Below are 70,317 nucleotides of genomic sequence, written 5' to 3'. Positions count from 1 at the left end.
CGGGTGATCTAAACTGATAGGCATAGTCCACTTCGCGGCGCAGACCATGCAGAAAACGTCATCTAGTAAATTATGTGGCGCGTTTGTGGGAAGACTGTCAGATGCAGAGACTAAACAAATAACATATTGAAGTGGCTACGTGTCAAAGTACCAATTATTACGATATGTGTACTTATACCCGTAACACATTGCATATTGCACAATATGAAGATGGTATCTGTTCTTTCGGACGCATCGTTGACCATGCAGCGCTCTAGAATGAAATGATAATTAAATCAAGACCCTTCGCTTTCGACAGGCGTTGATATCCATCAACTGGGACAGTTGAAAATGTGTGCCCCGACTGGGACTCGAACCTGGGATCTCCTGCTTACATGGCAGACGCTCTATCCATCTAAGAAGGTGTGAAATGTGGGTAAGAGGGTGTATCACGACCTTCCCATCATGTGACACATCCACGGTGGCGTTGGGCAGAATTGGCTCTGAGCACTATCGGACTTAACATCTATGGTCATCAGTCCCCTAGAACTTAGAACTACTTAAACCTAACTAACCTAAGGACATCACACAACACCCAGCCATCACGAGGCAGAGAAAATCCCTGACCCCGCCGGGAATCGAACCCGGGAACCCGGGCGTGGGAAGCGAGAACGCTACCGCACGACCACGAGATGCGGGCGTTGGGCAGAATTGTGTTGGAATTTGGTAGCAGTGTCACATCATTAACCTACTTTAATCCTCACATGAACTTCTGAGCACTTGCCTTTTTTTCCGAATGTATCGACATGTCACGGTTTGACGCCTATTTGTGGGGACACCTATGTATGTTGACAACTATTCCCAGTATTGTATTAGATGATGGAGCATCAACATGCAAACAGTTACGATAATCTTGCTATTATTTTTTTCTCGTTGAACCTCAGTTCTCTCAAGAATTGACCCAATTTTTCATCCACATTTTTTTCTGTTAGAACAAAGTTGAGCAATTATCAGAGCAACATCGTCGTTATCGTCAACATTCCGAACTACAGTATTAGTTCAGTCTAGCGAGAACTTCAGTAATATTGCACAATATTACTGCGCAGTATCATTGACAGGCTAGGGATCGCTTAAAATTGTTCTGGAACGTGTTGAAACCTCCACCAGATACCTTAGCGTGCCTTATGGAACGCAGATGTAGAAAGTAGACACTATCAAGCAGACCCTTCGATATTGCAACACAGATGTGCAAGCGATGTCACAAAACTTAATCGTCACTCAAACTGAAACTTCACTGGAAGAAATAGATCGAATGCTACAACTAGCAAAATTTCCATGAAGACACCATAGAACAGAATGTTGTAGAACAGAATACTGTAGAAATCCTAAAGTCAGAATTAACGCAATGCATTTCCTACAGACAACAAAGAAGTAACAAAATGAAACGCAAAACGTGCCAGCGAACCAAAGGAGTCCCGAAGTAGACTAGTCAGTCAGTTGTAGCCGTGGCTAAGCGCGAAGTACTCTTCTTACTTACCTTAAGGACGGCTCCTCCCATTTTGATTTCCCCCGTGAGTGTGACGATGCGACGCTGCCTGCTATTCGCTTCGCGCACCTTATATAGGGGAGGAGACACTCACTAATTAGCTAGCACAGCCATTGCTAACACCTGTCCTTCATAGCTTTCATATACGGCGTCATCCGCCTCGTGCCACCAAACATTGAGAAACCCAGATTGCGTTAACTGTACGCGTATCGTTTAAACCTCAAGATGCTCGTTTCGAAAGGATAGGTTAGTGTTGATCGAAAAAGCTGCGACGTGCAATGCGTACTCAATAAAGTCGATAGACAGGATGTTCAGCTTTAAACAACGTTACATTAAAAATAAAAACTTTTCAGAAAAGGCAGCAACACAACACAAATATGTGCAAGCATGCGATGTTTGGGTACCACCTCAAAAGGAATTGTCCATTTACTGCGAAATTGTCCACCTGAAAATACAAACTGGATCCTCACTCGGCTCACCCAGTACACATGAACAGTGCTGTAAGAGAACAGACATGTTCTACCGCAGAAATTGACCTGCCTTCTCTGCCTTCTACACTCTATTAAAAAAAAATCGTTACAAAGAACGCCCTGTTGGTATGAGGCTATACTATACGCAAAATTCTCGATAGGTAACTATATGTGTCACGAATGACATGTGCTAATAACATCCATGACGAACTCACTGTACTTAACGCATACATAACACAGGTAAAAAAAAATCTGTATTTGCTTTAACAATAGAAAATACTTCATCGCAAAATAAAATTCTCAATTACTTGAAGACTGTGGACGACTGAGATTGATTGAAATCGCTCGCCTGACCGATGCTATCAACACAGTGACCGCTCTTTTCTGTCAGTGTTCAAGCAACTGAGGCAACTAACGTGTCTCGCGATTGACACCATGCTTTGTGTCTGTGACCTACTGCTAACTCATTTTCACAATACCAGGTTCCATGTAGGCTTTTCCGCACTATTGGCACGTATTTTATGGAACAATCCGCCGTTTACTGGAAGACTTCATTCAGTAATCCAGTCACTGTCGTCTTTCCTGTAGTGTATTCTTGTTTTGTCGTAGAAACGCTATTATAGAAAGGTAATGGAAGGCTGGAGCTTACTTGATTATGCCGTTAGTCTAAGCCTAGCGTCCTCGTTCGATTTCTATCACTACAGCGAATATTTCATCCAAAATCTCTGACTACATGTTGCTTACAAAGATATTCGGCGAGAAACTTTGCCTCGTATTAATTTCCTTACTTAGCTGAAATAATAATCCAACTTAAGGTCTGTGGCGATCAATCCATGCAGGTGCTTCCGTATACAAAAAAGGGGTACTTCAGAAAATTTCGACGAATTTAGAGAATAATTCCACGTACAAAGTTCAACATAAATAGATACATCCGGAGAAATGCTCCTGTCAGAGCACAAAAAGGGGAATTTCTTTCTCTTTAAAAGACTCTGACAGAAGAGTAAGGAAACAGCTGCCTCAATCCAATTTCGCTTTCTCACCAAAAATTTTGTCGTACGATCATATTCGCGCACGCCAAATGTTTTTGGTGAAGAAAGTGGAATGAGGATTGAGGCAGCTGGTTCCCTACTTTTCTGTCAGAGTCTTTTAAAGAGAAAGAAATTCCCTTTTTTGTGCTCCGACAGCAACATTTCTCTGCTGGTTTCCTTCTTTTCGCTGCTACAGCAGGGTGTGCTGCTTATGTAAAACGAATTCTGTAGGTCAGTGAAGTTCTGACGGTTTATTTATATACTTCAACACATTCGTATACTTTGACAGTTATAAACAACAAATAAGTACACATAATATAAGGTTAAAACGAAATCGTTTGCTTTTAATTTTTTCTGGATACTTTGCTCATCGATTGCAGTTAATCGAAAACGTCTTGCTTATAATTTTTGCCCGCATCTCGTGGTCGTGCGGTAGCGTTCTCGCTTCCCACGCCCGGGTTCCCGGGTTCGATTCCCGGCGGGGTCAGGGATTTTCTCTGCCTCGTGATGGCTGGGTGTTGTGTGCTGTCTTTAGGTTAGTTAGGTTTAAGTAGTTCTAAGTTCTAGGGGACTTATGACCACAGCAGTTGAGTCCCATAGTGCTCAGAGCCATTTGAACCATTTTTATAATTTTTACCTTAAATGAATTATTTTACTGAATTTGAATTATATTCACTTTTACACGTTTTTTCGCAATCATTTGAAGCTGTTTCCATGCATATTAAGACCCATTTTAGCCCATTTTTTTGTCGCTACTGTACCACGTTCGACACATTTCTATAGGCGTTGAGTTATACAGATGCAGCACGTGATAAATTCTACTGACGAAAAAATGCTGACTAAAAACAGTTTGGTGACCTCAGAATCTTTGCGATGGCCCTAGAACGCTTGTCATGAGTTCACTATGTCAGTTAAAACCCCATTTACGCCCCAGACCGGATATTACATGGCTGTTTTTCGTGCATAAGTACGGTACCTTTGAACATAGGTAACAGATAACAACATCGAAAAAGTTTCAAGGTTCCTCGGTAAAAATTTTTGCTATCCGCCATGAATAGAAAATATAGCAGTGGCCGTCTCGCAGTTAGTACACAAAGTTCATGGTTTCTCGGCTGTATCTTGGTAATGGATACAGATTTTCGAAAACGGAAGAGTAGCGTTTCTAGATGAATGTCTAAGCAATGTAAAATTAAAATTGAGCATTTACCACGGTTAGTTATTTAGATCATTGCGGCCCACGGTGTAGAAACGGCAAAAAGCCGGTTTTTGCTGTTTTCTGCATAATACGGTAACTTTGAACATCTGGACACCGCTAACGGATGATGATACCAAAGAACGTTTCGATGTTCCCTAAAATGTTCAAATGTGTGTGAAATCTTATGGGACTTAACTGCTAAGGTTATCAGTCCCTAAGCTTACACACTACTTAACCTAAATTATCCTAAGGACAAACATACACTCCTATGCCCGAGGGAGGACTCGAACCTCCGCCGGGACCAGCCACAGTCCATGACTGCAGCGCCTTAGACCGCTCGACGATGTTCCCTAAGAATATCATTTTACGAACATATGGTAAAAACTTCTACGATTGCCATGAATCGAAATTATACAAAAGAACCAAACGAGTTGCTCTATTTATCTGGGTTGGAGGAAGTGTGTGACGTTTAACTTTCGACCCTTTACTGTAGGTTAGCTACAGTGTGCCTGTTTACCGATACGTGTACAAACGGTCGCTAGGCCAATGACTATTCAAAACACTTGGCCCGCTTATCTCTGTGGTCAACAGAACCCCAGTTATGATCCCCCTCCACCAGCGCCCCCCATGAAAGTCTGCGTTTCGTGAGAGGCTCTAGGTGCAAAGAGGCTTTAGGTGCAAAGATCATTCTCTCGAATTGCGGGAGTGACGCACTACATTAACATCGTAAACGTAACATAGCCATACATGAAACTACGTGTAAACGAAAAGTAACAGTTAAATAAGCTCACTGGAGAAAATATAAGTCTCAGCACTGTTGAACGATTTGGGGAACTCCAGACGGTGTAGGACTACTAGCAGGCAGCCAGACTCTCGCCCCTTAACGTAATTCCTGGCAGTGAAGTGGTATGCAGGTGACAGTCGGTTGTGTGGAATTAACGCAGTAAGGTGTGTCGATATGGGGACGTGGCATAATGGCAGAGAGCAGGTACCATGTCTGAACGTGCCCGTGACCAAGGCTTGAATGAAGCTGGAACATTTTTTAGGTATGAATGCGGACTGTCCAGCATATTACGAGGAACAATTTATCACTAGAATCATGTAACACGTGTAAGGTTTTGAGGACTGAACAACTATGTAAGCAGCAAATGTTTTGCTTTTATGTTGCAATCTTATCACAGAAACACACGCATTCACATAGTTTACAGTGTGATAATGTTACGACAGTTGTCAAACGAAAGCATCTCGTCCACAGAAAGTGAAATAATCCTAAAAACAACAATAGTAAATTTTAACTACAAGTTTCTTTACAAAATTATTCTTACGACTACGTCAAGATGTTTGCCAGTACTACGATAAATCACCCGATTCCGGTTCAAAGTATGGTACTATTCAGCATGACAATCAAGTCTATGGAGGATGGTTAGTTTTGTGACAAGTTGAGCAAAAGATTACCCAAGATCGCTCGAGTTTACAGTGGACGCAAGCTGGTGAACCAGCAAGTTTACGCCTCTGTTCGCGGTATTTACCTTAGTTGCGATGAGCTATCGTCTGCATGGGTGCTCTCGTCCTCTGAAATTCCTATAAAAACTAATTAAGCGTTTTCTGATTTTTCCAGCAGAAACTCTCCCTATGTTTCTCGTTATGCGAGAAAACATGTTCTCATCTCTAGTCTTGGAATATGGCGATATGCACGTGCATGGCTGGAACAGCGTGCATATTAAAATGTCCACTCGGTCCTCACAAGAAGAATTAACTAACTGGCTGGTTCGATTCTCCACAATTGGAGGTCAACGACGCTACAGCTAATATCTAGCTGAATGTCAGCCGCTGTGAACCCAGTGTTCACACAATTTTCTCCTCTGCATCATACAGAGCACTATGCACCTCATTCTGCTCTTGACGCCAGTACAGAGAAGAGTCCCCGAAAATTTCGCTCTTGTCTTTCTCGCAGCCGAACTGTCTCCCCACCTGGTTCTTTTGTTCTCCACGTCACAGCTTTCTTTGACCAAAAGGTGTATTCCTTAATTTTGTGCAAACACACCACATACCACTCGCTGTTCACGTGATCAACTGCGTCACTGGTTTTGTTCATATCCATTTGGAATTCCGAAACGCAGTTTTCTAAAGCTTCTTTCTGTCCTACTTCTGGTGGCCTGTTACTTTCTCTCCAGTATGCGTCACCTGTAAGGTCGCTGACTCCCACCGCAGGACGCCCCCTAAGAGCTTTTTTTTTTGGCGACTCCTGCGGTGCAGCCTCTGCATCTGCCCGTGCTGGCTTCCACACAAAACGTTTCCTCTCGCTGCTTGTTCCACCCTCTGCTCATTGACGTGCATTATATAGGAGCGGTGTGTTAATACCATCGATTGAGTGTCATCCCTTTTGCATTACATACTTATAGTCAAATCTGCTGATTACCACCAAGTAAGCTAAGTGTCATATTCACCTTCCCATTACGATGTACAAAACTCTTACGTAAGGTGCGAAGTTGACCTTCATTTATTCCGCCACTTTACACATGGAGCGAGAACAGTGGTCCGAAAAATATCGTAACCCACAGAGACCAGAAGCGCGTGTCACGACTTGCTAATGAAAATCTGCTTCAAACCTGATAGGAATTCTTTCTGTCATTGAATGCAGTTTCCTCTCAGCCAGTTTCGAGCGTACATTGCGGATGGAGCAGAATGAAATATACGAGGGCGTGCTGAATAGTAATGCCTGCGAATTTTTTACGTGAAAGCTCTTAAAGCCTTCCAAACAAAACAAAGTTTTTTAACGCTCTGCTTCTTCATGTCTACGCATTTGTTTCCCGGCATAGTTACTCTTATGATGAACACATTTCTCCCAATGAGACCATATTGTTGATAGCATCACTGTAGAATGTTTGACTTCGTGGACGGATCTACAACCTTACCTTTGCTTGCACCGCTTCATCAATATCAAAGTGAAGTCCTCGAAGGTCTTCTTTTAAGTTCTGGAAATAGATGAGTATCGGATGTGGCCAAGTCGGGACTGTACGGAGGATGATCGATGACAGCGAACCCGCAGCTGTCCCAGCGCTCGTGTTTGTTCTGGTTCAAATGGTTCAAATGGCTCTGAGCACTATGGGACTCAACTGCTGAGGTCATTAGTCCCCTAGAACTTAGAACTACTTAAACCTAACTAACCTAAGGACATCACAAACATCCATGCCCGAGGCAGGATTCGAACCTGCGACCGTAGCGGTCTTGCGGTTCCAGACTGCAGCGCCTTTAACCGCACGGCCACTTCGGCCGGCGTTTGTTCTGGCACTGGCATGCTGAGAATGCTTCATGCGTGGACGAACTCTTAGAATTCGTGATTTCAGTTTCCTGAGGGTCTCGCAGTGCCTTGCAGAGTTTATGGTGGTGCCTTTAGGCATGAATTCCAAGCGCCCCTCGAACATCCCAGAACAATGTGAGCATGGTGTTACCCGCTATTTGCACGGTCTTCAACTTTTTTGGTATCCTTTATACCAGAACTCCATTGACGCTCTCTGGTTTTCAAGGTCAAAATGGTGAACCCAGCTTTCATCACCTGCGACAATGCAGTTACGAAACCCGTCACCCTCAGACTAAAAGGTGTAAGAAATTGTTGACAGCTGTCCAATACCTTGTGCTTCATGTCAGGAGTGAGAATTTGAGGCATCTACTGTGCACACAGTTTTCTGTACCGTAGTTCTGCAATGATGGCCTGCACGCACTCTCGTGATATGCTATACTCACCTGAGAGCTGTGTCTGTGTCATCGAAGGATATTCCCTGAAGAGTTCATCAACCCGATTCCGATATGTCTCGTCGGTGGCGTACGCATTCGTCCATTCCGAGCTCTGTCACACACGCTGATGTCAGCACCACCGTCTCCTTCATTACGAGCACTAAGAACACAACGTCGCTCATTACTGATGATTACAGCACGCTGTTTGTCAAGCACCAAATGGTTCAAATGGCTCTGAGCACTATGGGAATTAACTTCTGAGGTCATCAGTCCCCTAGAACTTAGAACTACTTAAACCTAACTAACCTAAAGACATCACACACATCCATGCCCGAGGCAGGATTCGAACCTGCGACCGTAGCGGTCGCACGGTGCCACTGTAGCGCCTAGAACCGCTCGGCCACCCCGGCCGGCTGTCAAGCACCGACATAATAACATTACACACCGCCTGTTAAATGCTACAATTCGGAGACTTCTAGTGGAAGACGGTTGCAACTTGCGTCAGCGATTCGAAAAATTTGACAGACTGACATGCATGACATCAGCCGATATTGAGAACAAAATAAAAAAAAATTGTTGTCATTACTTTCCAGAGCGCGCTCGTATTTTTGGAGGTGGCCACCTCACAAAAGGGAATTGTTCACAGTGGCAAAGAAAGCTGCTCGCCAGCACTGGGTTGACGACATGGAAGCTGGTTGACAGACGACTGGAGAGGTGTAGGTGTAGAGCGATCAGACAAGTCGCAGATTTGCTCCTTTCCAAATGATGCAGGGCGTCGAAGGCACCGATGGCCCAATGGCGTTTTAACCTGCAGGGTGTGGAATGTGTGGCTCAGGCCGGAAGTGTTTCTGGGGATGATTTTCGTACCATGATTTGGGCCCTATCATTCACGTTACCGTTGGCATGAACCAACATTCTCGGTCCTCAAGTGTTGTCCCCTCTTCTACATCTTCGTGATAAGAATACTTTGAATTTTCTCTCTTCCAAGGTAACAACAACCGCGTTCACAGTGCTGCACACGAACACTATCTGATCAAAAGTGGCCGGACACCTGTTAATGGACAGTAATGTGGAATGTGTCCATTCTCAGCCTTTATGGCAGCTTGTAGTCGACTGGGGACAATTTCAATGCGGTGTCTGAATGTGTATGGGGGAGGGGGGGGGGAGGGGGGAGGGTAGCAGAGATTATTTCTCATGAATAGAAACCAGAGAAGGTAGTAACGTTGGTATCTAGGGCCTGGAGCGATGTCGACTTTCTAACTCATCCCAGCCGTGTTCCATTGTGTTCAGGCCGAGACTTTGGACATTCCTTTACACTATCCACCAACTATTGCTTAACAGATGCTTACTGATAGAAACAATGACCATCTCCGATCTGCTTCTCTACTGCCCCCAGTAAAAAATGCTATAAGGGGCGAACATAAAGTGGCGAATAAAAAGTTTCCATTCGAAGGCGTACAACCCAGAATCGGTACGCCAATCAGTCAAAATCATCGTGAGCACTGAGGCAATCATCCCACTGACACATCCAGGTTGAAGATACCCGTTTTGTAAAACACCGTGTCCTGCTGCATGAAGAAGTCCGCAACTGCCTGCTGGACATCCTTGTCCGACAGGAATCGTCGACCTTCCAGTGCCTTTGTGAAGGATCGAAAGTGTAATAATCGAATGGGGAGAGATGCTCGAGTGTCTCTCACTTGTCTGTAACGGATGAAGCTGGCCTCCCAGATCGACTGACGTCTTTGGTCGAACCGTGACCAGCACGGAATTTGGTGTACCGTTGTACAACTGTGGTTTTCGACAGGCTTACTGCCCCATACACATTCTTCATTCTGCGATTGATATCTACCGGTGTGTGTCCTTTCGCGGCCAAGAAAACATTTGGCAATAACGACGCCATAGTTCACGTTCCCGCATTTACCGCGTGCATGTCGGAAAGACATGAATGCCTCATTAATACCTTGCCTACATGTCGGTGGTTATATAACAGCATCTGAGCCACGCTACTTTGCATGTACGCTGCGTCAAGGCCTTCAGACGGAGACTTTTTGATTGTCCCTTACACAAAATGTGTTCACATCCTTCCGTACGTAGCGTTTTCTTATTTGCAATAAGGCTACCACCGTACTGTAACACCACCTCCTTAGCAATTGAATTTTGACATTGCACATGATTAAAGAATTCGTCAAACCAAACCCTTCTATTGGAATGCCATAGTGTGCAGTGTGATTCGTCGCTTTTTACACTACGTCTGGCGTCGCTTAGCACAGACTGCAGAAATGTATGGTTTCTGTGAGGCTGCTCGACCACTGTACCCAATTTTTTTAAATTATCTACGCACACTCATTGCGCCTGCTGAACTGCTGGTAGTACTTTGGAACTTGCGAGTGATTCCTTCTGCTGATTTCATGCGCTTGTTTAGAAGCACTCCCCCCGCCCACCAATCAATGCTCGACGGTCCCCATCCGTCAGCACATCAAGTGTACCTGTCTTCGTTTATCTGTCGTTGTTACTTCGCTTTTTGCCACTTCACAGTCACATCACCAACAGTCCTGAGCCATGCTGCGGCTCGCGTTGGTGCTGTTTGTAGATTTCCGCCCTCTGTTGGAGGCCAGATGGTATCGTTTAGTTGGCATCGTTGCGGTTGTTTGTCTTCTCCTCGTGTTGACTGGCGCCACTTGGCTCGCAAGCGTTGTCTGTCCGTTAGTGACAGCAGCGGCGGTTATCGATATGTAGTAACTGTTGCCCTATTTTTGGGACAACCTCGTTGTTTTTCCAGGTCGTGTGAGTGGGCCAGGAGGAGCCAGGTCAGCGCAATGTGCGAACACGCCGGGACCCCTGACGGCACGCATGGACTGCCGGATGGAATGGCTGTGGTCAGGAGGGTGTACGACCTAGTCGTAAACCGGATCCAGCAAGCTTTTAGATGTGTGCATTTCAATCCAAGTAGAGAAACCTCCACCATTGTGACATCTCACGATTCTCCAGTGACTTGGGTTCGTGTTGCTACTCGTAGTGTCGCCGAGGCGAAGAGCGGCGAGTGGAGTGCTTGGGGAAGACGGATCTGATTAGCTTTCCTCGACTTCTTATTACTATTTAATGCGTTTAGCTTGTTACAATTTGTTCAGTTCAACCAGCGGTAATTTTTCTTGCCTGGTGGCCGCTAACGCCCCAGTTACCCGTCCTGGGGGTTACCGCATGTAACAGCAGTGTACGTTTCCTCGCCTTGCCGCTGCTGTCCGGTAAGACGCGTAGTTTTGACAGTTTTCTTGATTGTAGGCCGGTTGGTGATTCTTCTACTCTGGTGCTAGTCATTACTTTCTCGTTCTAGGCGCTCTAAACACAGTATTCTGGGGATGTAGCGCAGACCGCCGGTTCCGGCTTTGGCGTATTGTTCCATAGTTGCATTTGGTTTATCGGACGTCACGTAGCTTCAGCAAGATTATCATTAGTCATTCATTAGACTGCCATTAGTCTTAGTTACCACCTTGTGAAGTGAATGCAACTCTTGTCTCCCTATCTCATCTCTCGCGAAAGTGTTTGATGTCGGACCTTCTCAGGGGTCGATTACAGAAGCACCCTCTGTGGCCCCTTGGTTCTTGTAAGACATGTGTGTTCTAAAAGGAGTTCTGATGGCCAGTAGTTCAGTGTAAAGCTCCTTCAGTCCACGCCATCTGCGAGTGTAATCTGCCTCAGTACCCTTTAAGGAACTTACGTACTGGTCCTTGTGTTTTATTATTGTATTATTTGTTACAATACCTTGTAATACTTATATTAATGGTTATATCTGTCTAGTTAATAGTTCTGGTCGCCTTCTGGAATAAATCTAGCAGTATAGTGTTCAGTGGATGGTAAGGGTTGTGTTACAAATTTTACCATCATTTAATTTCACCCGTTTGGTGATCAGTTGCTTTTTTCTTTAATTAACCTTTGCTATTGTATTTGCTGTTTTACAGCAGGTTTCTAATATTTTTATATTATTGCCGTTCCTGGCGAGTAAGGCTTTCGGACGTGATTGTAGCCATTTGCCATAAAATTCTAATTTGGTATTTGTATTTAATCAGTAAGCCTTAAAACTTTAATTACTGTCATTCCGGGGGTCTGATGCCTTCTGCTGTGTTTGTGTCGACTTACCTTTAATATTTCAACACCTGTAAGTTGTAAGTTGCAGCGAGTTTTAAACCGCTCTTACTTTATTGCCATTCCTGGCGTGTAAGGCCTTCTACCAGATCACAGTGGCTTGCTTTTAAAACATTATCTGCTGTATCTGTATTTAATGGTTATTTGCTAAATTCTAACTCACTGAAAACACTATTATTTACACAGTTGTTTATTCCTTCATTGGTAACGTGTGGTATTTGTATTTATTGTTGAGTCTGGGTTTAAATAAATTGTGTGTAACTGTAAAAGGCAACCAATAGTAACTGATTACGGTCCCGTCCACAACCGTAACCGAATCCTGCCTTCCTTTGACTGTCAGGTTTCAAGTCCACTTCTGCAGCTTTAGAAGAGTCGAAAGTTCCTTATTTATATGCTACTCAGGTGATATCCAATGACTAGTGTACGTTCAAAAATACTGAGCTTTCATAACTGACCCCTTTTGCTTCTATACTGGCGCCTTCTTTTATACTGGCGAGACCGCCTCTTTTGTCATCTAGTGGTCAATTTCACATTACACAGAAGTGTCCTGATAGTTTCACTCGGACAGTGTACCCTGTCACATCTCATGTGGCTCGTGAAATCACCAGATCTTAATCCTATACAAAATGTCTTGAACCATAAGGAATGGTGGGAGAAATTTAGTAATCAGTATTTCCACAATTTGGTGTCTCCGTTGTATCGATTCAGTAATAAATGGCTTCAGATAGATACGGTATACCTGAAGAAACTCGTGGAGTTTCCTCCTCGCCGACATTAGGCCATTATCAATGTTAGAAATAATGATACACGTTGATGGCGTGACGTTTTGGGAGGGGGGGGGGGGGAGACTAAATTTTTGTCTGATTACGGAATATATTTGACGGAAATTCTGTCAAGATAGCAAGCAGGCCTCAGTTCTGCTACCTCTTGTTATTCATAGACGCTTGTACAGTCTTGATTTCCATGTGTTCATGTACGAAGGCACAACAAATATGAATCGGAATTTAAATCTGGATGATACGGAGGTGGACAGGACGTTGGTGGGGGCATGCGGTATGGCACTGAGAAGTCGTCGGTAATGTGGCTCCACCGCTCGACTTAGGCCACCAGTGCGAGCAAGCCGTACACAAGTTAGTAGTGGGCTATAATCATAAAGTTCCTCCCGACAAAAGGCACCAAACCTGCGGAAATTTTGAGGAGTCTCCGTGCTCAGTTTTGAGAATAAACTCTTTGGAAGACCCGGTTGTTTTAATGGTATAAAATTCCGGACGGGTAGCTGTGGGAGACATATCCCACCAAAGACGATCACGGACAACCATTACACCGGACAACGTTCGTGCCGTACAGGACCTCACTGCAGAAGATCTCGTACTGCTGGCTTTTGGTTCAGGCAGAAACCTAATACCACACCAAACGACGACGGCAACCGATCCAAAACGTGATCCCCCTGCACGACAATGCAACGAAGGAATAATTTGAAAGACACAGGTGCGATTACAACGCAGCGATAGAGGAGTTCAAGTGGCCGTGCATATGCCCCTCTTCGTTCTTCGGGAACAGCAACTGAAAGTTGCCAATTCGATGGTAAAAATATATGGCGATGTCGGGAGACTATGTAGAAAAGTGATGGCGGTGTATTTTTTTGATTGATTCAATATAATTTACAATGAAAGTTCCAGTTCACATTCGATCTCCCATGTTATTGTTCTGCTGAAGTATGTCATGTGGAATTGTCTGAGGTGGCAACAGTACATAGAGCTCTTAAAGAAAGTGCAATAACAGCTGTTATTTATATTTCTCTCAATATGTAGAAATTGAGATTGTAACTAATTTGTTAAAATCATTACAACCGGAATGAGTCCACAATACTGAGATGCCTAATACGGAAAGTAGTAAAAGCAATTTGGAAAGATAAATTTATCAATGCCACTGTTGCCAGTAGTAGCCCAAACATATATTAACAGTACCCTGGTATTAATACACGCTCTTATGTACACTATGTGATCAAAAGTATCCGGACAACCCCCCCCCCCCCCCAAAAAAAAGTATGTTTTTCATATTAGGTGCATTGTGCTGCCACCTACTGCCAGGTACGCCATATGAGCGACCTCAGTACTCATTAAAAATCCCTTGGTCCACTGTTTGCGATGAGATAGCGAAGTGGAAACGTGAAGGGACACGTACAGCACAAAAGCGTACAGGCCGACCTCGTCTATTGACTGACAGACCGCCGACAGTTGAAGAGGGTCGTAATGTGTAATAGGTAGACAACTAACCAGACCATCACACAGGAAATCCAAACTGAGTCAGCATCCACTGCAAGTACTATGACAGTTAGGCAGGAGTTGATTTCATGGTCAAGCGGCTGCTCATAAGCCACACATCACGCCGATAAATGCCAAACGACGCCTCGGAGTGAGGAGCGTAAACATTGGACGATTGATCAGTGGAGAAACGTTATGTGAAGTGACGAATCACGGTACACAATGTGGTGGTCCGGTGGCAGAGTGTGGGTATGGCGAATGCCCGATGAATGCCATCTGCCAGTGTGTGTAGTGCCAACAGTAAGATTCGGAGGCGGTGGTGTTATGGTGTGGTCATGTTTTTCATGGAGGGGGCTTGCACCCCTTGTTGTTTTGCATGGCACTATCACAGCACAGGCCTACATTGATGTTTTAAGCACCTTCTTGTTTCCCACTGTTGTATAGCAACTTGGGGATGGCGATTGCATCTTTCAACACGATCGAGCACCAGTTCATAATGCACGGCCTGTGGCAGAGTGGTTACGCGACAATAACGTCACTGTAATGGACTGGCCCGCACAGAGTCCTGAACTGAATCTTACAGAACACCTTTGGGATGTCTTGGAACACCGGCATCGTTCCAGGCCTCACCGACCCACATCGATACCTCTCCTCAATGCAGCACTCCGTGAAGAATGGGGTGCCATTTCCCAAGAAACCTTCCAGTACCTGATTGAACGTATGCTTGCAAGAGTGGAAGTTGTCATCAAGGCTGAGGGTGGACCAACACAAAATTGAATTCCAGCATTACCTCGGAGGGCGCCTCGAACTTATAACTCATTTTCAGCCTCTTGTCCGGATACGTTTCTCACATAGTGTACTTACTAATGACTGAAGATAATACAGGATAGGAAATGGGAATATATGTCTCGAGATGATGGAGAGTTTCACGATGTATTTCTTATAAGGAATGTCCCATGTGATTCTCGGGAAAGTATACACGCTTCGATGTTCTGCTTCTGTGGTACGAAGGAAGTCTGAGGGGAACAAGTTGCTGTTCGACAGCGAGCGCCATACAGAGGACATCATTAATATTCGGGCACTCCCGTATTTCTAGTATCAACAGTTTATCTTCCTCATATGCGATTAACAAACAAATAAAATTTCAATAGGCCTAGACGAAAATGCACTCTTTCAGTAAATGTGGACTATGGCATACCATTTCTTACTTATCATACGAAGACAATGATTTCATAATAATAGTCGCAGCTTAACATTATTTCTATAATATTGTCACTATACCATTTTTCTTCAATACAGGTACAATATTTGAACTGAGTAATTCGTGGGATATCCCTTCCGTTTCGTACACCATTTCAAATAATTTTACATCTTACCAACAACGTTTGCAGTCAACTCTGACCCAATTAGTTCCCATTTTTTCTTTATCTCCTTTTCCAGACGTTCTTGCGAGATTATTGTACTTCTCTTGTCCCTTCTATCGTGTTCGTGCCATAAATTATCCGCAGGGTTTACATCTCGCAACTGAGGTGACATCTGGATAACTCTCGGACATTAATGAAGAAGTCATTTTTTACAATACATGATATGAGCTTCGTCTAGTTATCTTGGGAAGATATATTTTTGTGCAAATTTTGCTTCAACATTTTGAGACATCCCTCGTTGTTTAACGGGCTGTCAACGATCTTTCCCACTCCACATGATGATGTATAGCCCCATACGAAAAAATTCCAGTATGTTACAGAAGTTTACCCAGTAGCTTCTTGTTGAGGTTTTGTCATATCATAGTTCTTCCATATGTTGAAAAAAACATCAAATCATCATATTTTATGCCTTCAGAAAATATAACACCTTTCCCCCACACTTACCTTTGTTAACATACTACATGGCTAACTGGAGCCTTGTGCCTCGGTGCACGTATTGTTCAGATACAGATTTTTCCTTGCATCTCTTCCGTTATAGCTCTCTCGTCAGATACCCCTCCGGTAATTAGATTCACTTATTTGCCTGCCACATTCTTGCAGCAACTGGATTGCAAATTTATGTGCACTTAATCGAGGATAAAGCTTAATCTCCCTGATAATTAATCGCCTTCTTTGTTCGTTTAGCTTCTTCAGTTGTACTAATGGAGTTACAGTCCAGTTATCCTTCTCAAACTGTCCTCTAACATCAAATGGTTCAAATGGCTCTGAGCACTATGGGACTTAACTTCTGAGGCCATCAGCCCCCTAGGACTTAGAACTACTTAAACCTAATTAAACTAGGGACATCATACACATCCATGCCCGAGGCAGGACTCGAACCTGCGACCGCAGTGGTCGCGTGATTTCAAACTGTAGCGCCCAGAACCGCTCGGCCACTCTGGCCGGCTCTTCTAATATCGCCAAACGTAACCAAACGTAATCCTTAGTACAATGTAAAATGTAGCAATATATCTGAGACCCTTCGCAATTTAAAAAATGGCATGTTCTCAATGTTCGCGCGTAATGTAAGTTCCCCTGAGCCCCACTGCGTTATCGTATACACACTGGCACGAGGCTAGAATTACAAGTGGGCGGACAGAGATAAACAGGCTGCATCATAGCACACACAACGTGCGCTTGTACAGGGGAATTCAGGTCTTGCTCACACGATACCGAATAATATAGAGTGATTACTTTATTATCCATGCAAATTTTTTATTTTCAGAATTATGTTTATTAATATTTTACGGTCACTCAGGGATAGTTTGTTATTTAAGAGCTATTATTTTGATGATAAACTAGTTGGTTTCTACCACAGAAATGACCAGTAACGGACTGTATGCTATTCATGGTTTGGAGGCTGACTATTGACTTGTTGTATGTACGATAGGGACAAAACTTTTTCATTGTGCCACCAAAAGTATGTACTGCCTTGCATCGATTTCGTTTATAGTAGCCTAATGTAATTACTGGGAAACATACGTCAAGCACCACAAAAAAGTTGAAGAGAACCTGTTGATATTTGAACGGTAAATCATGAGAAAGAGAACACTTGGACACGAGAAAAGAACTCCTACGATCTGATGGAACAGCCGAACATCGTAAAGAAAATGAAAGAGGGGAGAATAGGCCTGGCAGGGCACATCAGCAGGAAGGCAGACACTTGCAAGGGCAAAGCTGTGATTAGTGGAAAACCTTATGGAACTCGTCCGATTGGAAGACCAAAGAAGCTATGGGAGGATGAGCTGCAGAAGGAGGAAGGAGGCGCATGATCATCAGGGTCCGTGATTGTTCGGTCGAATTCGCTGCTTCGCTGACTGAAGTTGCAACCGTCTGCCGCTAGAGGCCATTTGACCATCTTCTTCTGTGCAGAAGCACAAACAGTGACCGAATTCTTACGGGAATCGGCAGTAAAGCCTCGAGTAATGAGTATAATGGGCACGTGCACTACGAATATAGTGCGGGACAATAAGTTGCGAATGTGGGTCTCACGGGAGGCGTTCCAGAGATAAGTCCCTGCAGTCGCACTATCCTCTGTGTCCTCGGTGGCCCAGATAGATAGAGCGTCTGCCAAGTAAGCAGGAGATCCCGGGTTCGAGTCCCGGTGGAGGCACAGATTTTCAACTGTCCCCGTTGACTTATATCAATGCCTGTATACAGCCAGGGGTATTCATTTCATTGTAATACACCACTTGTAACGTAATTACGCCTGTGCGTGAGAAGCTGTGTGTTGTAATAAGTTACGAATTCGAAGAGATCGTTCACACTTGGAGTACCCTCTCCTATAGCATGAGAACGCATCTACAACAAGCCGACGCATTGGATTCTGGTTGCGCCCGACGAAAAAAAATTTGTTTACACAGTTTGCATCCCTAAAGGATACAGAGTATGCCCAAAGAAGGATTTTTTAATTGTGAAAGTATTTTAGATGCTACAGAGTGCTGAATGGAACTATGCACCGACCAAATGTAGGCAGCTACAGGCGCTCGATGAAACAGTTCAGGAAAAGATTCGACTAGGATACGAATTTCTGTCAATGAAGATGTTCTTAAAAGATGCATCGGTGCCAATACGCAAAATGACAACGAAGGCGTGCATTTTGAAAGTGGTACCGAAACACCTTAATTGTAGGACAAGAACTGTCGAAATAGAAACATTGGTTTATTTGGGTAGCAGATATATCCAGCGAAACTTTCTATTCCGAAGACCATGAACCTATCAGGAGTCGTCATAGGGACGAACTGCAAAAGCTTCGCGGAGTTACCTGACAGTAAACGCGTCCCCGCTGCGGAGCAAGGAATGTCTCCGTTTGTTAAAAGAGCACAGAGTGAAAAATTCAGCACCAAAATCAGAACCAGAGCGTGTTTGAGGCGCAGGAAGGATGCCTTTATCGTCCTGGGACCGCGGATCAAATGTACGTTTTGTAACAAGATTTTTTGTTGCTCCAAACTTTAAAAGCGTTTTTATCGAAACTCCATTTTTCAGCGCGTGAAGCGCTCTAGAGCCTCGGCAGATTACCGAATCATTTGATTGTTTTAAAATAAAAGACAATGAAAAGTCGGGAGCCTTAGCGAGAGATTTTTTTTTATATTTTTGAAGGGTTTGAGCTTAGAAAAACATGCCAAGAAATTGACATGTTTTTCAAATAGTTAACATTTTTTGTTTCGAGGTATTTTTCATAACCTTATCGTGATGCTCCCCACCAAAATTCTTTCTAATTAACGACTTTTCTATTTTTATGAGTTTCAGAATTAGCCACGAGTCTCCACAACGCTTCACGCAAATCGTGGCTCGTGGCGAGGCCCATACTTCGACAATCACAGCAGCTACCATTTTTAATCTGTAGTGAGGTAACAACATTTTTTCATACACGAATATTTGTATAAGAAAGTCGAAAATAAAAACAATACTGGCACGAAAAAAAAATTTTGGACACTAATTTTTCGTGCTGCTAGCGGATAACTTTGTATTCACCAGCTGGAAGCATCGAACGTCTGTAACATAAACGTAGAAAATCCAGCGAGGTAAATACTATGGCGCAGGGTGGTGCCGTTTTGAACAACTATTGGGCACGACTGATCGGTTTTGTGTTGTGTCGGGTGTTTCAGCTGATGGAATTTGTATCGAGAGTCTACCCATTAAAGGAGAATGAGAAGTGGGTGAAGCTGGAGTGGGAGAAGGGAAAAGAAAGGCGCCAGAGAGAGTCGGGAGAGAAGAACAGAAGAGAAGCAGAGGCACATTAAGGAACTCACGTTTCGCAGAAATGGTTCTACAGAAACGGATCCGACAGACACTTTTTCACTCACCTCGTGTTGCTTACAGTCCAAAGGCCGCCGGTATGTCTGCGCAGAACCTGCAAACCTGTGACGAGTGAGAACAGGGAAGTAGTGTGTCTGAGTAAGAATTAATCCACAATCCAATACAAATCCACTGAGTTATGTTTTGTAAACAAAGTCGGAAAGATATGGGTGTTGATTCTTTCCGCGCGCTATACGAGATTGGAATAATAGACAATTGTGAAGGTGGTTCGATGAACCCTCTGCCAGGCACTTACGTGTGAGCATTTTAGCGGAAAATTCTAAGGTGAAGTAAACGAAAATATGTAAGAATTTTTCAGTTACGAACGTTCTTTTATACAAACGCTATTGACCGTAATAATTAAACTACTTCCAAATGCAAACAACTCCAAAGACCAATCAACGTCGCTGTTGCAGCAATATGGTAGCGCCTATTTAGACGGTATTGTTACTAGTATGAGATATAGGAGCAAATATGTTGGCCATAAAGGTTATTTTAAGTTTTCATTTTAAAGTTCATTGTGTGGGAAAATATTTCATTTCAGTTAAATACAAGCAAAATTTGCTTGGTTGTTACATTCCTTTCGATATCTTGTATCTGTCGAATAAACATATTTGCCTATGGTTGGACATATGATTTTCTAAATTGAAGCCAGCTGGTGTGGCCGAGCGGTTCTAGGCGCTACAGTCTGGAACAGCGCGACCGCTACGGTCGCAGGTTCGAATCCTGCCTCGGGCATGGATGTGTGTGGTGTCCTTAGGTTAGTTAGGTTTAAGTAGTTCTAAGTTCTAGGGGACTGATGACCTCAGAAGTTAAGTCCCATAGTGCTCAGAGCCATTTGAACCATTTTTGTTTTCTAAAATTGAAATACTAGTTTCTGTATAGACATGACTCTCACTGTTGTTATTTTTTAAGATATTTTCTCACAGCAGAGTTAATAAATCGTGTTGGATAGCTTATTTATTGCAGTTCTTCTCTCTTTTATATCTCACCAACTCACTGAATCAAAAATTTTATATGATAATAAAAATACGATGCCACATAATGTGCATTTAGTTCGTAAGTTGCTCAGACGTACTATTTCTGTGCTTTAGCTATCACAAAATTCCTTTTGGTAATGTCCGCACTACAGGATCAGCCTAGTGGTATACAGGTTTTTAGACAATTTGCAAACTGAGTTAATATATGCATGCACAGACTAACAGAAACCAAAACATGATCTAACGGAACTGTAATTTATCTGCAGACGTTGTGTTCATTGTACATCAGAGGATTTAAAGAAAGAGGAAACGTGTTTTCAAAAACAATACAGTGTCTGGCAAGATGCAATGTATGGAAGTAACTATTCAAAGTATTGAAACGACATTTCTTCGCGTAACTATAATTCAGGAGACGCTTTTCTAATGGTAAATGTTTGTGTTGGAATCGATAAAAGCTCAAGTCATTAAGATGAAATAGCTTCAGGAACGATAAGTGAAGTCGACCGCTTCATGACCACGTGGCGTCGTAGTTGTAAATCAATGGCGCTCACACTTTTATTTCTACCATTCTACCAGTGAAGAACAGACGACCTAATGCAGTGCGTGAAGCGGACGATGGTCTGCCAAGCCGCGATTGGTTCTCGGGTTTTATTCGTTATATTATTTTTTTTAACCATGTGTCATAATTATAACAGACGCGCTATACTGAATGTACGTGCATTGATACATGTTTCTACAGAATCATTTGTATTTCCTTATGTGAAGAAGCCTTACAATTTTACTCATATAGTAAAAGAGAACGCGAGGATTACAACCTTCCATTATCTTCGACACCTACAAAGTCTTGAATGACCTTTCATCTCCTATGCCAATTAGTCTTGATTTTAGCTACTCCAAAATTCTATTAATCCCTACAGAACTTTGAACGCCATGTACTTGGTTTCCTTCCTGCGTTGTCGTAGTCCCCTCCACTCGAATCCCATCTCAGTCTATGAATAAACCTCACACTCTTTTCACACAGAAATCTTCGAAATTTGTAGTAATGCCTTATCGGACCAAACTGCTGAGGTCATCGATCCCTAAGCTTACACACTACTTAATCTAACTTAAAACTAACTTACGCTAAGGTCGACACTCACACACCCGTGCCCGAGGGAGGACTCGAACCTCCGACAGGGGGAACCATGTGGACCATGACGAGACGCGTCAGCCCGCGCGGCTACCCCATGCGGCGAAATCTTCGAATTTACGACACTTACCGCAGTCGAGTCACTTATCTGTCAAGAGTTTCATCCCTGATTTCCAACTCTCGAACTCAGTCGCACTTGTACCAGCATACCCCTAAACGTTATATGTAGTAGCGTCACCTTATCAGTTAGAGGGCGTGCACAACAGATAAGCAAGGTGGGCTGCCGGCCTCCCTTCCAAAGCTCATATCAAAACATCGCCAATGAACGTAAATTCCAACAGATTTTCCGCGTAACACGGAACTGCTTCGTGAAAGGCCATGTGACAGAAATCCACCAATTGGAACTAAAGTGACTCAGTGCAGCACTCCGCAGAATCGGTGTTATTATAAGCACGGCAGCAGAGTCAGGCCGGCAGTGTGTACCTACAGCTAGGACAGCTCCGGCTCATACCTACGCTGGCTCTAGCCCAGTATAAGCTCGCCGTAGTCTTTTGTAGAAATTTGTGTCTTGTTTGGCGTAACGCCACTTTGGAATTGTGTAGCGTAGTATTTTGGTTGTTATTATTTCTTATCATTGTCTTATGACTTTATCTGGCTTTTGCCACCACAATAACTATTGTGTTTCTTGTTGTTCTTGAATTTGGAAATTAGTGCACGCCAAGAAGGCGTTTTAGTTGAATAAAATGTATTCAAATTTGATCTTTCCTGCCGACCGCAGGACAATACATTATCCCTACCCCGCTGGCCGGGGTGGCCGAGCGGTTCTAGGCACTTCAGTTTGGAACGGCGCGACCGCTACGGTCGCAGGTTCGTATCCTGCCTCGGACATGGATGTGTGTGATGTCCTTAGGTAGTTGGGTTTAAGTAGTCCTAAGTTCTAGGGGACTGATGACCTCAGATGTAATGTCCCATAGTGCTCAGAGCCATTTGAACCATTCCTATGCCAATGAGACATCACCTTCTGCATATGATTATGGCACCTGCGCAGTGATGTACCCAGTTTTCGATTCCTTGCCTTCTCACATGAGGCCTCATCTCCTCTTTATTCCCTCAACAGCTTGATTTGGGATCTTCAGTCCCATCATTTCCAGCTGATGTCATTTCCAAAACTTTGCCACAAAACATCATCTATCGCTCATTTCTTCAACAAATCCCACTTTCCACCCATCCCTACTTTCTGTTAGTCGCAAATAGCGCACCACAGCATTACTATTTCCAAATGTCACTGAAATACATCAGCTTTTGCGTATGCAATTATTAAGAAATTAAATATTTTATCGGTAAAGATAAACTCAAAAAGTTGTCATTGTTTTGAATTACTAGTAATATGTAGTTCTACACTATTTCAAAGTTTTTCAATATCTCTAGTGTATTTCACATCTACCTGTAACCGTTACTGCAACCATGTCACTCCTACCCATGTGGAACGATGGGTACGAAATGATAATAAAGGAAAAATGGTGTCCTTTTTCAGAAGATTATCTTTAAGCTATAAGCTATAAGCCACAGACCAGCAAGGAACAAGAACTGGGTAGTGATGGGAAGATAAGATGTACGTGTTAGCGGTAATTAATTAAGGTGATGAGAGGAATTGTAATTGAAGAAGGCAATTTAAACTGGAGAATTAATATCAGTATTCTGTGATGTGGAACTGGCATTCGGGCATCGTAAGTTCAACCCTAGTGTAAAGAAACGCAAGCTCTGCTATTGGTGGTAGGCCACTCTGCACATCAACAGCGTATTATGAGGCCACTGGAAATATTTAAATGTTGGATATCTTGTATATTCTAACGAGTACGAAGGGCATCCAGGCGCCATAGGATTGAACGTCTTCATTGTTTTGCTTAATCACAACGCCAAATGTTTGAACAGTGTGTGAAGTATCTTTGTGCAACATATGCACAAGAAACCCTTTAAAGCGGCGAGAAAACGACAGTTGGTTAGTGTTTTCAGAAAAGTTTAGAACAAACAATCACTTTCCATGCGGTAGATTACATAAATATAATATCTGAATTTATCTAAGTTTCTGCGTTGAGTTTATTATATACGCACTAACGAATACAACTTGAGTAAACTGTCCACTCTTTTCAGGATGAGAATACGAAAATCGGATGTTTTTAGGTACTGTGACGATTTTGTGAAAATTGATGAGTGCTTCATGCATTTTTATTCAGCAATGGAGCGCTTGGAAAAAGTATTTCAAATGGTAAATGACGATTGTGACTGGCTTACTTTTAACAGCAGTAGTTTAAAAAATTAATGAAAGTACGAAAATAGCAATCGTGAAAAAGAGACAGTGTTTAAATAAAAAGAATGCGGGCTTTCCCGGCGAATCTCGACGATAAATTCTTCTCGGGTTGACAGCCGAGTCAATGTTTAGTTCTCCAGCAACGTTTCAGCAAGTTTCTTACTTGCCGTCTTCAGGCGAAGTGTCGGGTTCACGTCTCGTCCGGATCGTTATAGCCGCTGGACCACGGGCTTCTCTGCATCCTCGGGGCCGGTCGGGCCAGTCAGATGTGAGCGGAATCGGCGCGTGGTTTAGAGATGCGTTATGTTATGCAACGCTGTGTCAACTTGGGTCTAAGAACACCGGGTGTCTACAGTAGCCGGCCGGGGTGGCCGAGCGGTTCTAGGCGCTACAGTCTGGAACCGCGCAACCGCTACGGTCGCAGGTTCCAATCCTGCCTCGGGCATGAGTGTGCGTGATGTCCTTAGGTTAGTTAGGTTTAAGTAGTTCTAAGATCTAGGGAGCTGATGACCTCAGAAGTTAAGTTCCATAGTGCTCAGAGCCATTTGAACCATTTGTCTACAGTATTTCCTGTGAATGTGGGAAACAATATATTCGACAGACGCAGAGTTGCATAACACAACGCATCTCTGAACATGAGAGAAGCGTCCGCCTCGGACAAACAGAAAAATCCGCGGTAGCGGAGCACAGCCTCAGTGAAGAACACACGTTTCAATTTGAAGAAACCAAGAGACTGTGTAGAGCGAAATGTTTCTGGGACTCCCGTGGCTTACCCCTCCCCCCACCCCCACCCCCAACCCCTACGCGCCGCCGCGCCGATTCCACTCGCACCTGATTGGCCCTACCGGCCCCGAGGATGCAGAGAAGCCCGTGGTCCAGCGGCTATAAAGATCCGGACGAGACGTGAACCCGACTCTTCGCCTGAAGACGGCAAGTAAGAAACTTGCTGAAACGTTGCGGGAGAGCAACACATTGACTCAGCAGTCAACCCAAGAAGATTTTATCATTGTTTAAATAAATCAGACACGAGAAATTTATACATTTTCCTTTCTGGTCTCGTAGAGATTACTAAAATTACGACCGGAAATTTGCTTTTAATTTTGCACCAATGATTTTGTCGAAGGTGGTCATTTGATTTTATAATCGAAACAATTGGAGATTATCATGGAAACATGAGTGGGAAAGTATTTAAAGTGACACGCAGTCATATAACGTCCTAGCGGAGCCTTGCAGAGTTATAAGTATGGATAATTCTAGAATATTGACTATGGATGACGAACTGCAGGTGTAGTTTTAATTGCAAATTAATTTGGGTATCAGTGAACCAGTCAGTGAAGCAGATGTCTGTAACGAAATGAACATACTTAAATCTACAGCTCAAAATATTAGATGTAATCCCTCCCTCGTAAATACCCTAGTTGAACTAGTCCAAAGTAAACTAAAGGAACCATCACTTCCTGCTAAAAAGGAATGCTAAAATCTACGACTGTTCCATTCCTCGGCAAAGTGACATACAAAATAGCAAACATTTTCAGAGCACATAATACAAAAATATCTTTCCACAAAGACTATGCACTACAAAACTAAATTGTTCACAATAATAAATATAATGTAGTAGCAAATGTCCAGCATATACTAAGGCATATGCTGCTGTTCCTGCTTGTACGTAGGCAAAACAAGGCGGAATTTTGCAACCCGCTGCAATGAACACACGGATGAACTATCACTCAAAAACTTAGAAAGTCCTGCTTTACGTCAGACATTGCTCATCGCAAACACTTTGTTAGTGATATCAGTGACATCCTATCTGTGCTACACGTTGTTCAAAACCGGTTCTAGATGGAGCTCCTCGAATAGTTAGAGATTTACGTTCATAACCTAAAATCTTCTTAAAAATTCTTAACGAAGAAAGCTTTTTCTTCCAGGGATATTAAGACGTTCTGGCACCTACACAACAAAACAGACAATAATAATGTAAGTAGCTTTTGATGTTGCTAAGCAACCGTCATACACTGTTTTGTAAAGGAACACATCGCCATTTGAATGCTTTATTGTTTATTTAAGTCCAACCCAGGTTTCGGTCTTTTATGCCATTTTCAAGTATTTGATTTTATATCTTTAACATATATTGCAGGACACTTAGCGTCTTGTCAACCTCAAATTGGCCATGAATTAAGACAAATATTGGCTGCCCACAAAATGCTATATGTAAAATCAGTATCTTGCAACAGATCAGTAAATAATCGTGGCAGCACGTCGTATTTAGTGAAAAACGGGTTTAGGCTGGTAAATAAAAGATGAACATACGTCCTTAAAACGTAATGATAGCGAAATCCAAATGATTTCACGATCATTACGTTTTAAGGACGTGTTCATCTTTTATTTTAATTAAATATGACGTGCTCCCACGATCATTTACTGATGTTGCAAAATTGTGTTTTACATTTGGCCTTTCGTGAGCAGTTAATATTTTTCGTAATTTAGCACCAACTTTGAGCTTAGCAATATGTTAAATGTCCTGTAACATACGTTAAAGACATAAAATAAAGTACTTGAAAATTGCATAAAAGGTCGAAACCTAGTTTGTACTTATGTAAACAATAAAACAGTTGATCGGTGGTGTGTTCCTTTAAAGAAATAATAACATATATTCATCCTCCTCAATATATTAATAGGCTCTTAGTCACATAGTAACTGTGGCACTGACTGCTTAATCATAACAGTTTCGCGTTTTATTATTTATATTATAATGGCCACATGAAAAAAAGCTCTGTCAGATTTGATATTAACTCATTCACTCCTTGATTAAAAAGTAAATATTTCATTCAATTTGTTTATCTTTTGTGTAACTCTTAAACCTATATTACATTTATATTGCCAACGTAAGAAAACACCTGCAGCCAGCGAGGTTCACTTACTTACATTATCGATGCTTGTAAATATTTATTCTATAACACAATGCAAAGATCATCTTGTTGCAAAGTGTGGTATCTATCATATCCATGTTCCTTGCATTTACGTTGCGTGTTTACTCACTATGAATAAGTATAAAATCAAGTCTAGCTAAATACTGAGCATGTTTGTGTATACCTAAAAATATATATTATCAGACTGAAATTGCTACGAGGCAGTACCCAAAACCTAACACCCTTGTCATATCATAAACTATTCGTCACCCGTGATTAGATTGTTGCTTTTTCAGCAACATCACGACCACAATGTCTAGCCGCACATGGTTACGTAATGTTGCTGTAACACCTCCATCTGACGATCAGCCTTCAGAGGCTCGGAAACTAGTTAACGGTACAGAAAATAAATACTATCAAACATCCAAAAAAGCAGCTTGTTGCATATTTTTAGCCAAATTAGTCGCCAGTATGGATAATGCATATTATCATAACGACAACGTTGAATTCAGTCAATCTTAGAGAAAGCTAGACATTGCCGGCTTGTAAAGAAGAGAACGAAACTCGATGTCGCTGTAATCAAACTCTAAGTAGGTTTATGCTAAAGGCCAAGCCATTATTGATGAAGTAATAAAGGATGGTGGCATAATGTCCTTAGATTATTGGCGTGGCGTGCCATTGCAGCCTGAAACATGTAGAGCTTATTTGGACGCAGATTAAAGTATTTATCGATAAGACAATAACACATTCAAGACACTTGACGTACTGAAATTAAAATACTGCCCTGTGTCGGGCGACTTTGTGTTAATGCTGGTGGGATGAAACATAGCACATCCTGAAAGAAGAAGAAGAAATATGACACTTGTCATGGCATCATAGATGCTGTTGTTCCTCGGTGCCTCGTTAATACAGTATGTTGTAGCTCTAATTCCGAACCGAATTCTCATACTAAACTGACCTAAGTTGACTAAGTATTACATTCAGTGGCTTCGGTATCTGATTACACGGTGAAATGCTTGTAATGCTATCTTACTTTTACATTTCGTCCAAATAAATTGTCCCATAATTTCAACAGTTATTTTATTTTATTCGCTGTTTTAAAATACAATTTTGCGTTCTTGAAACTGCTTTTATCGAATTCCAAAGCAGACGCCGCCATCTTCTCAAACTCGAGGTATGCGGATGTGATCTTCAGCCCCAGAAAGGATACCCGAGTCCATAATAACCTTAAAAGAAAGAAAGACACCTTGATTCACAAAATAATAGCAATAAGAATGACAGTAATTATTATGGTTGGTTGGTTGGTTTGGGGAAGGAGACCAGACAGCGTGGTCATCGGTCTCATCGGATTAGGGAAGGATTGGGAAGGAAGTCGGCCGTGCCCTTTCAGAGGAACCATCCCGGCATTTGCCTGGAGTGATTTAGGGAAATCACGGAAAACCTAAATCAGGATGGCCGGACGCGGGATTGAACCGTCGTCCTCCCGAATGCGAGTCCAGTGTCTAACCACTGCGCCACCCCGCTCGGTCAGTAATTATTATGGTAATAAGTAGCACCTGAATAAATAAAAAATTTGGAGACAAATAGTTGGGCCTACATTTGAAAGAACGCTAAATACTTGCTGAAATAAGTCGATTTTTGCTGGTATTCATAATTTGTAACCTTTTTTTGCAATTATTATTTATTACTATTATTACTATTATCATTATAAGTAGAGAAAGAGTAATTTTAAAAGTATTTTCAGAATGTGTAGTATAAACATTAAAACAACGATCAATACAGGTTAATTTAAAGAGGTAACAGATGAGTGAAAGAAAGAAGCATCGGGATACTAGCTGTGTAAGAGATGAGATACAATGAGGCTGTCAGAAGATTTCATAGCGCTGAAAGGAAAACCATGGAATCATAACACAATGGTAAAAATGCCGGTATGAGGTTGAAATTGGACAAGACGTATGATGGTAGCGTAACTGATGCGAAGAGCAAGTCGGAAAAGATGCCAACATTGACGATACGATAAGAGAACGAAAAGTACACAACAGTAAATGGACAAGCACAGACTAATGACAAGGACAGAAATGACCGAAAATTGGAAGAGTATCTGGGAGGAGCTAGTTGATGCACAGAAACCATACCACACAACAAATGAAAATGTTCGCAGTTGATTACAGCACACAGATTGGAAGGGAGATAACACAGCAGAGGACAAACAAAAATGGCGAAAAATTAATTTAACTGTGTCGAGAACACAAAATGAAACTGATGAAAACACAAAAAAATGGTTCAAATGGCTCTGAGCACTATGGGACTCAACATCTTAGGTCATAAGTCCCCTAGAACTTAGAACTACTTAAACCTAACTAATCTAAGGACATCACAAACACCCATGCCCGAGGCAGGATTCGAACCTGCGACCGTAGCAGTCCCGCGATGAAAACACACTTCAGGGCCAAACTGAGTAAGTAAAAAACATGGGGAAGCCCTTGCACCAGCATTGAGGAACTCAGATTGATCATATAGCAATCAGTCGGACAATCATGAACACCAGATCATGAACACCAAGGTCGGGAAGAACACAAGAACAGAATAAGATCAATATTTTACGAGAATCAGGTGTTACTGGATTCTAACGGGGATAGAGTGACACAAACAGAGCAACCGGAAATATCAAGAGAAACAGAAAAAAATCCAGACAAATACGATGAAGAAATTGACACGTACAGTGAATGTGAAGACACGATGCTCAAGGTGAGGCATCAGGCGGAACTATGGAGGAAGCAAGGAAAGAAGCACTGTTGATGGGACAAGGACAGTGAGGAAGCGGTAGAGAACTACGGGGAAGCCTGGAGAGAATGGAGCAACAAGGAGAAAAAAATGGAAAATTTTCCAAAGAGTCAGAAAGTAGGCGACTGGGACAATGAGATGGACGAAAAGGCAGACGATGAAGCAAGATTCGGGATGGTAGTGAAGATAGCTTTAGGAAAAACAACAGTAGAAAATTTTTCGCGGTGTTTAAAAAAATCAGATTGAATACGACAGCAGACAACTGTTTATAAGAGGTAAGAAAAGTGGAACTGCGCAACAGTCCGAAGGAGAACTATAGGACACATGCAAAGTACTTTTACGACCCAGTGAACTGCGAACCAAGATAGGCAATCACGACATCCAACCAGGAATAAGGTTGCACAGGCCATTAGAGACGTAAATAATATGAGGCAACTGGAGAAGATGCGATAGCAGTTGATATTATCCAATATGGAGGCGACAAGGAGGTAGAAAACTTGTCCAAAGTTTGCTGCCAGTTTTGGCGGACAAAAAAGTTAGCAGAAAGTAGGAAGAAAGCGACCAAACTGACAATACATTAGAAGGGGACGACAAGAGGGATGCAAACAACTACAGGCGAACATCACCACTAGAGTCAGCTACACCAAGCCGTGAAAAATCTTCTTGCACAGATTCGAAGAACAAAGAGAAATTGCAGTAGTAGACTATCAACAGGGGTTTAGTAAGGGAAGGGCACAGAACACATCTTTGTTCTGAAACAACGGATAAAACATAGAGCCTTAAAGAACAAAACTATGGTATTAACATTCGTGGACTTCACGAAGCCATGCGATTTCACTCTGAAAGAATCCAGGAGAGCAGAGAAGCAGACGGCGCTACACGAGAACTGATAGCGGTAGTTCTGAAAGACACAAAGGCAATGATAAGACTCAGGGTAGCACTAACAGGAGAACTTCAGATCAAGACAAGTGTCAAACTCGGAGGTGGATTGTCACGAAAATGTGACTGGACTAAGTGATCGGGCAGTGCAGAAAGTTCAATGATGAAATCGGAATACCTAAGAAGCATGTTGGGGGAAAAAACCACTGGGGATTGGATAACACCAGAAAGCATCATGCAAAACGCAGACAAACTAAAATACACGAATTTAGATACATAATTTAGATATCTAATAGAAATATACAGGAACAATGTGAGAGTAACAGAATGAATAAAATATGAGTCCTCTGTATGAGCAGAGATATCCCTGTATCCATACATATATTAAAACTGGATGTCAATATATGAGTATGCATGTATGTTTTATATTTATTCCACACATCATCATAAACCACTGCACCGATTTAAACCAAACTTTGCGCACATATCACTTATTGGCTGGAAATCATTGCTATGGGTTTAAGAAACACCTATTAAATGGGTGGGTGGGGAAGCAATGTAGCCTGCGACGCGCGAGTACCCAGACTTTAGTCGTCCAGTACTTGAGAATGAGAGCACGACAGCACTTAGAAACTTGCAACAACTTGACTTATAATTTCAAACCCTTGCGAAACTTTTTCTCACTGACGAGCTTCACAAAATGATGAAAGGAAAAAAATTTATCGATTACTACATTTTCATGCAGTAAAACTGCCGCATGAAGCATGACGCTTAAATTTATTACTTCCTTCCTATTAATTATATTCACGATACATTTGTCAGAAAGTACTCGTATTCACCACTTAATATAAAAGTAAAATTATATCATTGTACTACACATAGTTCAGGAGGTATCAGGTGATATGACGTCATAAATACTGAGATGTGCGAAAAACTGTCACTTTATGCGAGACGTTTAAATTTATTACTTCGCAACAATTTCCGAAGACAGTATCAAAATCTGCCGCTGAATGTACTGCCGCTGAATGTACCTACAAAAATATATTATTGTACGACACGTAGTTCAGGAAATTTGACGTCAAATACAGAGATGCGTGAAAACCTGCCCCATACTGCATGACGTTTTGGTTTATTTCTTCTCTTCTAGTAACTCTATTCACAACACGTTTCGCAGACAGTAGCCACACATATCGCTGTATGTACCTACAAAATTATATCATAGCACAACACATAGTTCAGGAGACATGACGTTATAAACAATGACCTACATGAAATTTAAACTGCAGGGCGAAATTTGATAAAGATACAGGTGAAACATGTGTACAAACCAGCGTGAAAGATGTTAAATATATTTAACGTATATTTGACATGTGTATGCGCGGGCAAAGCCATGGGTAAAAAGATCATCCTAAACCCCTGGAACGATTTCAAACAAATTTCGTACGTATATTGGTAACAAACCGAAAAGAAATACTGTGGGGTAAGAACTACGAACCTCCTATTGGGGTGAGCATGACAATGCGGAGAGAGAAAGAGGAAGAAGGAGATTTACAGACAGTGAGGGGAAAGGAAGTGATGCGCAAGGATAGGAGAGGAGGTGATGGTCGCGCGGAGTGGCCGCGCGGTTTGACGTTCCATGCCGCCGGAGGTTCGAGTCTTCCCTCGGACATGGGTGTCTGTGTGTTGTTTTTAGCATAAGTTAGTTTAAATAGTGTGTAAGTCTAGGGACCGATAGCCTCAGCAGTTTGGTCCCTAGGAATCACACGCATTTGAGGACGAGATGGAATAGATGGGGCAGGGGCATGGACAGAGGGAGAAGATTGACAGAGAGCGGGGGAAGGAGTAGATTGACGGAGAGAGAGGGAAGGAGGACATTGAAAGAGAAATGGGCAGGAATAAGTGGACAGAGTGTTGGGTTGGAGATGATCGAAGGGTGGTGGTGGGGTGGGGGGGGGGGGGGTGCGGGGGGAATGGACAGAGAGGACATGAGGACATGAAGGAGGAGGTGGAGAGGGGAAGGAGGAGATGGACTAATATAAGATTGAAATAAGAATATAACCAGGCAACACTGGGTACTCCACTGGTGTTATATGAAATATGATGTATCTACAAGTACATTCATATACGAGTACATACGACACAAGCCTGGTGGAAGGTTCCCTGTGGAAGGTACCCTGTACCATTACCAGTCATTTCCTACCCGTTTGTTCTGCAATCTGCTTCAAATGCCCGTTCTCTGAATTTTCGCAATGGTGTACCTTAAAAAGAACGTCTCCTTTCTTCCATGGATTCCCATTTCAGTTTCCAAAGCATCTCCATAATATATGCATGTGCATGTGCATGTATGTGCATATGCATGTATGTACATATGTGCAGTATCTCCTCACAAACCAATGGATCGATTTTAACCAAATTTCGTATGGATATTGCTCTACGAGAATCATCATTGTGGTGGATAGAACTTCCTGGTTCCCATAGGAGTGGAGATCTGTGTAAAACACGGTTTTCCAGCCACTGCCATATAAGTTGCCCTGTACGACAGGATGTAGTGTGGGGGTAGTAGCGGCCTGGGTGAGGCATAGTGGAAGAGGGGGAGTATGAGGTGAATGGAGAAAGGGGAGGAGGGGATGCACAGAAAGAGAGGCAGAAGAAAATGATAGAGTGAGGGGAGTTGACATGATGGACATAGTGAGGGGGAGGGAATGGACAATGTGAGAGCAGGAAGATGATATAGACAGAGAGATTGGGGAGTAGAAAATGGACTAAGAGTGATGTTGGAGGGGAATGGACAGTGAGAGGGGGTAGAAGAAGGAGAGAGATAGTATACATAAAGAGAATATGTCCACAGATGCAGACATTAAAAGTTAGGAATGTGGTACTGTCTGTGCCTGAGGGGATAACCCTAGAAGGATATAGTGCAGAACAGCTACATAATCAAGAGAAAAATACTGGAGAAAATTCTGAGCCCTAAAGGAGGTGAGAAAGCGATATTAAGACGTAGGTAAGAACTGTACCGTAGCATGATGAGAATACCAGGGGAAATCAGATGGAAATGGGCAAGCTTTGTGGGGCATGTGATCAGCATGAATATGGATAGAATGACAAGAGCATGTGTAACAATGGGAAGGGCAAGAGGAAAAACAGAAATAAAGTTGTTTATTGAACTCAGGTAGGAATGTGATCTGCTTGTTTTGTTTTGTTTTAAGAATTGGCAAGAATTGGAGATCAAAGTGGAAGGAAAGGAAACTTGGAGAAGTAAGCACATGCTAAATAATACGTCAGAGATTAACCAAAGAGAAGGATACAGGAAAAGGTCACAGGGTCACCAGTGGAACAGAGAAGAGGACACCGATAATCTTTGAAGAACTGTGGTAGAGAAGGAGAAAAAGGATGAAGATGTTCTTGGAGGAGCAGAAGAAAAAACAGTCCATAAAGGGGCTGCCTTTGATCCCACAGAAGCCGTAAAGAAAAGAGAGATAAAGAATGTGGATTAATTACCAGGCCAGCCCCACAGCCCCCAGCCGAAGCCGAAACTCTCTGCTGGGGTCAGTGACTCCCTGCTCACACCTGGAGCTCCAACAGCAGCCGGCAAAGCGGTCGCGCAGGACACGAGCGCAGCCACCAACAGCACCAGCGTCTGCAACATCACAGGAGTCTCTCAGTGAGGAAATACAGGATGTTTTATCGCATGCCAAAGGCTTAGCACAGTCAAAAGCAATAATGGATGTGTAGGAAGGAAACATTACACACTCACTGACAGGTGGGGTGCATTTGAACTTTATAGGGTAAATGTTGTCTCTCTTCCAGAAATGGGTAAGGAATGTCCCTCTTCACCACAATAAATATCATCACTGTACTGTGAATGCATCTGTTTTATAAATGAAGTCTGGCACTGTTCACAGGGAGATCGTTTAGATCGTTTAGAATGTTAGCAAACACGACTAACAGTGGATACGTATAAAAAGAAGTGCAATATGATTTGTCACAGGTTTGTTTGACTTATAGCAAAGAGCCTTGTAGATGACGAAGTGCCTGAAGTGGCACACACTTGAAGATAGACGCCAGCTATGCAGCAAAGGCGTTCTTACTCGTAGAAAGTTCCAATAATTACTTTTGAACGAGGAAGCAAGGAATGTATTACAACCCCCTATGTATAGCTGCCTTGTCAGAGACAAGTAAACAGTAATTGTAGCACGCAAAGAATCGTCAAGCTGTCATACACACATGAAAAAAAGGTTTCATCAGCCCAGTTCCCAGAACAGCTGAAGATAAACGTTGACTATGGATACTGTATCACACACACAGTCCCTTTGACTATTCAGAGATGTCACTAAACCCGCCAAAAGATGTAAACAACCATTCATTAGCAGCGCTATTACACGGAGAGGGTCAGGCAGCCGATCAGTTCCAGTCATTCCACCAGAAAGTACGTACACGGCTCGTGTTGTGTGTAGTTCAACCATGCCTAGACGGTCAATACCGCGGTTCGGTAGCGTTCGCATTGTTACTTTGTGCCAGGAAGGGCTCTCAACAAGGGAAGTGTCCAGGCGTCTCGCAGTGAACCGAAGCGATGTTGTTTGGTTCAAATGGTTCAAATGGCTCTGAGCACTATGGGACTCAACTGCTGTGGTCATCAGTCCCCTAGAACTTAGAACTAATTAAACCTAACTAACCTAAGGACATCACACACATCCATGCCCGAGGCAGGATTCGAACCTGCGACCGTAGCAGCAGCGCGGCTCCGGACTGGAGCGCCTAGAACCACACGACCACCGAGGCCGGCGATGTTGTTTGGACATGGAGGAGATACAGAGAGACAGGAACTGTCGATGACATGCCTCGCTCAGGCTGCCCAAGGGCTACTACTGCAGTGGATGACCGCTACCTACGGATTATGGCTCGGAGGAACTCTGACAGGCCGGCCGAAGTGGCCGTGCGGTTAAAGGCGCTGCAGTCTGGAACCGCAAGACCGCTACGGTCGCAGGTTCGAATCCTGCCTCGGGCATGGATGTTTGTGATGTCCTTAGGTTAGTTAGGTTTAACTAGTTCTAAGTTCTAGGGGACTAATGACCTCAGCAGTTGAGTCCCATAGTGCTCAGAGCCATTTGAACCATTTGAACTCTGACAGCAACGTCACCATGTTGAATAACGCTTTTTGTGCAGCCGGAGGACGTCGTGTCACGACTTAAACTGTGCACAATAGGCTGCATGATGCGCAACTTCACTCCCGACGTCCATGGCGAGGTTCATCGTTGCAACCACGACACCATGCAGCGCGGTACAGATGGGCCCAACAACATGCCGAAAGGACCGCTCAGGATTGGATTCATCTCCTCTTCACCGATCAGTGTCGCATATGCCTTCAACCAGACAATCGTCGGAGACGTGTTTGGAGGCAACCGAGTCAGACTGAACGCCTTACACACACTGTTCAGCGAGTGCAGCAAGGTGGAGGTTCCCTGCTGTTTTGGGGTGGCATTATGTGGGCTGACGTACGCCAGTGGTGGTCATGGAAGGCGCCGTAACGGCTGTATGATACGTGAATGCCGTCCTTCGACCGATAGTGAGACCATATCGGTAGTATATTGGCGAGGCATTCGTCTTCATGGACGACAATTCATGCCCCCATCGTGCGAATGGCTTCCTTCAGGATAAGACATCGCTCTATGAGAGTGGCCAGCCTGTTCTCCATACACGAACCTAACGAACATGCCTGGATTAGATTGAAAAGGGCTGTTTATGGACGACTCACCAACCACTGAGGGGTCTACGCCGAATCGCCGTTGAGGAGTGGGACGATCTGGACCAACAGTGCCTTGATGAACTTGTGGATAGTATACCACGACGAATACAGGCATGTATCAATGTAAGAGGATGTGCTACTGAGTATTAGAGGTACCGGTGTGTACTGCAATCTGGACCACAACCTCTGAAGGTCTCGCTGTATGTTGGTACAACATGCAATGTGTGGTTTTCGTGAGCAATAAAAAGGGCGGAAATGATGTTTGTGTTGATTTCTGTTCCAATTTTCTGTACAAGCGTCGGAACTCTAGGAATGTAGGTGATGCAAAACTTTTTTTGATGTGTTTACTTCCCATGCTACATACAAGGTGTCCATAATTGAAGTTCGAGTTTCAAATCTCTGATCGGAATGACATTAAATCTGAACTGCTTATCATTGACGCAGGGGTAACGTCATGGAATAAAAGAAAATTTAACGAGAATTTAACGAATAGATGGGTCTGTAAGCGTCAAAATATGAGCACCAAGAGAAACGCGGCACACGGCCGTTCCTCAGTTTTTGTCTGAGACGCCCAACATAGATGTCTCCAGAAAGGATTGGGCGCTGCTATTCCAGTTCTTCGACAAGAACGGTGACTGTGCGCCAGTAGGCCTGTAGAAGTTCTGGGCACTCAAGGGTATGAAAAAAGGCATTTCTCCGTTGTCTGCTAAGGGTCTGGTGAAAATGGTTACAAAATTCGAAAACACAGGTTCTTTTGAATTGCAACGTGGCAGAGAGCGGAAAGCAGGTGATCCGACGTCGGTCAAAGAAGTGGCCGCAGCATCACAGGAAGGACAGTGCACGGGAAACTGCCCGAACGTTGGACATTCCTGCAGGCACAGTGCATAAAATGCTACGAAACATACTGCACTGCTATCCATACAAAATCACCCATGGTCAAGGGTTGCTTCCGGCTGGCCTACCAACAAGACATACGTTCGAGCTAGAATTTCTGTCTCGCTTCGAAGTTGTCAATATATGGCCACGGAACATTCTGTGGACAGACGAAGCCAATAACGGCATAAAAAGCAAAATGACATCGGTTTCTAATTGTCGTGGGACTGGTGCAAATTAGGTTCAATACGCTGTCCATAGTTTTCCGCCACAATTTGAAATCGAGAAACAGCATGTTCCCCAGAGATCGGAGTGTCTTGGGGGGGGGGGGGGGGGCGGGGGAGCAAAGTTCAGAATGCGTTGCTCTATCCAGCTATGTTCGTAACCCCACAGCTAGAACTGGGCTACAGCCACTGGTTGTCGAACTTGTGCAGTCACGCACACTGAACATTAGGGATGGTATAATGTGCCACTCAAACCATAGCAGTTGTATTGCGATTCATCTATCATAGCTGACCTCATTTACGTTAATACGCTTACAGCGCCATTATTAGTAAAACTTTTGTTACTTTTTTTGTTCTATGATGTTCCCGGTAATATACTGTTCAAATTTTACGTCATTCTGAGCAGTGGTTCTCTTTGTGCAGCGTTTTGGAACCATGGGCACCCTGTAGATCAATGGATCGGTAAGAGGCCCCATTAAGTGATTCAACGGGGACTACCCTCTGCAAAGCAATTCACAGTGGGTTATAGAGTATTGATGTAGATGAATATAGTTCATTTAGTAGCGTCGTAGAAATGTTTATAATCTCCTGTGGAAAACGCAAAGAAGCACACTGTTCATCACAAAAGGCTCGCCGTATTTTCGAGAGCGTGCGCACCAGATCCAGTTGAAGACCGTACTTCTCTCCACCAACTTATATCTCGAGCAATGACCTTAAGGGGAAAGGAAAGTCGGGAAAATGCGAGGAGGACTCACTCTCTAAGCGTTCCGCATGAACTTAATTATTCATGTAGATAGTCAGCATATAGGTTCTGATGAGTGGGCCTGCAAGTGTCAAAATATATAAAGTATATGGCCTTGTCTTTTGAATGCATTGACATAGAAGCTTAAATTTTTTACGCCTCGTAGGGACTGTAGATTTTGCTATTTGGTATAAATTACAACTTGATATCTGGCTGTTCCGGAAAAAAGCGGGGGTTAACAGACGGACAACGAAGTGATCGTATAAGGCAGTGCTCGTCAAATATTTTTGCCTAAGAGACAATGTTGACACCGCAGGGAGACGCCTAGGGGCCGCATTGGAAGTGGTGTGGAGGGGTGGAGGGAGGGTGCCACAAGTTGAGTAAAGTGGCCACTCAGAAAGAAATTCAGTTTACGCCAAACCATGGTTATTGACTCCCGAAGCTTATCATATATTACAAAGTATCAACACCAAATATTTTTAAATGGGAAAGAAAATAATATATTGGAACCTCACGCATTTTGTGAAGGCTTACCGATTTCCCGTACTGTGCCTAGTGCCACCACAACAGGATCCTACATTTGTTTTTCTGACTTAAGGGTACATTTTCTACACATCTTGATGCCCTAGTATCTGACAAAATACCTAGCGGCTGCAGTAGACCGTTTTCAATCGGGCTTTTATAATAGAGCAAATATTACGGAGTGGGGATGGTCCTACGTAGCTTAATTATTTCAAAATTGTCACAAAGGAATAGAATAGCCTATAAAGAAGTACATAAAAGGCTCAATTTTGTCTGTTCTATTACGCTTTTTTTGTGACAAACTCTTAATGGATTGAATCCACGTTATTTCTGTTTGACATTTATACCATACAAGCTGACTGGTGCTAGTTGCGAGCACTCGTGTGTTGTCAGCACTGAAAGGGGCCGCGCTGCATACCACTCTGCCCCTCCCGTAAACGGGAAATTTTATTTAACTCACTTTCGAAATCACCGACGTCTATTAAAATCACTGCCTATGTAGTTATTTTTGTTTGTTATTATGCAAGAAAAAATTCTTAACGTTAGTTGACATATTTGGATTCAGCTATTAGTTGCTAGAAGCATATTGTTCTCAAATACGGTTGAGAAACGCGTGCCGCACGAACGAACACTGGACTGGAACCACAGTTTGACGACCACTTCTATAAGGCTTCCGTTTTTAACGAATGGGCACGAAACGCTAAAAAAGAGAAATTCGGACATCTACAAACGCGTGCTGGGAGCCAGCCTATCTGCGAACTATTCGTGCATACAGTAGCGCGTAAACCTGGTCTTGAACACTATGTGCTCTCAGCTAGACAACGTATGAAGCGTCAATGTAGAAACTGTAAACTATCGCACAGTACCTTCGCTATTGCAACGCGGACCTGCTGTCCTCGCTGCAAAATTTGGTCTACGCTAGCCCGTAGAATACACAGTTATGTCGACCGTGACCGCACTGTCAGACATAAATCGACTGCACAACAATCTAAATTTCTCTCCGAGAGACAACAGATCCTACGGCAAATTTTTCGCTGCAGAGTGATATAGACGCTGTTACGTAAGAATGTGCACAACGCTTTTTCTACAAAGAGCTGCCGACATCAGACAAGAAACAAAATAAAAGCTAGGAACGTGCCAGAACACCTGAAACTGTGGATCAGTTGTAATGGTGACAGAGCGTGAAATACGTACCATGAGCCCGGCAGCTCCCATGTTGATAGTTCTGAGACAGCGATGGTGCGACAGTGCTTGTTGATCGCAGCGCGCACATTATATAGGGAAGGAGACATCCACTAATTAGCTACCAGAGCCATTGATAACTTCCGTCCTTGGCAGCTTTCATACAGCCGTATCGTTTCCCCAAATATTGGGAAACTCCTCAGCGACGGTGACGAATCTCTTTCTTCAAGGATCCAAAAAGCACACTCACAAAGGCGTCACTAGAGGATGACCATGAAACAGTTGTAAGATACAACATGCGATAGTTAAAATCAATCGACGGGGTGTCCATCAGTACACAGTGCAGCGATATAAAAAAAATCAACGTAGAAAAGAGAAGAGCACAACACACTTGTGTAAAAGCACATAAAGTTCAGGCTCCATCAGACAAAGAATTACAAGAAATGTATTTGCAATTCAGAATAAGATCAGACTCCATCTGCTCAGTATATTTGTGCCAATGAAAATTTGTGCCGGCCCGGGACTCGCAGCCGAGTTTTCCTCTTTACGAGAGCATCCCAGAACGTTTACAGGACTATTTACTATTAAAAACAGTCTTGATCACGATTTATTTATTAAGGTGACCGGTTTCGACCACTACTGCGGTCATCTTCAGACCATTGAGTAGGAACCTCTTTCTGCTGGAGAATCACTCGTAGAATCACTAGTAGTGATTCTCCAGCAGAAAGAGGTTCCTACTCAATGGTCTGAAGATGACCGCAGTAGTGGTCGAATCACTAGTAGTGATTCTCCAGCAGAAAGAGGTTCCTACTCAATGGTCTGAAGATGACCGCAGTAGTGGTCGAAACCGGTCACCTTAATAAATAAATCGTGATCAAGACTGTTTTTAATAGTAAATATTTGTAACACATTGTTCACTGCCACTCCCATAATGTATTCAAAAGTAATTAGTTTACAGGACTGATACAAACTGCCATATCTCACCGTGTGTCTATGTCCTGTACTCGCACGTCTGCTGTGATTCCCGCGCAGGAAGATATTTACGATCATTGTCGCGGCCTTAACTTGGCACGGTGTTCGGAGCCGGCCGCTGTGACCGAACGGCTCTAGCGCTTCAGTCTGGAACAGCGCGACAGCTACGGTCGCAGGTTCGAATCCTGCCTCGGGCTTGGATGTGTGTCATGTCCTTAGGATAGTTAGTTTTAAGTAGTTCTAAGTTCTAGGGGACTGATGACCTCAGACGTTATGTCCCATAGTGCTCAGAGCCATTTGAACCATTTGAACGGTGTTCGGAAATACCCGTTACAAACTTCTAGGACTTGTAGAGGGGAACGAGTAAGTAATATTTTAAGCAGGAACTCACGTCCGGAAACAAACCGTTTCCGTGCTACAACCCTCTGAAAACATATTTGTACCGCGACCACTTTTCCAAGTAATAGATTAGGTGTGACTCAATAAGTCGCTTGTTTTTTTACTGTTCCACTCATTAATCGCTAAAGACATTGGTTGCGTACTCGTTGATCGGTTCTCTTAAATGAGATGCAATACGGCCTCTTCTATTTCGATTGCGCGGCGCTTCCTTGGGACACCACAGTCAAGCCTGCTGATGATGAAGGTGCGCTTCGTCGAAGCCGTTGCGTAAGTATGGAGAACGTGTATGCGGTGGAGTCGGACATTTGGGACAACGATCTTGATAAAGGCGACGAGCAGCCCCTCTATTACTGTGAGCTTCACCGTTCATAAGGATAAAGTCGGTGTGTTCTGAAAACGTGTATTCAACCACGTTGCTTTAACATTCAGAGGCACATGAATGAGGCTCGAACCATGTCAGAGAGGTAGGACAGACGTAAAATGACATCAGCCGATTCGATGTAACCACCTCCCACCATGACTACCCTGTTGCGTACCTACCTAGTAAACATGTTTCCAAACGGCTGTAGCACGGCAAAGGTAAGTTTCCAGAGATGGGGTCCTATTCAAAATATTGCGTAGGCTACTTAATCCCCTCCACAAGTCCTAGAAGTTTGTAGCAAAAATTTCCGAACCAGTTGTATACGGTAGTGTTTGGGTTTTTACGATGTACTCTGCAGTGTCCATCAGAAATGCATACATGGCTGAAAGACGTTGCAGAGTACATCGAAAAAACAAAGGCACTGCAATACAATACCGCCGGCCGATGTGGCCGAGCGGTTGTAGGCGCTTCAGTCTGGAACCGCACTCCCACTACGGTCGCAGGTTCGAATTCCGCCTCGGGCATGGATGTGTGTGGTGTCCTTAGGTTAGTTAGGTTTAAGTAGTTCTAAGTTCTAGGGGACTGATGACCTCAGATGTTGTCCCATAGTGCTCAGAGCCATTTGAACCAATACAATACCACAAAGTATTAACCATCTAATGCAAAAGTGTCAGTCTCACACATAACAGACTGGGTGTTCAGCAGATCACACGGTACGTATGAGCATTCCCGTAAAAGAATGTATACATTATACTTTAAAAGTTGCTCCAGTGTCTACACTTCGTTGTAAAAGATTACTGAGGACGACATATTGGTGCCGTCGGCTTAACCATATGTGTCAGTTATGATATATTTCGGTGATATCAACGACATACCCACTGTAATTCACACACAAATACGAGTAAGCTAGAAAAAAAACTAAATGTTTCAGAGGAACTTGAAATAACTTTTACGTAATATAATTCGTAGACAGGAAAAAGACAAGAAATTCAACAGTCATTGTCCATTTTAGCTGAGAAACAAAACCCCCTTCATAGTTACTTTTCTTATCCACGACATAGTTCGGGAATTTTGCCCTGTTACTTTCTGGTGGACAGTAAAACTACATGACTGAATTTCAGATGACGTTGACCTTTAAGGTGTTCGTGTGAAGTGTGTCGTCCATTTTACGGTTCAAATGATTCAAATGGCTCTGAGCACTATGGGACTTAACTGCTGAGGTCATCAGTCCCCTAGAAGTTAGAACTACTTAAACCTAAATAACCTAAGGACATTACACACATCCATGCCCGAGGCAGGATTCGAACCTGCGACCGTAGCGGTCACACGGTTCCAGACTGTAGCGCCTAGAACCGTTCGGCCACACCGGCCGGCATCCATTTTACGGTGTTAAAAAATGACAGAATAACACAGTTTCACTCATAGTAAGCCGAAAAATAAATGAAATTTCAATCAGAACACATAAAATGCTGTCCAAATCATCATAGACAGATACTGTACTGAAATATCAAGATATTTGCAGGTACACAAATAATACTGAAATAAGGTAGTGTGTTTGGTGATAACGATAGTATTTTCTGCGCTATTTTTGATATTACACTCCAGCAATGTAAGAAGACCGTCTATCTGAAGAATAGTGGAGTAAAACTCTAGGGCCGGCCGGTGTGGCCGTGCGGTTCTAGGCGCTTCAGTCTGGAACCGCGTGACGCTACGGTCGCAGGTTCGAATCCTGCCTTTGGCATAGATGTGTGTGATGTCCTTAGGTTAGTTAGATTTAAGTAGTTCTAAGTTCTAGGGGACTGCTGACCACAGATGTTAAGTCCCATAGTGCTCAGCGCCATTTTAAAACTGTAGAATAGCGCCAGGAGGAATAAATAATAAGTAGTAATGACTTATTTTATGTATGTCAAATGTCACATAATTTGATTCTTCTTAAGTCTCAGGTTCATCCAAAGATCCAGAGTGGATGTTTTCAAATTAATCTGCTGTTACCTCAACAATTTTGGACGGTTAATTTTTTTTCTAAAAAAGCTAAAGGATGCACAGCATACGAATCGCATTCGAAATCTACAAAAAATATATAATTTCAAACTAGTATCAACTTTTAAAGAAATAAATGTTATAACTTTCCATAAAGTTACTGACAGGCGTGTTTTTTTATGTAATTTGTACAGTGACTGAAAATGTAGTAACTGCTGCTATATAATGTACTGTAGAATAACTATCTGAATCAGAAGTTAATCTTTAAAAAGCATTTTTATTTTAATGATAATTACGACTTTATGAGCCACCTACGTGCTTGGGTGGTCAGGGTTGTTGTTTAATTAAGCAGATCACCGATTTCGATTTCCGGCGACCGCTTAAGTTTCTTCTGTGGTGTGAAGGTTTGAAACGAGACCCGCTCTGCCTCTTGACGCCAAGTGGGAGGTTGATCGGCAAACAGTAAGCAGCGAAAGTGCCGCGCGAGCTTCCGAAGTAGAGAAAAACCTAAGGCCCTGACCATGCTAGGAGCGTCTGTAGATACCCTGTAGAAAATGATGTAGTACTAGAATGAATAGATGGTGGCACGAGTCACACCTACCACAAAAAAACGACAAGTGAGACATCGGCGTCATTCAGGAATGGCTATCCTGGCGAGGGAAGGAGTAGTACAGGGGAAAATATTAGAGGAAAGAAGACTAGAATATTTAAAGTAGAGTATAGGGGACGCAGGGGACAGTAATTAAACAGATATGAAAAGATTAGCACAGGGTAGTGAAAGATGAAGCACAGCATCGAACCTGTCAAAGGGCTGTTGGCTTAAGAAACGATAAGCTATATGCGAATACAGGTTTTCTCGGCGAATGTAATTGATCGAATCTCGGGTTATCAGCCGAGTCGTGATGCCGTTTTGTCGCAATGTTTCGACGAGTTCCCAACTCGTCATCTTCAGGTCTGTACATTACCCCAGAACATTTTGTAAAACTGATAAGCCGATTACGTGTGTAGTGATCAGTGAAGACTACATGGAAACAATTATGACAAACTGGTGTAAACACCTGAAAATGTTCCGCGAGGGTGAACAGCATCGTTGTATTTCGATAAATTTATGGTGTGTTACTTAAAGCCGGCCTTTAGGTAGCAGAGAGAAATATAACTCCTGTCGGTCAATGAATTTTCGCTGGTAAAATTTAGTACCTCTGGAAAATTAACTCCAAAGAATTTAAAACTGTGGAATCAAAAAACCGTTAACAGTTCAGATCGTGAAAATAATTGTACTGATCACTAGTTTCGAATTATTTACAAGCCATCTTCAGATCATAACAAAATACAGTGATTAGTGTACAACTGCCAAACGGAGGAGCACGTCGTCATAATTTGTGTGAGCATGGTTGTTTGTTACGGAATTCAACGGATCAGTGAAGTAAATTATCAGAGAATAACAGGTCGTCATGGGTAATGCATACTGACAGAATCAGACTAATCTGTGGACACTGAGATCGCTCTTGCCACATTACATTATTGTAAAATAACGTCAGAAGCAGTGACTGTAATGGAATCTGCAGAACGAGATGCCTGTTACACTCTAGAAACTAGTACTACGTATAAGTCGACCACAATATTATTGTACCTGGGGGTTACGGAGCCCCGATAGGCATATCGTGACTCAGGGCGTAATCTGGATTGATAGTACAGGCATAACTTACCTGCAAGTATTGACAGTGCGATGCGTTTCCTTAAGTCACTTCACTGCTTCTTTAACGTAACGTCATCGCGTGCTTCCGATAATGGCGGAGTCCTATAACACCGTGGTTGAGGACTACTAGTGGACCACAATATTACTGCACCTGGGAGTGTAGGACCCTTCGGTAGGCTTCATGAATTTTTATTGTGATATTTAACGAGGACACCCTGAATCAATTGACAGTGCATGTACAACTGTCTTGAAATCGTTCACAATGTGATGCGTTTTCCTTTGTCACTACCGTACTTATTTATTGTAAAGTCGCTGCGTGGCCGTTATTGGAAACGCGGTGACATTGCAGTAAACAAGTACAGTGGTGACAAAGGAAAACGCATCACATTGTGAACGATTTCAAGACAGTTGTGGATGCACTATTAAATGGTTCAGGGTGTCCTCGTTCAAGAAAACTCACGATAAGCCTACCGAAGCGCCCTCACTGCCAGATTCAAGAATACTGTGGTCCAGTAACAGTCACCTTCACTTTTTTTTGGTCATCGGTCTACTGACTGGATTGATGCGGCCCGCCACGAATTCCTTTTCTGTGCTAACCTCTTCATCTCAGAGTAGCACCTGCAACCTACGTGCCGGCCGAAGTGGCCGTGCGGTTAAAGGCGCTGCAGTCTGGAACCACAAGACCGCTACGGTCGCAGGTTCGAATCCTGCCGCGGGCATGGATTTTTGTGATGTCCTTAGGTTAGTTAGGTTTAACTAGTTCTAAGTTCTAGGGGACTAATGACCGCAGCAGTTGAGTCCCATAGTGCTCAGAGCCATTTGAACCATTTTGCAACCTACGTCCTCAATTATTTGCTTGACGTATTCCAGTCTCTGTCTTCCTCTACAGTTTTTGCCCTCTACAGCTCCCTCTAGTACCATGGAAGTCATTCCCTCATGTCTTAGCAGATGTCCTATCATCCTGTCCCTTCTCCTTATCGGGGTTTTCCACATATTCCTTTCCTCTCCGATTCTGCATAGAACCTCCTCATTCCTTACCTAATTTTCAACATTCGTCTATAGCACCACATCTCAAATGCTTCGATTCTCTTCTGTTCCGGTTTTCCCACAGTCCAAGTTTCACTACCATACAATGCTGTACTCCAGACGTACATCCTCAGAAATTTCTTCCTCAAATTAAGGCCGGTATTTGATATTAGTAGACTTCTCTTGGCCAGAAATGCCTTTTTTGCCATAGTGAGTCTGCTTTTGATGTCCTCCTTGCTCCGTCCGTCATTATCGTCAGATTGTAGAAATACAGCACTCGTGGCTGCCGCATTGCCGTCGCGAAGTGGGGCCGCAGATAAGTTTTTACAATCTGACGATAATTTATGGATTTGTAATTTCAGCTTGACGATGTCCACTATGGACAAACGATAGTTACTTTTATTCTGAAGAAGGTTGGGTTATCTCGACTGAAACCTAGGTAAATCTAGGTAATCTTTGCAACTGAGGCTGTTGGTTTAAAATTAAAATTAATATTCTTGTTTATACTTAGGTTCAACTTAACGATGAACAAATGAAGGCCCCATATCCCAAAATGATGAAATTAATTCTTTGGCCTGCAACAATTTCTTAAATTACAATTGCTCCTCTCACCTTAGTTATTTACCATTACCGCGTACCTCTTGTTTTCCTCTCTCTGGCCAGTTCATGTGCACTGGTCTGCTAATTCTTGTTACATTGTAATCTCTTAAAGATGCCATTTTTCCTTTGTCATTCTTTCCCGTCGTCTGGGTAGGGCTGAGTTGGTAGCACTAACGGTTATAGAAAGATTTGAAATAGGCTACACAAAAGCGATTTAAAAACCTTACAACGGTGTAGAGCTATATGCAGTTTACAATTTCAAAAAATGTAGACTTTTTGAGTTTTTCTTTAACGATAAAAAGTTTTATTTATTGATAGATACAAATTTAAGCCCTGACGTGTTTACTGTTGTTTCGAATTGTTGATCGTGCTGGCAGCCAATATTTGTGACTGTCAGAGGGTAGGAATGGTTGAGTAGTGAGCAGTAGATGATGAGTGTTTTTGAGGAAGGTTGTTTGGTAACAATGTTGCATGGAGACTATGAGGGTGAGGATTACGAATTAAGTTATTGAAATAAGAAGATACATGTTGAAGAGGAAAACTGAGGTGAGCAGGGAAAGGAGTGTTTTGGAAGAATGTTTACATCACCGTGCAGAATAGGTATAAAGTTGAGGGGGGGGGAAGGAAGGGAGAAAGATAGGAGGATCAGCGTTTGACGTCCTATCAACAGCGTGGTAATTAGAGACGGAGCACAAGCTAACATTACTGAAGGTCGAAGGAGGAAATCGGCTGTGCGCTCGCCAAAGGGACGATCCGGCATTTGTCTAGGGCGATTAAGGAAAATCGCGGGCAATATAAATCTGGATGGCCGCCTAGCCGGAAAGGATTTTGAACCGTTCAGCTCCTGGATTGGAGACGACTGTGCTAAACACTGCGTCATCTCGCTCTGTCACTCCCGGCAAGGCAAATATGAAAGTGCTCCGAATGCTTAAGGAATCTAACCATCATGCTCAAAGCAGCTCTATTTTAAGAGAAACTAGTTGTTCACGCGTTTCAAGGTTTTGACACCAGATCTCTTGAAGTGAGAGTCGTGAAACGTTGTAATTTTTCAGTTACATTCGGTGATATACAGGGTGATTCAAAAAGAATACCACAACTTTAAAAATGTGTATTTAATGAAAGATACATAATATAACCTTCTGTTATACATCATTACAAAGAGTATTTAAATAGGTTTTTTTTCTCTCAAAAACAAGTTCAGAGATGTTCAATATGGCCCCCTCCAGACACTCGAGCAATATCAACCCGATACTCCAACTCGTTCCACACTCTCTGTAGCATATCAGGTGTAACAGTTTGGATAGCTGCTGTTATTTCTCGTTTCAAATCATCAACGGTGGCTGGGAGAGGTGGCCAAAACACCATATCCTTAACATACCCCCATAAGAAAAATTCACAGGGGGTAAGATCAGAGCTTCTTGGAGGCCAGTGATGAAGTGCTCTGTCACGGGCTGCCTGGCGGCCGATCCATCGCCTTGGGTAGTTGTCGTTCAGGTTTCATAACTAACCTTTTTTGTAGGACTCTCCATACAGTTGATTGTGGAATTTGCAGCTCTCTGCTAGCTCAGCGAGTCGATTTTCCTGGAGTGCGAACAAATGCTTGCTGGATGCGTGCTACATTTTCATCACTCGTTCTCGGCCCTCCAGAACTTTTCCCTTTGCACAAACACCCATTCTCTGTAAACTGTTTATACCAACGTTTAATACACCACCTATCAGGAGGTTTAACACCATACTTCGTTCGAAATGCACGCTGAACAACTGTCGTCGATTCACTTCTGCCGTACTCAATGACACAAAAAGCTTTCTGTTGAGCGGTCGCCATCTTAGCATCAACTGACGTTGACGCCTAGTCAACAGCGCCTCAAGCGAACAAATGTACAACTAAATGAAACTTTAAAGCTCCCTTAATTCGCCGACAGATAGTGCTTAGCTCTGCCTTTTGTCATTGCAGAGTTTTAAATTCCTAAAGATGTGGTATTCTTTTTGAATCACCCTGTATGTGGATACTATGTGCAAAATGTGTTGCAAATAGAGTTGTTAGTAAAAAAGTTGTAAATTCAAAGGTCAAGTTTGATGCTAAAGTTTTGCTACATGTGGGGGTGTCATGGGGAAAACGTTTCAAAAAAGGTTTGAAATTTTGTAGAAAGCTTGTTTCAAGTCGCCAAGTACCGTCATTCTTAAATACTGGATGAATACAGTTTGGGTAATTTGCGTGTCTTGGGTTTCGCTGCCTCAAGTCAAGTACACAGTTTCCAACTTCCAGGTACGTATTTATTCCACTTCTACTAACCATCTCCTCTATCCAACTCCTCTACCGTCACTCTCTATCCATCTCCCGCCACCACTCTCTCGGTCCATGTGCTGGTCCCCTCCTGCTCTGTCTATCTGCTCCTCTCACTTTAACTCTCGATCTGCTTCACCCCACTCTAGCCACCTTTTCCTCCCCCCCCCCCCCCACGTGTTCATCTCCTCCTCCCTCCTGTAAGTTCCTTTCCTCTTTATCTCCTCCTCCTCCTCACCTATATCTCCTCCTCTTTGCTTTGTCTGTCTCCTCCTACCCCTATTCCTGTCGATCTCCTCCCTTTCTCTGTCCTCTTCCTCCTCCCCATCTTTCTACTCATCCCCTCTCCCTCTCTCTCAGTCCATCCTCGCCTCCCCTCCCTCTGTCCATTTCTTCCTCTTTCATTTTTTTGTTCAACTCCTCCACCCTCTCTCAGCGCCCTTCTTCCCCTCTTCCCTTTCTCTGTCAATTTCCCCCTCCCCTTACTCTATCTCATCCTCCCCAATATCAGTGTCCAGTTCCCCCTCTCTTGTCTGCCCATCTCTTCCTCCCTCGTTGCCTCCCCACATCGTCACCCCCACCCCACAGGAGGTTGCTGGTTACTACCCCTGCAGTATTTCTTTCCAGATTGTAAGTATTATGTAGCAAGTATGGATTAAATAGCTGCAGGGGTTTAGAAGGAGTTTTTTACCCATAGCTTTGCCCACATACGCTAGGGTCTTATATTTTCCAATCTATGTAACATATTTGCGTATTATAACACATTTGTGTGTTTTTCATGCCTCTCAGCGTTTATGATATATCTCACGAGCTATGTGTCGTAAAATGATATATTTTTGTAGGTACATTCAGAGGTATACTGAACATTGCCTATTCTTGCGAATAGTTTAATGATTATAAACAATCCGCCTCGACTGCAAATAGAAACTGGATGTTGACCTAGGTTTCGGCGCGGATAACCACGCCTTCTTCGGAACACACTAAAACTACAAACTGCCTAAAGAGGCATGGTCCAAAATTAATACAGAACGGTCAAAGGGGAAAAAGACTTTCTATTTGCAATCGAGGCGGATTCTTTATAATCATTAAATTATTCACGATTGCTGACGCGCTGCAGCGTTGAAAGTTCTCTTGCGAATAGAGTTACTAGTGAAGACGTAATAAATCAAAGCTCATGCCTTGTACGGCACCTTTACTGCATGAACAGCAAAAATGTAGTAAGCGATGAACTTTTTTCCCTTGATCGTTTTGTGGAGGATGCCTGTGAGAAAGAGTCTTGTAAAGATTTGAAATTATGTGTAAAGTTTGTTGCAAGCCACTACGTGCTCTCGTTCTCAAATACTGGGTAACAGTGTCTGGCAATTTGTCCGTCTTGAGCTTCACTTCTTTTTCACCTCCAACCCCACACCTTTGAGGGACAGGTGGTTCTTATCCCCACAGTGTGTCCTTCCAGGCAGTAAGTGTGTGCATACCAAGAGTGATTTAGGAGGAAATATGGAACATAAATGCATACATGTTCTCTTCAACAATCATGTATAGTTTAGCTGTTATCTGCAGCTGTGCTCATACATCATTAGTTTTGCTATGATAAGTGATGGTGGGTGGGTAATTTACTGTTTGTGTAATAATATCAGCTGCCCCCACGTGTCTGTCTGTTTGTGTAAGCATATCTCCTAATGTGCGTCCTGCTCTTCTCTCTTCCACGCTGTCCCAACGCCCTATGTGCCGGCATGCGCTGCGTCGCTGTTGAGCAGAGCATACAGAGGGTCGTGAGCAGGATCGCCGACATCTATACACTGCGCTACGGAAGTAACTATACATTATACAATGTGTATATTATGCAACAAATAGTGTGGATTAAACAGTGACGATAAGCATTGTATTCATTCCATTTAATCACATGACGTAACTTATAAGGCGCAACGAAGAGCGGCGCATTTCGTCACGGGGTCGTCTAGGTGATGTGAGAGTTTTGCGGAGATGCAAACTCCACTGGCAGACGTTACAAGAGAGGCGTTGTGCATCACGGAGGGATTTATTATTGAAATTTCTTGACAGTTCTTTTCAGGAGGAGTCGGACAACATTCCCCCCACATACATCTCGCGTATTGGCCACGAGGAGAAAATTCGAGAAGTTAGAGCCCATACAGAGGCTTACTGACAATCATTCTTCTCACGCACTATTCGCGATTGGAACAGGGTAGGAGGGATTAGGTAGTGGTATCGAAAGTACCCTCCGCCATAAACCATTAGGTGGCTTGCGGAGTATGATGTAGTTATAGACATATCAACCACTAAAAGTTTTTTCGCAAATATTAAGTTCAAATCAAAGTGGAAAAGGCCTTTTTCATCTAATTCGCGTAGAATTCTTCACATCAGAATGTGTGTACAACATACACTGTCCGGAACAAATTATCAGACATAAAGATTTTATAACATGTTTCTTGTAGTGGCCATTTTCACAGCAGCTGTATATAAATTGCAGTTGTTTCAAAGAAATGCCTTGTTTTATGCTACACATCGAAATTTTTATTTTTATTTATGCACCCAGAAGCGTTTCGCCTTTTTTACAACGTATCTTCTGTTTGTGTCCTGAAATATTACATGATTTGTCCATTTTTACACATAGGTTATGGTTTTACATCTAAGTTATAGATTTAAAAACAGTTTCTTAACGTTTTTCTATGAAATGGAAAGGTACTTACAGGTAACTTTTAATTCACTGCATCGAATAAACTGCTTTTTCTCATCTGGCAACCAGGTGGACATCTTGCAGTTCACTTTCAGTTTACTGCTTACGTCGTGCTACAAAATTTCAAACCTTTTTTGAAACGTTTTCTCCATGACACCCCCACATGTAGCAAAACTTTAGTATCAAACTTGACCTTTTAATTTACAACTTTTTTACTAACAACTCTATTCGCAACACATTTTGCACATAGTATCCACATATATCACCGAATGTAACTGAAAAATTACAACGTTTCACGACTCTCACTTCAAGAGATCTGGTGTCAAAACCTTGAAACACGTGAACAACTAGTTTCTCTTAAAATAGAGCTGCTTTGAGCATGATGGTTAGATTCCTTAAGCATTCGGAGCGCTTTCATATTTGCCTTGCCAGGAGTGACAGAGCGAGATGACGCAGTGTTTAGCACAGTCGTCTCCAATCCAGGAGCTGAACGGTTCAAAATCCTTTCCGGCTAGGCGGCCATCCAGATTTATATTGCCCGCGATTTTCCTTAATCGCCCTAGACAAATGCCGGATCGTCCCTTTGGCGAGCGCACAGCCGATTTACTCCTTCGACCGTCAGTAATGTTAGCTTGTGCTCCGTCTCTAATTACCACGCTGTTGATAGGACGTTAAACGCTGATCCTCCTATCTTTCTCCCTTCCTTCCCCCCCACCCCCCCACCCCCTCAACTTTACACCTATTCTGCACAGTGATGTAAACATTCTTCCAAAACACTCCTTTCTCTGCTCACCTCAGTTTTCCTCTTCAACATGTATCTTCTTATTTCAATAACTTAATTCGTAATCCTCACCCTCATAGTTTCCATGCAACATTGTTACCAAACAACCTTCCTCAAAAACACTCATCATCTACTGCTCACTACTCAACCATTCCTACTCTCTGACAGTCACAAATATTGGCTGCCAGCACGATCAACAATTCGAAACAACAGTAAAATACGTCAGGGCTTAAATTTGTATCTATCAATAAATAAAACATTTTATCGTTAAAGAAAAACTCAAAAAGTCTACATTTTTTGAAATTATAAACTGCGTATAGCTCTACACCGTTGTAAGGTTTTTAAATCGCTTTTGTGTAGCCTATTTCAAATCTTTCTGTAACCGTTAGTGCTACCAACTCAGCCCTACCCAGACGACGGGAAAGAATTACAAAGGAAAAATGGCATCTTTAAGAGATTACAATGTAACAAGAATTAGCAGACCAGTGCACATGAACTGGCCAGAGAGAGGAAGACAAGAGGTACGCGGTAATGGTAAATAACTAAGGTGAGAGGAGCAATTGTAATTTAAGAAATTGTTGCAGGCCAAAGAATTAATTTCATCATTTTGGGATATGGGGCCTTCATTTGTTCATCGTTAAGTTGAACCTAAGTATAAACAAGAATATTAATTTTAATTTTAAACCAACAGCCTCAGTTGCAAAGATTACCTAGATTTACCTAGGTTTCAGTCGAGATAACCCAACCTTCTTCAGAATAAAAGTAACTATCGTTTGTCCATAGTGGACATCGTCAAGCTGAAACTACAAATCCATAAATTATCGTCAGATTGTAAAAACTTATCTGCGGCCCCACTTCGCGACGGCAATGCGGCAGCCACGAGTGCTGTATTTCTACAATCTGACGATAATTTATGGATCTCTAGTTTCAGCTTGACGATGTCCACTACGGACAAACGGTAGTTATTTTTATTCTGAAGAATGTTGGGTTACCCGGCTGAAACCTAGGTAAATCTAGGTAATGTTTGCAACTGAGGCTGTTGGTTTAAAATTAAAATTATTATTTATACAGTTGCTGACAGGGCCGCGAAATGTTGAAAATATATAAACAAGAATATGCTCTGCTATTAGTCATCAGCCATTGTGCGCATTCACAGAGTGTTGTAACGCCACAGGAAATATATGTTAGATGGCATATATATTCTACCGAGAATTATACACATGGATTCGCTAGAGCACTGAACCAGTTCAGTGTTTTGGTTTAGCAACATGCCAGATGTTTTAACACGACAGCTCTTGTTCCAAACGGGACAGAACAGTCACTTCTCTGCCTCACAGTCGCGTGTCCGTATCGTCTTGTGGTTCGTACGAGCTGTTGCGTCACGAGTAAGTAAAGGTGTGGATTTGTGGAATTCTCGTAAACTTCTCGCAGCTATGACTGGAAGGTAGTAGTTAAGGGACCCATAGACACATTGCGTGTGTGTGAGTGTGCGTGTGCGTGTGCGTGTGTGTGTATGTGTGTGTGTTTTTGTGTATTCTTAAGGAAACAAACTGCAAAGGTCGTCGGTCCGTAGACTTAAAACTATTTAAACTAACTTACACGGATTTATGCTAAGAACAACACACACACCCATGCCCGAGGGAGGACTCGAACCTCCGGCTGGAGGGGCCGCGCAATCCGTGACGTGGCGCCTCTAACCGCGCGGCCTTCAACATTGGATGACAGGTGCGGGTGATGTTGATATTTAGCAAATGAGTCTGCGAGGTGGGTTTACGACACTGCTCGCAGGCTAGAAGGCAAGGCCCCGCGGACACTTTATAGAAATGTGCAGTAAAGGGGGCAGCACAGGGCACCGACGTGCTGTGAAGAACCCATGCGTTGCAGTTGCAACAGCGTCTAGTGACTTATGAGTAGGGACCGAAGCAGTTGAGGAAATCTGACGATGTAATTATCAAACAGCATTTAACATGTCCGTTCCAGAGGAACTACGTCGGGCGTTTAGTGAAAAGACATAAATATGCGAGTCCGAAGGCATAGTCATGTCGCAATTTTTTCCGCGTCTAGAACCGGAGAGAATGACGACTGTTTAAGTTGCACGCCAACCACGGCCAACCGGCGCGCTGAAGCAACCTCCAACCTCCGCTGCACGGACGCGTTATTGTCGTGGCGGGCCGCCTTGCACTTTGTGGCTCCATCGGCGCGAGGAGCGAGACGGCTCCTAGCCTCCGCTCGCTGGGTGGCATCGTCCGGCGGACTGCAAGCTGCCGTCCGCAGGGACAAGGCCGGGGCGAGAACTTGGTTCAAATGGCTCTGAGCACTATGGGACTTAACATCTACGGTCACCAGTCCCCTAGAACCTAGAACTACTTAAACCTAACTAACCTAAGCACATCACACAGCACCCAGTCCTTACGAGGCAGAGAAAATCCCTGACCCCACCGGGAATCGAACCCGGGAAACCGGGCGAGAACTCGCGGCCTCCCGGGTGCACAGCTGTCTGCAGACACTGAACGAGCTGCCCCAAGGAGGACTGCCGGAGCTGCTACGGCCCACTAGAACGACGGTGGTCGGCTGCTTCCCTTCGGCGCTGGACACAGGGTCCACGAGTCGCCCTTGAGGGAGCAGTCAGCCGTGTTCCGGGCGAGGGGCACAGTTAACGCACGCGGCGGCCACTTAGCAGTGGCGCGAGTAGGATCGCTACGTCCGCAAGGCTGAGTAACTGGACGCCGACGCTGCAGATTCCAGCACTCACGTTGGCGCTGACCCCATCGCCGAGTTCAGCCCAAGGCGTGCTGTCTATCTTCAATGTAGTAAAGGCAATGACACATCTATCTGTATTTCTCTGCACGCTTCGAATTGACTCATCCCCCTCTCCCAAACCACACCTCTCCGTCGTTCGGATATATTAAAACCCCTGATATGGGGGTTTGTGACAGCGCTGTGAAAATGTATGAAGTTTCTTAGTACGACATGGGCGCATAAAGCTGCGAAAGTGGACGAGAAATGGGCGATTGCTTAATTTTCAGAAGAAATAAGGAACTTGGGTAAACGAACAACCTGCCTGTTCCTGCAGAGATGGGAAGATGACAACCAAATGTTTTCGAATAATGTGATGATTTTGTGAAGAGATGTGTGCTCGAAAGGGCATGTATTTTTATTGAGAAATGAATAATACACAACTGGCCATTAAAATTACTGCACCAAGAAGAAATGCAGATGATAAACGAGTATTCATTGGACAAATATATTATACTAGAACTCAAATGTGATTACATTTTCACGCAGTTTGGGTGCATAGATCCTGTGAAATCAGTACCCAGAACAACCACCTCTGACCGTAATAACTGCCTTGATACCACTGGGCATTGTCAAACAGAGCTTGGATGGCGTGTAGAGATACAGTTGACCATGCAGCTTCAACACGATACCACAGTTCATCAAGAGTAGTGACTGGCGTATTGTGACGAGCCAGTTGCTGCACCACAATTGACCAGACGTTTTCAATTGGTGAGAGATCTGGAGAATGTGCTGGCCAGGGCAGCAGTCGAACATTTTCTGTATCCAGATAGGCCCGTACAGGACCTGCAACATGAGGTCGTGCATTATCCTGCTGAAATGTAGGGTTTCGCAGATATCGAATGAAGGCTAGAGTCACGGGTTGTAACACATCTGAAATGAAACGTCCACTGTTCAAAATGCCATCAATGCGAACAAGAGGTGACCGAGACGTGTAACCGATGGCACCCCATACCATCACGCCGCGGGTTACGCCAGTATGGCGATGACGAATACACGCTTCCAATGTGCGTTCACCGCGATGTCGCCAAACACGGATGCGACCATCGTGATGCTGTAAACAGAACCTGGATTCATCCGAAAAAATGACGTTTTGCCATTCGTGCACCCAGGTTCGTCGTTGAGTACACCATCGCAGACGCTCCTGTCTGTGATGCAGCGTTAAGGGTAACCGCAGCCATGGTCTCCGAGCTGATAGTCCATGCTGCTGCAAACGTCTTCGAACTGTTCGTGCAGATACTTGTTGTCTTGCAAACGTCCCCATCTGTTGACTCAGGGATCGAGAAGTGGCTGCACGATCCGTTACAGCCATGCGGATAAGATGCCTGGCATCTCGACTGCTAGTAATACGAGGCCGTTGGGATCCAGCACGGCGTTCCGTATTATCCTCCTGAACCCACCGATTCCATATTCTGCTAACAGTCATTGGATCTCGACCAACGCGAGCACCAATGTCGCGATACGATAAACCGCAATAGCGATAGGCTTTATGAAAGTCGGAAACGTGATGGTACGCATTTCTCCTCCTTACACGAGGCATCACAACAACGTTTCACCAGGCAACGCCGGTCAGCTGCTGTTTGTGTATGAGAAATCTGTTGGAAGCTTTCCTCATGTCAGCACTTTGTAGGTGTCGTCACCGACGCCAATCTTATGTGAATGCTCTGAAAAGCTAATCATTTGCATATCACAGCATCTTCTTCCTGTCGGTTAAATTTCGCGTCTGTAGCACGTCATCTTCGTGGTGTAGCATTTTTAATGGCCAGTAGTGTCTTACAACCCATGATCTGGGGTGTTGTCCCAGCTCTGTGAAAATGCATGAAGTTGCATAGTGCGACATGGGCGCATATACCTGCGAAAAGGGACGAGAAATGGGCGATTGCTTAATTTTCCGTAAGAAATAAGGAACTTGGGAAAACGGATAAACTGCCTGTTCTTGCGGATATGGGAAGATGACGATCGAACGTTTTCGAATAATGTGATGATTCTGTGAAAAGAGCTGTGTGCTCGAAAGGGCATGTATTTTTATTGAGAAATGAATAATATATTGCAAGTGCTAAATGACGACAATAATCCGGTTATTTTTGAAAGAAGTACTTTAACAAATCAATGAAAGACATTGATTTGCAGTGCGAAAATAATTATCGTCTAAAGAAAATATTAATTTAATAAATCAGATAGGAGAAACTTAAGGTTTATTACCTTGTGCGGACTTGGTTTAATACAGGGCAAGAGGCGCAAAACGTATTCACTAACGACTGATGAAAGACACATTTTTTCTTTCTCGTCTGTTACAGGACATCGAAAAATAAGTCGGGAATACTTACATTGCAACAATGATACTTTGGTGCACATTTTCCTTTCGGTCGAAAGAAACTGGCGATTATCATGAAGGTACGAGTGGAGAAGTGTTTAAAAATACAGTCATGTTCCGCTACAAATGAAACATTGCAGTGTTATAAGTGGAAATAATGATTCACGTCGTAGCGACTGCGTTGAATACAGTCTATGAAAATCTTGAAAAAAGAGAGATATCATATATTGGCTTTAACAGAAGCTAACCAATGCAGATATCACTGTAATTAAAGGGTAAATAGGTTGATGCTTGTAGACCACTCCATTGTTCAGAAAGTGGTTAAGGTTGTAGGACGTAATTCCATTAGATTATTGCCACGACACAACATTGCGATCTTAATACCATAGAGCATATTTGAAAGCAGATAAAGGAATTTATGGATAGATATTACAGTAAACACAATGAAATTAATACACCATGCTCTGCAGGACGTCACTAACACTGCTGGGATGAGGTATCACGTATCCTGAAAAAATGAGGGGAAATGAGGCACTTAGATGTCTTCAAGGATGCTGTTATTCATCGGTTCCTCGTCAGTATAGTATGTGGCAGCCCCAGTTGTGAACTGCTTTTCTCGAATTCTGATACGAGTTGAAAGGTTGTCTGTTGTCTGACTGTATATTAACTTCAATAGCTTCAGTATTTAGTTATGTGACGAAATCTATGTAATACTTTCTTATTTTAAACATACCTAATTCAAATAAAATAGCTTGTTTGCAAGAGTTTTTTATTATTCAGTGCTTTAAAATACAGTGTTTGCGCTTTGAGATTCCTTTCAGTGAATTCCAAAGTGGGCGTTGCCATCTTCACAAACTTGAGATGCGTCGGTGTGGTCTTCAGCCCCAAAAAGGATACCCAAATCCATAACCTTAAATCAAAAATATTAATTCACGTTTAATAAACAATAATAATGGCATTAAATATAATAATAACACGAAAGTCATGGAAAACAACAGAATTTTTTAAGAGAAATAATTACACAGCGATTTGAAAGAACTCTAATTATTTAAATATGAAAAAATACAGACTTCATAAACAGTCCTTTTGTTATTATATGAAAATTTTAGAAGGGTAGAACGTTATTCTTTTAAACTGTATATACTTATTTTTAGGATCACGATTTTTCGAGGTCCTCAGACAATGTGTTTTACATATTCTAGTGTTTTCACCATAGAAAAATAACCGTTTATGTGTTACTTTCTCTACTTATCTGTAATAGTCTTATTCGACAACTGCCGTTAAAGAACACGTTGGCTGACTGTCACATATTACGTGAAGATTTCGTTGCAGCCCTGAAGCTTTGCATTCTTTCTCCAGCAGCCTGTTTTCTTTCGTGTGGCCTCTCAGTTTGTATTCTTTATGGAACCCATGAAAGCTTTCGCTCACTCATCCTTACTTCGTCCAGTCTGTCATGTCTCCTCGATTTAATACAGCCCATTCAAGATCCTTTCTCACGTCTCTGAGCTATCTGTTGCAGACTTTAGGTCTCCAAAAATGGTTCAAATGGCTTGAGCACTATGGGACTTAACTTCTGAGGTCATCGCTGCCCTAGAACTTAGAACTAATTAAACCTAACTAATCTAAGGACATCACACACATCCATGCCCGAGGCAGGATTCGAGCCTGCGACCGTAGCGGTCACGTGGCTCCAGACTGTAGCGCCCAGAACCGCTCGGCCACTCAGTCCGGACTTTAGGTCTCCTTTCCAGTATACTAAAAATATGTGTTGTCACCCACGTCTCAACTTCCCTAAATAATACCTGTAAATTTTGGTCTCCTTTTTCTTATTTCGTGACACAGTTTTCACTCACCGTAATCTACAATGTCCACCCACGATGTTTGGGCCCTATACCTTGAGGAGGCCCTATACCTTGAGGAGGATCTTCCTCTCTAATGTCTCGGTTTCTTTCAGTCCTGACATTCTTGTCTTCAGGGCTATCCACAGTCAGAGGCCGTCTCTTTAATCACAGCGTTATAATTAATTAGTTTAACTAGCCTTTAGGTAGCTTTTCTCCTGTATGTGCTGAGAAAAGCAATGACAGTCTGTTCTCGCTTGATGTTGCTGGCATCTCTTTCGCCAGTTCTCAGTTGTACTATTTCCCCGATGAGTCTAAGGCTGTCAGCTCTTACTATCTTACCATGTCTCGTCTTCAAGTAACGAGTGGCAGCTTTGACGTTTGTCACACATTTTTAAGGAAATCTGTTTTTTGTTGTGATGTATTTATCTATGCAGTAGCTGTGTTTGAGTTTCTGTATAGGGTCCCGAGATTGCCTGAAAATGCAAAGCAGTTGGTCTACTTTTGGTTGTGGCAACGTATGCTTCGTTGGGCAATCCTTGCATGTCCAGTTCTTCTTCACATTCTTAAGTAATCTTCTCCAATATTTTTACGCTACCGGTTGCAGACGCAAGTGCGTCATGTATATGCATACAAGTAAAACTCGGTTACATGTAATTAACATAAAACTAACAGAATATAAAGAGAGGAATAAGAATACACATTTCCCCATCAAATTCTTTGGAAGCTGCTGTCACCCATCGCCATGGAAGCTTCACATGTTTCTACCGAGGAAGCTTTTTATAGTTTGCTGCTCATGCGGTTCATGGACGCAGTGACAAATGCCCCACTAACGTGTCCCATTTCTGTGATGTTCCTTGGTAAATCTGTACTTCCATTTCGCACTCTGTCTCTCCACTTCAGTTTCAGTATTCGTGGTCAGTAATACATTGCTTATGCTGTCGGTTTATTCTTCTCTGCTTGCCCACCAAGCGGTAACAACGGTAAACAGGATCGAATGGTTGTAGGTTGCTGTAGTTATGCAGATATTAACTGGCTTGCACAGGACAGCTGTCGTGTAGAACGATATCAAACCAGTCTCCGATCTGAAGACATTACCACAAACGCTATCACTTACATTCCGGCGGTGTGCCAAGTGTTCTTTACTTGTAGCGATGAGTGGTATGTCGTTTGCGAAGGGTTAGGTATGGTTGCACTTTTACAACTCTTCGAATACGTTCATCGTGATCCTAATTCTTCGACATAAAAGTTTACACCTTAGGACTACAAATGGCTGTGTTTTTATTGCTACCCTCGGATTTACATGGCACTAGCACTGGATATTGGCAAGTATGGCGCCTCTCAAACTTATCTTATGGAATGCCAGAATCTGTGTAGCCTTACAATCATCTCCATAGAGACTCACACATTTCTTTCCGTTACATATTTTGGCAGGAAACATGTCTCTGATGTTGATCCATTCTGCATGCTCTCAAACATAATATTGTACAGAGCGCCCTGAGCGGCGTGACCATTATGTTGGGGCTGTAGGGTTTACTGTAGTGTAGAGTGCGGATCAGTTACCAGGCCAAGCGCGCCAGCCCCAGGGTCCCCACCCGAAGCCGAAGGCGAAGCTCTCTGCGGGGGTGAGCGACTCCCTGGCTGCACCAGGGGCTCCAGCAGTGGCGGGCAACGCGGACGCGTAGGACACCACCGCTGCCACCAACAGCACCATCAGCGTCTGCAACACCACAGGAGTCTCTCACTGATGGAACATTGCATGCTTTACAGCATGCTGAGTGCTTAGCACAAAAAAAAAATAGAAATAGTTGTTTAAAGGGTGTCAGGATCCACTTAATGGCTGCCATGGCCGGTCCTAGAGCATTTCTCCACACAAGAGAAATGTCATTGGGTGACCCCCTCCACCCACTGATACGTCAGTTGTCTTTCATTGATAGACGAGCTTAAAGTGCTCCGGAAAGGCTCAAAATCATGAAAAGTTCAATTTTTACTTTTTTGCGTTTTCTGAATCTGCAGACTATTACCTTTTAATAGATATATAATTTATGCAATTCCGAAGACTACAACTATTTTTAAATTTTTTTTGAAATGTGTTCTACATGGGCGTGACCCACTGTGGCGATGTTAAACTGCTGTCAAATGGTGTTATTATTAACGTCCGTATTCATCGGGTACATTTTAGTGATGTGAGATAATGTATGTGTTGAGGCTAACCTATTTTCAGAGACTTAGCAGCACCTGAACTGTTGAAAAAGTGTATTCACGGAAAAACTCAAAACCCCAATGAAAGTGTAAATAGTGTTATATGGTCGAGAATCCCCAAGACTGTATTTGTTGGAATAGAAACACTTCACTTTGGTGTGTATGATGCTGTTGCGACTTTCAATGATGGCAACATTGTAAGATGCAAGGTATTTAGAAATATGGGAATGAAGATAGGTTCTAACATGGTACGAGCGATGCTTGCTTTAGACAAGGAACGCCTTCGGGCTGCAGACAGGGCTGTAAAGAGTCTAGAAATACAAGCAAGAGTAAACAGGAGGAGGAACAAGAGGAAGCTGGAGGAGGAGTTTGCAGAGGATGAAGATAATCCATTCTATGGACCTGGAATGCACTAAAAAGTTAATCCAATCTTTGTCGCTCGATTCCCAAAACTTTTATTTTCTCATACTAATTACATGTTTTCCAAGGATCTTCCAAACATATTTGTTTCAAACTTTCAGTAAATGTTACACAGTACCTTCTGCATAATTTAACACAGCCTTTTTCCAAAAAACTATATATTTTTGAATATATAAATAAAAAATTGCAAAAAATGTTGTGAATTTTCACTACAATTGAAAAAAAATCATCTTTAATAACTGAACTAAAATTTTATAAAATCCCTGTGTTAAGTTGTAGCCCATATTCCAATAAATAATCTGTAAAAAGTTCAACTTCCTACCTCAAATACTTTGTGAGGGAAGATGTAATTTATAAGCGTTATTTTAACATTGCAAGTATATGGCGTTCCGGAGCCCCTTAAGGCAAATCTTGTAATGTATAAATTATGGTGAGATGACAAAAATAATGGGATAGCGGTATGGTCATATACAGATGGCGGTAGCGTAGCGAACACGAGGTATAAAAAGACGGCGCTTTGGTGGAGCTGTCATTTGCACTCGGATGATTCATGTGAAAGGGTTAACAGACTTTGAATACGGAATAGTAATAGGAGCTAGACGCATGGAACATTTCATTTCGGAAATCGATTGGGAAATGCGGTATTCCAAGATTTCTGGCGTCACGAGCGTGCGAGAATACTAAATTGCAGGCATTACCTCTAACCAAGGTCAACGCAGTGGCCGACGCCCTTCACTTAACGACCAAGAGCAGCGGCGTTTGCGTAGAAATGTCAGTGCTAACATACAAGCTGTACTGTGTGAAATAACCGAAGAAATCAACGTGGGCCGTTAGGATACTGCGAAACCCGCCGTTATTGGGCTATAGCAGCAGACGACGCGAGTGTCTTTAATAACAGCACAACATCGCCTGCAGCGCCTCTTCTGGGCTCGTGACCATATCTGTTGGATCTTAGACGGCTGGAGAATCGTAGCCCGGTCAGATAAGTTCCGATAGCGGTGAGAGCTGATACTAGGGTTCGAGTGCGACTCAGGTATTTGAGGGATGGACTCAGGTTGTCAGCAAGGCATCGTGCAAGCTGTTGGTGGCTCCATAACGGTGTGGGTTGTGTTTACACGGAATTGACTGCGTCCTCTGGTCCAATTGAACCGATCACTGATTGGAGGAGGAGGAGGAGGAGATTAGTGTTTAACGTCCCGTCGACAACGAGGTCATTAGAGACGGAGCGCAAGCTCGGGTGAGGGAAGGATGGGGAAGGAAATCGGCCGTGCCCTTTCAAAGGAACCATCCCGGCATTTGCCTGAAGCGATGTAGGGAAATCACGGAAAACCTAAATCAGGATTGCCGGACGCGGGATTGAACCGTCGTCCTCCCGAATGCGAATCCAGTGTGCTAACCACTGCGCCACCACGCTCGGTTGATCACTGATTGGAAACGTTTACTTACAGCCACTAGGAGACCATGCTCAGCCATTCACGCACTTCCTGGTATGGATCACAATGCACCTTGTTACCAGGTCACAACTGCTCGCAATTGGTTTGAAGAATTTTCTGGACAATTTGAGCAAATAATTTGACCACCCAGATTGCCCGACATGAATGCCGTCGAATATTTGTGGGACATAATCGAGTGGTCAGTTCAAGCACAAAATCCTGCAGCGGCAACACTTTCGCAGTTATGGACACCTATAAATGCAGTATGCCTCAATATTTCTGCCGGGGGCCTCCAACGATTTGTTGAGTCCGTGTCACGTCAATTTTCTGCGCTACGCCGGGCAAAAGGAAGTCCGAGACGATATTAGGAGCTATTCAATGACTTTTGTCACCTCTGTGTAATTAAATTAAACGTGAAATAATGCAAAAAAAAATAGTTCAAATGGCTCTGAGCACTATGGAACTTAACACCTGAGGTCATCAGTCCCCTAGAACTTAGAACTACTTAAACCTAACTAACCTAAGGACATCACACACATCCATGCCCGAGGTAGGATTCGAACCTGCGACCGTAGCGGTCGCGGGTATTTAAGTCTGTAGAATCTATTAGTCTGAGTATACGTCATCAGACTTTCCGCAAAATATAATCCACACGATGGCGAAGATAGCTAGGCCAGGGAAGTGCGAGAAATATCGCACAATCAGCTCATCATTTGATGCAGCCACGTCGGTGACAAAAATAATAATATACAGAAGAATGGAAAACGGATAATTTGTTAGATAACAATCGGCAGTGTTTCAGAAAAGTTAAAAGCACCAGAGAAGCAGTTCTCACGTTGCACTTGGTAATGAAAGCAAGGCTTAAGAAAAAACAAGAAGTTGTCACGAGATTTATACACCTAGAATAAGAGATCAACACCATACAATTGTGCAATACATTGCAAATATCTGAAAATTAGGTATAACTTATAGGGAAAGACGTGAAATTTACTATATGTAAAAGACTGAAGCGGAAAAGAGAAGACTGGAAAGCCAAGAACGAAGTCCCACGAAATCCCTGAGACAATACCAGAGGGGAACTGTCAAATGGTTCTGTCTAACAGGTAATCAATGAGATCGACTAAGGACCATGGAAACAACACTTTGTCCAACAATTGTCACACGAAGACTGTGATGTTAACAAGGGGTTTGCTAAATCCACGTTACAGTGGATGGGAGAAGAACCACATACACTGAGTAACATTTTGTGACCAGAAGAAGCTGTGTTCCGTGTGGGTGAATTCATACATCGCCATTACTGGGGTTCTAGTAACGACGGTCCTGTAGTTACGATTGAAAAATTTCTGTCACGGCCTTTGTTGTGTGTATGTGTGGTATTCATGATGATACTCTTATCGGTCCTTACATTCTTTGTGGAACAATGGATGCACAGAATCGGGTGCATGTGCTACAAACCTTTGTTCAAACCATTGTTTTAACCTGGGACGGTGTGGACAATATGCATGCACGATGGGGAACCTCCTAATTATGCTTTGAATTTGCGAAAATTTCAGGCAGCATTATTGGAGTAGCGGCAATGTTGAGTGGATTTTTCCTCTGAGGATATTTGAAAGTGCATGCCACTGACTTGGACACTTTAGAAGCTGATCATAATTAACAGCGAGAACTGACACGTATAAAAGCATACGATTACAAAAACATCACTTATCCAGTAAAAATAGGACCGCAAAAGAACCGTCTGCGAGATAACTGCCAGTGTGTGGCTACAAGCCTCCACTGACTTCGGTATAAAATATTGTCCTTGAAGTAAAAACGTATTTTAGATGTTATCTTTTCGAAATTTCAACTTTATCTCGCAGACGGCTGTTTTGCGGACACTTGTTTACTGGGACGTCTTTGCTTCTTAGCGTATACTTTCAAAATTACGCATTCAAATTTAAACGAACGCAAAACCCCCAAGATTGGCGATCTTTTACAAAAGCACTAAATTTAGCACTAAATTTAGAGTTCAATACGAATGCTTATAATAGTTTCCACAACGAAACTTTGTCTTGAAAGCTGCAGAAAATCCGAAGACATTCTAATCGTAAGTAAATTATGTTAGCGGCAAGATACAATCAATGTATTTTCTGGGCGATAGCAGTAGAATAACTATCGATGACAGTGCTACTGAAGTAGAGTTACTACACACAGCCTTCCGAAATTTCATCACTAAAGAAGACAAAGTAAATGTTCCAGAATTCGAATCAATAACAGCTGCCAACATGAGTAACAAAGACAGTACACCAATCAGGTTTCTTTCAGAGTATTCTGATGCGATAGCTCCGTACTTAACAATCATAAACAACCGTTCTCTCGAGGAAAAGTACGTACCCAAAGACTGAAAAGCTACACAGGTCACATTGGTATTCAAGAAAGGTTCCACGAATAATTCCACTAAATTACAGGCCCATATTATTAACGTCGATTTGCAGCAGAATTTTGGAACATGTTATGTTCGAACATTATAAATTACCTCGAAGAGAACGGTCTTTTGACACATAGTCAACGCAGATTTGGAAAACGTTGTTTTGTGAAACACAAATAGCTCTTTACTCACACGAAGTTTTGATTGGTATCGACAAATAATTTCAAATTGATCCCGTATTTCTAGTTTTCCAGAAGGCTTTTGACACCGTACCTCACAATCGGCATGTAATCAAATTGCATACTTATGGAATTTTGTCCTATCAATCTGGAATCGTGATTTCCTGTCGGAGAGGTCACAGTTCGTAGTAACTGACGGAAAGCCACCGAGAGAAACAGAAGTGATTCCCCAAGGTATTGTTATAGACCTCTGCTGATCCTTACCTGTATAAACTATTTGGGAGACAATCTGAGCAGCCGTCTTTGGTTGTTTACAAATGACGCTGTCGTTTATAGACTAGTAAAGTCATCAGAAGAGCAAAACAAATCGCAAAACTATTTAGAAAAGAACAGGTATAGTGTGAAAATTGACCCTAAATAATGAAAAGTGTGAAATCATCCACATGAGTGCTAAAATGAATCCTTTAAACTTCGGTTACACGATAAATGTATCGAATCTAAAGGCACTAAATTCAATTAAATACCTTGGAATGACAGTTGTGACCAACTTAAATTGAAATGAACACACAGAAAGTGCTGTGGGGAAGGTGAACCAAAGACTATGGTTTATTGGCAGAACACATAGAAGATGCTACAGATCTACTAAACGGACTGCCTATACTACGCTTGTCCGTCCTATTTTGGAGTAGAGCTACGCGGTGTGGGATCCTTACCAGATAGGATTAACGGAGAACATCGAGAAAGGTCCAAGAAGGCCACCACTTTTTGTATTATCGAGAAATGGGGGAGTGAGTGTCACGGACGTGATAAAGTGATAAAGGATCGTTAAAAAAAAGGGCGTTTCTCGTTGCGGCGGAATCTTCTCACAAATTTCAGTCACTAACTTTGTCCTGCGAATGCGAATATGTTTTGTTGGCGCCGACCTACGATCATCATAATAAAATATGGGATATCCGAGCTCGCACTGAAAGATGTAAGTTTTCGTTTTTTTCCCCGCGCTGTTGGAGAGAGGAGTAGCAGAGAATTATTGTGGAGGTGGTTCGATGAACCCTCTGCCAGGCACTTAAGTGTGATTTGAAGAGATGCCATGTAGATGTAGATATAAATTTTCGCTACTACTTGTGACACACGTTGTCTACAAACACACACACACACACACACACACACACACACACAGGCACGCACACGCACGGCAGCTTATGTCGCTTGGGTTTTAAACCGGCCCCGATAGCTGAAAAATTTTTATTCTGCTATTGCAATTCCGCCTTTACCCCACTGTCAAGCATGAACAAATATTCAATGAACAAATATTCAGTGCCATGACGCGGCAGAATACTATAAGTCATAGATGTACGGGTTTGGAACATGTCTTATGCTTGTTTACTGTGATATTTCCGGAGACTGAAAATTTCCTCAATAGGAATCAACAGGGTTTCCGAAAACAACTGTCGCGTGAAATCAGCTCGCCCAATTCAGCCACGAGACGTAGGAAGTAATAAATACCGGCGCCCCGGTTGATGCCGTGTTCCAAGACTTATGGAAGGTATTCTGTAGAGTTCTGCGCTGACTCCTAATTAACGAAATACGAGCCTAAGGAACATCAGATCATCCGTGTGGTTGGACTGCTGGGGAACAATGTTCAGTATTTTCACTGGTTTACGATCGTTATATTAGATTTAGTTAAATTGGGTAGCAGCTATCAGACTTTGCACCAAGCACCGGTTATCTGCAGGTCTTCCTGAACTTCGCAGCAGTTTTTAACGACACTGTTTTTCGAGCACTTTTATGAACAGCCTCAGAGCGCAGCCGAAATTATCCACGTCTCTGAAACACATCCAGTCCTTCGTAAATGCAATGCCATGACACTTACGACGGGTAGCAATTGAGGACACCACTCCATGCAAAATTCTCAAATTTACGTTTTACAAGTACGTCTACTAGGTGTAGAAGTATGAAACCGGAATTTGGTTGCAATAATTACACGTCTGTTGTTTGAAACTGATAAACAATCTCCACTGCTATTTATACGTTTCTCCCACCTCTCCAGCACGCTATGAGTGCCACGCCAAAATAACAGTGCTTATTTCGAAGCGAACCAGTCAGCGAGCCGCTTTCGTACATTTTCATACGAATTGAAGGGTTGTTCAGCTGAAGCGTGTCCCAGTGATGCAAACAGATGATAATCGGACGGAGCCAAGTCTGGAGAATAAGCCGCATGCCCTAGTATTTCCCAACTGAACGCCTCGGTCGTTTCCCTGACCTGTTTCGCTACGTGTCGTCATGGAGCAACATAACTTTGTGTTGCCTTTTTCCATATTCCGGTCTTTTTCAAGTAATCCTTGATTTAAATCGATCATTTGTTGTTGGTACAATTAATGTTAATGGTTTCATCAGGCTTCAGCAGCTCATAATAGATAACACCCTTCTGATCCCATCAAACACAGAGCATTGTCTTCTTTCTAAAGCGATTTGGTCTTGCAGTGGATGATGGTTTGCCTGCATTCACCCATGATTTACGACGCTTAGGATTCTCAAAATATGTGTGAAATCTTATGGGACTTAACTGCCAAGGTCATCAGTCCCTAAGCTTACACACTACTTAACCAAAATTATCCTAAGGACAAACACACACAGCCATGCCCGAGGGAGGACTCGAACCTTCGCCGGGACCAGCCTCACAGTCCATGACTGCAGCGCCTTAGACCACTCGGTTAATCCCGCACGGAAAAATATATCCATTTTTCATCACCTGTCACTATTCGATGGAGAAACGATTTTCCTTTTATCTGGCGAGCGCGGAGTAGCCGTGCGGTCTGAGGCGTTTTGTCGCGGTTGTGCGGCTCGTTCAGTCGAAGGTTCGAGTGCATGGGTGTGTGTGTTGTCCTTAGCGTGAGTTAGTTTAAGTTCGTTTAATTAGTGTGTAAGCCTAGGGACCGATGACCTCAGCAGTTTGATCCCATAGTCCTTAACATAAATTTCCAAATTTTTTCTGGGGAGCAGCATTTCACAACTGGTTTTTCGATGTGCTTGTTGTCTTTCATTCAGATCATGTGGAACCCATTTTCCCACTTTCTGCACCTTTCCGATAACTTTCAACCGAAGAGAAACGACTTTCTGGGTCACATTCAATTGTCCCGCGAGTTCCTGTTGAGTTTGAGTACATCTTCATCCAATAAGGCCTGCAATTCGTTGTCTTCGAACTTTTTCTGTGGTTTCCCGCGCTCGTCGTTTCTCACGTGAAAATCATCACTTTTGAATTTTTTGAACCACTCGAAACTCTGTTTTCCCAAGAGCATGTTCGCCGAACGCTTCGATAAACATTCGATGCGATTCTGCAGCAGTTACTGTCCAAATGATAACAGATGCTGTCTGCAAATCGCAGTTTGTAGGCCCAAAACCGGACATGTTTACGGGTTTGAAACAGATACAGATGTATGGAATTTGGGTTACAGTGTGTTGGGATTCGTCGTCACCCGTCACAGGAAGCAGATAGCGCTGCAGACGCGGTCTCACGGGCTCTACACTGACGGCTAGCACCATCTATAGGGAAATTACGGTTTCATACATCTACGTCTGGTACATAAACTATCTGATAAAAACTATTAGGGCACCCCTCTGTTATACTCAGTTGATCACTAGATCTCCCGAGCCAGTGTAAAAGGAAGTGGAGAGTATGCTGTTGTCAAAAAAATGGTTCAAATGTGTTTGAGCACTATGGGACTTAACTTCTGAGGTCATCAGTCCCCTAGAACTCAGAACTACTTAAACCTATCTAACCTAAGGACATCACACACATCCATGCCCGAGGTAGGATTCGAACCTGCGGCCGTAGCAGTCGCGGGGTTCCGGACTGAAGCGCCTAGAACCGCTCCGCCACCGCAGGCGGCTCCAAAGTTGCCCTCAGTGACTGTTGGTCATGTGACTGTGAAATGAAAACCTGAAGGAACAGCCGTAGATAAACCAAGCCCAGGAAGAACTCACGTACGGACTATCAGGGACCGTTGGTCGTAAAATATCTCATGAAATAAATCACTCGATAGTTCCAAA

At 43.0% G+C, this 70,317-nt stretch overlaps 1 protein-coding gene across 1 annotated transcript; it reads right to left on the bottom strand.

Annotated features, from left to right (window-relative positions):
• Nucleotides 1-13,444: 13,444 nt before the first annotated feature.
• On the bottom strand, nt 13,445-39,981 carry LOC124545650. Its single transcript, XM_047124595.1, has 4 exons — nt 39,903-39,981; nt 34,103-34,241; nt 28,035-28,167; nt 13,445-13,540 (listed from the first exon to the last, which is right to left on the bottom strand). Exons 1-4 carry the CDS (start codon nt 39,979-39,981, stop codon nt 13,445-13,447), a joined length of 447 nt encoding a protein of 148 aa, XP_046980551.1.
• Between the last annotated feature and the right edge of the window lie 30,336 nt (nt 39,982-70,317).

The sequence above is a fragment of the Schistocerca americana genome, chromosome 8 (genome assembly GCF_021461395.2).
Source record: "Schistocerca americana isolate TAMUIC-IGC-003095 chromosome 8, iqSchAmer2.1, whole genome shotgun sequence".
NCBI lineage: Eukaryota > Metazoa > Arthropoda > Insecta > Orthoptera > Acrididae > Schistocerca > Schistocerca americana.
The sequence above is the reverse complement of the archived record's forward strand: the minus strand, read 5'-3'. Positions and strand labels throughout refer to the sequence as shown.

Bases quoted from the DNA above. Each gene is read 5' to 3' on its own strand.
- LOC124545650 (XM_047124595.1), bottom strand. From the start codon at position 39,981: ATGTGCGCGCTGCGATCAACAAGCACTGTCGCACCATCGCTGTCTCAG. The intron at 34,242-39,902 runs GTACGTATTTCA...GTGATGTTGCAG, and splicing joins TGGGAGCTGCCGGGCTCATG to ACGCTGGTGCTGTTGGTGGC. The intron at 13,541-28,034 runs GCGAATAAAATA...ATTGTCGTGCAG, and splicing joins CAAAATTGTATTTTAAAACA to GGGGATCACGTTTTGGATCG.